Source organism: Nicotiana tabacum, chromosome 16, assembly GCF_000715075.1.
Source record: "Nicotiana tabacum cultivar K326 chromosome 16, ASM71507v2, whole genome shotgun sequence".
NCBI lineage: Eukaryota > Viridiplantae > Streptophyta > Magnoliopsida > Solanales > Solanaceae > Nicotiana > Nicotiana tabacum.
This window is the reverse complement of record NC_134095.1, coordinates 114,522,922-114,595,010: the sequence shown is the minus strand read 5'-3', so window position 1 is coordinate 114,595,010 and position 72,089 is coordinate 114,522,922. Positions and strand designations below refer to the sequence as shown.

The following is a 72,089-nucleotide window of genomic DNA, read 5'->3' as shown; positions in this document are numbered from 1 at the left end:
AATAAAAGATAGAAAAAGATGCCAGGGACTGCGATCGAGAACGCATCTCTACCTCGGGTCTCAACAGCAATAGCGACAGCTCTCCACACTCAGCTGGGTCCCACACCTAGATCTGCACAATTAAGTGTGAAGTATTAGTATCAGTACAACTGATCCCATTTACTCAGTAAGTATCATGACTAACCCCGGTGAGGTAGTGGCAAGTATGTCCAATGATACTCACTAATCAAACTTGTACAGTTCATGAATTATATATACATACATATATATATATATATATATATATATATATATATATATATATATATATATATATATATATATATATATATATATATATACATATACTCAGTAAGTATCATGACTCACCTCGGTAAGGTAGTGGCAAGTATGTCCAATGATACTCACTAATCAAACTTGTACAGTTCATGAATATATATATACAAAGCAATAGTATCGAAGTCTAGGCATAGTGTATATATATATATTATATATTATATGTATATATATATATATTATATATTATATATATATATATATATATATATATATATATATATATATATATATATATAACAGTATCAGAATCTAAGCATAAAGTACAGGTAAGGCCAATGGTGCACATAGAGAAGATATGAACAAGCATCGTAAACAACTAACAACTCAACATATAGAGGAAGTTATTCATACATAAACCAGTCAAGTTACATAGGCCAGCATATGGAGAAGATATGCGGTAAAATCATATATATATCCAAGGAGTTTTCACATAGATAAGATACACAAAATCTCAAAAACTAATCAGTTTTCATTATCCATATGTACATAATCGAAAGAGAAACAAGAGAGGACGATCCTATGAGGATGGATCCTTATCCACACGCTACATGGACAACTCACGTGCCATAATCTTAACAACCGCATGGATAACTCACGTTTTATAATAACTCAACCCGCACAAACCGTTCACGTGTTGTCAAACCAGTACATATCATAGAAATCATATACAAGAATACTTGTATACGAACAACAAATATCAATTCACATACTCATGGACGGAGGCAAATATCATGCTAAGGTGTATGCATGTGTGAAGTATACAACTACAACTTATATTAGGCGGGTAATCCATATTATAATGAGTATCATGCTCACACGGGAAATCGAAACCTACACATGGTCTCTAGAAAGATTCAAGAAGTTCACGTAGTCATACAAATGATTAAATATGAATCATAAAAAACATAGAGTCCGAACAAGACATAACAAAATCCTAAAGTCTAATCCGATCAAATCATACATAGCACCCGCATAAACATGCGTCACCTCATATATACGTCACTTTTCTCCCATCTCAATTGGATAGGTCATATCATAAGGGTTATTTCCTTACAACAAGATTAGGCAAGATATTTACCTCAAACAAGTAAAATCAATACTCTAAGAATGCATTCCCTCGCAAATCAGACTTCGAACGGCTCGAATCTTGTCAACTACAACTCAGTAATGTCAAAAAAAGCCATATGAATCAACTCAACATAATAAAGATTCAATCTTCAATCAAATCCCCAAAAGTCAACAAAAGTCAACCAGGGCTCGCATGGTCGAAACCTTAGTCAAGGCGTAGATCCCGACTATCCATAACCCGCGAGTCCAAATTTGTGTTTGGTTTTCAAATCCAAGTCCAAATCATTGCTTAAAACCTTAATTTCCCCTCTCTTACCCCCCTCAAAAAAAACTTTACCTCAAATTTTTATGCTTTAGGTGTTAATAATCCATGAAGATCCTTGAAATAATACCGTAAATGGGTAAAAACCACTTATCCCAAAGTCTTGTATGAAACTCTCCAAAAACATTGTCTCTCTCCAAGTCTAGGGTTACAATATGAGAGAATGAGTAAATATCCCGAAGTCCTCACTTAAATGTACTGCCCAAGGATATTCTTTGCAAATACGATACATGACTCGCATTCATAAAGCACAAAATACCTCTACCTAAATTACCTCTTCGCGAATGTGAAGCTCCTTCCATGAATGCGATGCTTTCCTGCTAGAAACCTACACGAATGCGACTCAGCCCTCGCAAACAAGAAGGCCAAAGCTCTCAGCTTCCATCTCCTATTTGCAAACGCAATCCCCTCAATGTGAATGCAAAGTACACTGTTACAAACCTTCACGAACCCATTCCTCAAGTGCGAACGTCAAGAAAACATTCCTCCCCTGCCCCAAATCCTTCATCGTGAACATGATGCTCCTCTCGCAAAGCGATAAACATTAGACACCAACATATCAGCCAACTCCAAACATGCTCTAAGTGGTCCGAAACTCACCCGAGACACCTAGGACCCTATCCAAATATACCAAAAACTCCATAAAAACTACTCAAACCTATCCAAATCTCTCAAACACATAGGAAGTCATCATAACTACAAATCAAGTATCAAACCACAAGATGAACTTCTATGTTTAAGAACTTCCAAACTTCCAACCAAGCGTCTAAGTCAATCTTAAATAATCTGTATCACAATCAAACTTTGAACACAAGTTTTCAAACAACAAAATCAACCTTTCCCAATTTTTTGAACAACAATCAGAGTCTTATATCATCAAAGTCAACTATCGGTCAAACTTAACAACTCCCAAATACTTCAAATTGTCAACTTTCGGCAAATAAGCACAATATCTTCTAGGAACCTAATAAAATCTGAATATATGCTTAAGTCTAAAATCTCCATAAGAACCTGTTGGAACCATCAAATCACCAATCTAAAGTCATTTAAACAAAAGTCAAACCGTGGATCAATTCTTCCAACTTAAGGTTTCCAAAACAAAACTAAGTGTTCCAATTCACTTCCGAATCCCATGAAAGCCAAACCACCTATCCCAACAAGTCATAAATCATCAAATACACCCACGAAAAATATCAAATAGGGTAATGGAGTTCAAATACTCAAAACAGACAATCCAGACATTACATTTAAGGTCCGATAAAGGAGGCGAATTAACTATAAAGGAATTTAATTAGTTTTGTCAGTTTTATGGAAATCGTCATCCTCAAAAAGCATGGAGTGGGATTAAGCCAAGTGTCAAACACTTAATAATATTTGGTGTCATAGCCTATGCTCATGTGTCACAGTAAGGGAGAGCGAAGCTTGATGATCGAAGTATCAAGCATGTATTTGTTGGCTATGATTAGTGGCGGATGTACATGGATACTTATGGGTGCTTGAGCACCCATTACTTTTAACCGGATTTAGTAAATTTACCTAGGCAATTATTAAAAATAGTTAGATAAATATTGAATGAGCACCCATAACTAAACTTTTTTTTCCTCTTCTTTCGAATTTTTTATCGGCGAGCACCCGTCACTTTAAAATTCTGGATTCGTCACTGGCTATGACAGCACCTCAAAAGGCGACAAGCTATATAACCCAAGCAGTTTTTGCAAGGTGGTGGTGAGTCATGATGTTGAATTTGATAAAGAAGTGGCATAGAATTGGGAACCTAAGGAAGAAAAGTCATATGATTTTCTTCCATACAATAGAGATGAAGAAGAACAAGAGAGCATGGTACTTGTGCAGGATACAACTCCACATTCTTTTCCAACCTATGTTGCATCTCCTTCCTCTCAAGAAAGTTCAAATGAAAGCCTCACAGGATGAGGAATATTCAAGAGCTCAATGATGGCATCGAAGAAGTTACTAGTTTTGATTTTTTTTATATTGACTCTTTGCTGATAGTGAACCAATAAACTTTGATGAAGATGTTACAGACAAAAAGTGAAGAAAAGCCATGGATGAGGAGATCGAGTCAATATAGAAGAACAACACTTGGGAGTTAACAACTCTTCCCAAGGTTCATCGAACAGCTGGAGTGAAACGGATATACAAGACAAAGAAGAATGCTAATGGAGAGGTAGAGAGATACAAAGTACCAAATGTGGCTAAAGGCTACAAGAAAAAGCAATGCATTGACTATGAAGAAGTTTATGCACTTGTTACCCACATGGAGATGAATCATTTGTTGATCTCTTTGGTTGCACAAATAAAGTGGAAGATTCATTAACTAGATGTCAAGTCAGCCTTCTTGAATAGTTATTTTGAAGAAGAAATCTATGTTGAACAACCATTGGGCTTCGTGGTCAATAATCATGAAGATAAAGTGTTGAGGTTGAAAAAAGCTTTATACGGATTGAAGCAAGTCCCACAAGCATGGAATAGTCATATCGACAAGCATTTTCAAGATAATGTGTTTACTCGTTGCCTCCATGAATATGCTCTAGCTTATAGTTCATACTTGTGGAGATATGTTGCTTGTTTGTCTTTATGTTAATGATTTTATTTTTACAAGTAGTAACCCAAGTTTGTTTGAAGCTTTTAAGAAAGATATGTCTCATGAGTTCGAGATTATAAACATAGGGCTCATGTCAGACTACTTGGGCCTAGAAGTGAAGTAGATGGAGGATGGAATTTTCATCTTTCTAGAAATCTATACGAAGGAGATCTTAAAGAAATTCAACATGCTCGATTGCAACCCCGTGAATACACCGATGGAGAGTGGGATAAAATTGTCCAAGTTTGATGAAGGAGAAAAAGTGGATCTCACATTTTTCAAAAGTCTTATGGGAAGTTTGAGGTACTTGACTTGTACCAGGCCATATATACTCTTTGCTATTAGAGTAGTAAGCCGATTCATGGAAGCTCCTACCTCTACTCACTTGAAGATAGCTAGAAGAATTCATTACCTAAAAGGTACGATTAACTCTGCGTTATTTTATTCTTCTTCTAGTGATTTTACTCTTGTGGGATTTTGTGATAATGACTATGCAGGAGACATTGATGATAGGAAAAACATAACTGGTTTTGTATTTTTCTTGGATGATTCTGTTATTTCTTGGAGTTCAAAGAAATGATTAAGTGTTACTCTCTCGACTTGTGAAGCTGAATATCTAGCAGCAATGTCCTGTACATGTCATGTTATTTGGCTAAGAAGATTATTGAAGGAGCTTAATTTGCCATAAATTGAAGCTACAGAGATTTGTATTGACAACAAATTTACATAGGCATTTGCCAAGAATCCGGTATATCATGATCGAAGCAAGCATATAAATACAAAGCATCACTTCATGAGATAATGCATTACCAAGAAGGAAGTAGAGTTTGCAAGTATGTCAAATCTCATGATCAAGTTGCAGACATCATTACAAAACTTCTTAAGTTTGAAAATTTTCAGAGATTGTGATCAAAATTTGGAATAAAGAAGAAAAATCAAAATTAAGGGGGAGATTTGTGGAACCCATTTAAATAAATAAAAAAAGAAAAGAAAAGAAAAATAAAAAAAAATTATGACAGCAAGTTACAATGGGCGGCTGAAACAATATGCAAAACCACGGGTGCAACTGGTTTTACAATGTAACGAGACTTGCAATTTACCAGTTGTAAATTGCAAGTTGCATAACCAAGCAATCTAATTGGTTTAATATATGGCAAGATCCTATAAATAGAAGGGTGAGATGGAGAGGCATAATCCAAACGGTGCATTTTCCTATTCACACCTAAAAAAACCCTACAAGTGCGTTACATAGTTTATCTAATCTTGTCTTTGTGTTCGGGTAGGGATTTCTCAATTTGAATGATCAAAATAAGATCCCTCCCACGCAGCTCATTTTCATGAAAATGTTGCAGGAAAATTGACACAGTTGGAAATATTCCTTTTTGTCAATGTGATTAGACAAACAAGGGTTTTTTTTTTTTTTTTTTATTAAGGAACAAGCTTGCAATTTTATTTCCATGACAAAAAGAAGTAAATAGGGTACAACCATGGTCAGAAAATAAAGAAGAAGATAAAAAGGACACAGTTCTTTTGATGTGTACCATCTAAAGAATCTTTATTGCAAGAGAACACCGACTTGACTTAAACGTTGAACTTGCAAACATCACTTTAAAAGCATGAACGAAGTACAAAGAAGTTTCCTTGTTTCATGATAAAAGTGGTCATACTTTTGCACAGATTTATTTCCTTGCCCAAGAATAGGCAGATCGCTCTTCAAGGACACTATCTGTATCGTAGCCAGACCATTTAGTAGATGAAGAACATGTTGTCTCAGAGATTTCGGTGAGGTTAATTGGGCAGTCAATGAAGTCCGAACCAGATTTATCAACACATATGTGAACCCTGTAAAACTGGCTGTCCGCAGTTAAACCAAGATTGCATTCTATAGCGATCACATGTCCAATAGCTAATTTTATGGCTGCATTGATGTGACGCCAGTGGTAAAATTGTCCATTTGGTTCGAGTCCTGACAATATTTTACCTCAATTGAAAACCAAGCTGAAAATACTACTCCCTCTTGCATCCCAAATTAGGTGTAACATTCCGCTTCTCGAGATTCAAAATATATGAACTTTGACCAATATTATAAAATGTATTGGTTTCTCCATTTCAATTTAGATGAGATAGTTTGACTCGACACAAAATTTAAGAAGGAAAAAAAGATTTTTGAAACTTGTAGTATTAAAAGCTTAAGGGGAAAAAGCTTTGTGTGATCATGACATTTGTACGGTTATAAAAACTTCTCATTAAGGGTAAAATGGGTAAAATAAAAAATTTAAAGTTGAATTATTTCCAATTGTAGAAATGTGTCATTCTTTTTGGAACGTACTAATAAGGAAAGTGTGTCATCTAAATTGAAACAGAGGGAGTAGATTACTCCCTACGTTTCAATTTAGATGAGGTAGTTTGACTCGGCACGGAGTTTAAGAAGAAAAAAAGACTTTTGAAATATGTGGTCTTAAAAGCTTTAGGGATAAAAGTTTTGTGGGGCCATGAAATTTGTATGGTTATAAAAGCTTTTCATCAAGGGTAAAATGGGTAAAATGAAGAGTTTAAAAACGAAAAATAACATTTATTTTGGGACGATGGAGAGAGTTGTACTAAATTCGTCGAAACATTACATTATATATATATATATATATATATATATATATATATATAGTAATAATAATTGCATATGCACATGTGTAAGATCTGTACCGTAACGCTTAACATCTTGAATCAGGTTCAGCTTTTCCTTAAGATCAAGAGCTGTTTCGAAATAAGAATGCATGTTGAGCCTAGAACAAGTACCACGTTCCTTCCATTCCTTAGCCCACAGACTAGTTCCATTGTTTGATGGACAAGATATTTTGGGCCAATTCTTTTGCATACTACTCAGCAAGTCCGAGATCTGTATTTTATCAAATGTACATAAGCTCAGAGGCAGAGCCACAGTGTTGGCTACGGGTTCGGCCGAACTCAGTAGCTTTGGTTCAAATCAAGTATTTGTCTTAAAATTTTATTAAATGCACAAATTACTAATTTAGATCCCAGTAATTTAAAAGAATTATTAGGATCTCGAACCCATAAGCTTGAAGTCTTGGCTTCGCCTCTGTATAATTAAACTTACTTGCGTTTCATCATAAGGGCCTGCCTTATTACAGTTTTCTGGATATGTGAGATTGTTGTAAGATGGCCATAGTCCAGCAATACCAAAATCTTCTGCTGGTCTTCCCGTGGTTGTGTTACAGCATTTACCTATAATCCTATTGTAGCATGCTGCTGGATTCCACTGAGAATATATACATATATATAGCCACAACGTTTTAATTAATTAATCAAGAAACGATACGAATGAAGAATATATAATCACATAAATTGGGACAGAGTGAGTACTAATTAATTCTCTAAGTGATTACATACCTGTAGGGTAAGGCGGTAGAAATCTAAGTCCTTAGCATGTACTAATAACGTTATACATTGAAAGATAACGAGCTTGACCAAGACAAACTTGATGGATCTCATATTTACTTATTCTGTGTTAATTTGTGCTAGAGAAGACTTAATAAAGATCGATGATGAAACCACAATTAAGTTTGATGGTTTATATAGAGACCAACTGTTCCATTATTTAGCTATTCTTCCTGTTTGTTCGCACGTCGCAAAATATATACAAATAAAATACTGGGTGCGTGGCCAATATATTAGTTCAAGTTCAAACAATATATACTTTGAATTATCCGAGTAATAAAAAAATCTTCTCTCTTTTAGTGGGTCGGAGTTATTCAATAATATACATAGCGGCTGCACGTCATTGATAATAGCTTAGATTAATTCTAACGTCAAATCTTTCTCTTTATAAATTTAATTTATACTTAAGTAGAAGTGCACGCATTCATTATTTTGGCAAAAGAAAATGATGCATAATCACTTCAAATCATTCATTACAATGGAGAGTTGACTAAGACAATATTGTTGACTTAATCCTTTAAACTGGATAATGACTAGTTTGTTGGAACTACATATTCCCTCCATTTCAAAAAAATTTACACTATTTTTTTGTTAGTCTATTTCGAAAAAATTGATACCTTTCAATATTTCCTAAATAAAAAGTATTTATAGCCATATAAATGCTATGACATGTTTCAGATCACAAATTTCAAAAGTTTTATAGCTATAAAAATGATATGACTATTTAAAACCACATATCTCAATTTTTTTTATTTTTTTATTAAAATTTATGTCAAATCAAACTAACACTATCTTTTTAAAACGAAAGGTATATATTGAAATGGTACTAAATGGTTAGCTGGGTTGCAAGCAAAACTTTTGGCTCATGATTCTATATCTGAATCGCGCTAATTATAAAACTAGGAACAATAATCCAAGTTCCTCGCGGCAATTGATAATTATCTCTCACGTTGCCAGCGAGCTTTCATGATGCCGATGCACAAAATGAAAAACGAAAAGAGAAAAAGATCGCATTCAAACAAAAGCAACTTCTAATATTGTGAAAAAAAGAAAAGAAAAAAAGTTCACGTCAAACAGAAATTGAGAAGAACGACCCTAAAAACTAATCCTGAATTTATGGCCATTGATTATTTAGTTTCTGGACACTACAAATTTGGTTCTTGTTTAAGCTAATAAAAGGTGCATAAACTGGAAGTACTTTTCCTAATTCAATTCACCTAAAATTTGGGCTGAAATATAGCCCAAATTGATCCATGAGAAATTTTAATATAATATGTTTAATTTTTTGTTATTTGATATGTTATATAGCCTTAACAAAAGGGAAAAAGTTTTATCTGGTAGTTAAATAAATTGTAAGAAAACAAACAAACAAATTAAAAGTTAATAAGAGTTGTGTGGATCGGAAGTTATCTACAAAGAAATTAAACTGCAACCACAATATAAATATGAATGTATACGGTCAAAATCATAGGCCTCCGATTTTGTAGGTTCGAGGGGTCGCCTTAAACCCGAGTTCTGGCAAGGTCGACTTCGAGCTCGATGGACAAGACTCGAAGCTCGAAATACAATGCCCGAGGATCGAAGTACGATGAGTATCGAAGTCGAGTATGACCGACTCCGAGACAGTGTCGTTATGAGTTTGTTACAGAAGGACAAGATTCTCGCCACGTCCCCAAGATCATGGCGTAAATTCCGGAATAGATTTGTACGAATTAGTACAAATTCGTACTAGGCGGTTATGCAGCTATCCCAATAAGATTCCTTACTGTAAATAGAAATGTACCTTATTTAGGGTTCCTCTATTATGTAAAGGGGACCACAATCATTTGTAGAGATCATCTAATCATGTGACAAAGAATATCATTGTTCATTAGAATTGTCCTTTAGCTTTATTACTATTGCTTTATTGTTCTTGACCAATCTCGAGGTCACTTGGGGTCGAGGTCGAGACTGACTCATCTACTGGTTTGGTCTTACTTATTTCTTTCATCTATATTTCAGATTCTTGATTACTAATTAGTATTGAACTAAATCACGTATCTTTAAAATCACACATCAAATTTTATTGTTACTCGTATTTTCGAGATAAACAGTTTGGCGCCCACCATGGGGTTAAAGATAATAATGATTATTTCATTACTCATTCTCATAACACATGTTATTTTACACTTTTTCTTGTCAAGAATTTTTTGATTCTCAGGATTAAACATGTCGAACTCGCAAAACGCACATGTTCATGAAAACGAAGGTCTTGGATTTCATGGAGAAAACAATAATGTAGGGGTCGGTGTACCACCGATAAACCCCGGGGAAGTGCCAAATGTGGAACCAGTTGATGTTAGTTCATACATTGATTTGAATGCAGATTTAGGCGCAGACCCCAGAGAAAGTGTACGCAAGGAAGCCCATTCTGGGGGCCAAGGAACACAAGGTATAGGAGAGGGGGGAGTCAGCCTCCAAGTGATATTCGAAATGTTGTAAGCCTAACAGATTGCCATCGCTCGACTTCAGAGTCAGAATAAAACTCCGAGTATAGCTGAACCGAAAAACACTCGAGTACTGAGCTGGTTCCAGAAAGATCAAACGAGAATGGCTCGGGGACTGACCCCACAATTATGAAGATGCTCGAGGAACTCACCAAGAGGATTGAGTCCGGGGAAAAGAAGATTAAGGATAATGACAAAAAGGTGGAGACCTATAACTCCCGTGTTTGATCAAATACCGGGGGCACCCCCGGTCTTAAAAGGATTGGACGCCAAAAAATTCATACAAAAGTTGTTTCCTCCGAGCGCGGCTCCGATGCCCATCCTCAAGAAGTTCCGTATGCCCGATATACCTAAATACAATGGAACAACCAATCCCAACGGACATATTACCTCGTATACTTGCGGGATTAAAGGAAACAACTTGAATGTTGATGAGGTCGAATTGGTTTTGTTGAAAAAGTTTGGAGAAACCTTGTCTAAGGGAGCCATGATTTGGTATCACAACTTGTCCCCAAACTCTATTGATTCATTTGCTATGTTAGCATACGCCTTCGTAAAAGCATACGTCGGGGCCATAAAGGTGGCGACAAGGAAATCAGATGTCTTTAAGATAAAATAGAGGAACAACGAGATGTTAAGGGAGTTCGTGTCTAGGTTTCAGATGGAGCGAATGGAATTACCACCGGTCTCGGATGACTGCACAGTACAAGCTTTTATGCAGGGTTTGAATGAAAGGAGTTTGATCGTGTCTCGACAATTAAAGCAGAATCTGATCGAGTATCCAGCTGTGACGTGGTCAGATGTGCATAATTGTTACCAATCAAAGATTAGGGTCGAGGACGACTAGTTGGGATCCCCCTTGGGTTCAGTTCATCCTAACACATTGGCAGCTAAGACCCCGAGGGATACAGACAGGGAATCAAGATCTAACAAGGAGCGATATCGGTCATATGTCGATTGGAGAAACAATGGCTTGGGTCGTAACGCTCCTCGAAATGATCGGAGAAACGATCGAGGTCAAAGCTCTCGGGGACTCATAAGTAAGAACGGGTTTTATAATCATACAGACCCCGCGGATGCACCTCGATTGTCGGAGTATAATTTTAGTGTAGATACATCAGGGATTGTGTCGGCTATTGGAAGAATCAAAGATACCAGGTGGCCCGGGCCTATACAAACCGATCCCTCTCAAATGAATCCAAACATGTTGTGTAAGTATCATGGCACACATGTCCATAGAACTGAAGACTGCATGCAGCTAAGGGAGGAGGTAGCTCGATTGTTCAACGAGGGTCACCTTCGAGAATTTCTCAGTGATCGAGCTAAGAATCACTTCAGGGAGAAAGATGCAAGCAGAAAAAAGAGCAGGAAGAACTACAACATGTAATCCACATGATCGTTGGTGGTGTCGATGTCCCACAAAGACCTACATTCAAATGCACCAAGGTGTCGATCACCAGAGAAAAACGGACTCGGAGCTATGTGCCCGAGGACGCCCTGTAATTCTATGGTAAAGAAGCACAAGGCATATCTCAGTCGCACAATGACACCCTGGTAATTTCTATTCTCTTAAATAAGATTCAAGTTAAACATGTTCTAGTGGATCCAGGTAGCTCAGCAAACATAATCAGGTCGAGGGTCATAGAACAGCTCGGCCTACAGGATCAGATTGTACCTGCATCCCAGGTTCTAAATGGCTTCAACATGGCAAGCAAAACTACAAAGGGGGAGATCATCCTTCCACTAAACGTAGCCGGGACCATACAAGATACAAAATTACATGTCATCGAAGGCGACATGAGGTATAATGCACTCCTCGGGAGACCTTGGACACACAACATGATGGCAGAACCTTCAACTCTTCATCAGATGATGAAGTTCCCAACAGAGGATGGTGTGAAAACGGTTTACGGAGAGCAACACACTACAAAGGAAATGTTTGCAATTGATAAGTGACGCCGATACTAGAGCCCTCGACCTTGGAAAAGTCAAACACCAAAGCTAAGCAGGAAGCCAAATAGCAATCACTGATCCCAGTCCTAATTGAGCCGGAAGAACAGGTAATCAAAGAAGAAGAAGAGGATTTCTTTACTCCTTGAACCTTTGTTGTTCCCGAAGAATCAGACGCAACCAAATCAACAGTCGAGGAACTGGAGTAGGTCATATTGATCGAATATAAGCCCGAGAGAAAGGTATACCTAGGAACGGGATTAATCCCCAAACTCAGGAAAAAACTCATTCAATTTCTTATTGATAATATGGATTGCTTTGCTTGGTCCCATTTAGATATGACACGGATTCCACCAAAAATAACAACAAACCGGCTAAGCCTCGACCCCAAGTTCAAACCGGTAAAGCAAAAAAGGAATCCCCAGTCCGAGGTGAAACATGCATTCATAAAGGACGAGGTAACCAAACTTCTTAAAATAGGGTCAATTCGGGTGGTAAAATACCCCGAATGGTTAGCCAACGTAGTTGTAGTTCCTAAAAAAGTAAATAAACTTAGAATGTGTGTAGACTACAAGGATTTAAACAAAGCATGCCCCAAAGACTCTTTCCCAATTCCCAACATCGATCATATAATCGATGCCACAGCTGGCCACGAGATCCTAACTTTTCTCGACGCCTACTCTGGGTACAATCAAATTCAGATGAACCCGGAGGACCAGGAAAAGACCTCATTTATCACTAAGTTTGCAATGTACTGTTACAATGTAATGCCCTTCATGGTAAAAAATGTTGGAGCTACACACCAACGCTTAGTTAACAAGATGTTCGAGGAATAGATAGGTAAAACGATGGAAGTTTACATTGATGATATGTTGGTTAAGTCCCTGCGCACAGAGGACCATTTAACTCATTTGCAGGAAACATTCAAAATCTTGAGGAAGTACAACATGAAACTTAACCTGGAAAAATGTGCCTTTGGGGTTGGCTCGGGTAAGTTCCTCGGCTTCATGATATCGAATCAGGGTATCTAAATCAACCCCGAAAAGATCAAGGCCATTGATGATATCACAATCATGGATAGTGTGAAGGCTGTGCAAAGGTTAACAAGACGAATAGCCGCCTTGGGTCAATTCATTTTGAGGTCATCAGATTGGAGTTATAGGTTCTTTTTCTTGCTCAAAAAGAAAAAGGATTTCGCATGGACCCCGGAATGCCAACAAGCCTTAGAAGAATTGAAGTGGTACTTATCGAGCTCGCTTTTGCTTCACACCCCGAAGGTAGATGAAAAGCTTTACTTATATTTGGTAGTATTCTAGATAACGATAAGTGGAGTACTAGTTCGAGAAGATCAAAGTACGCAATTCCCTGTTTACTATGTAAATCGAACTCTAAGAGATGCTGAAACTAGATACCCTCACTTAGAAAAATTAGCACTTGCATTGATAAGCGCATCTAGGAAGCTAAAGCCATATTTTCAGTGTCATCCCATATGTGTATTAACCACCTACCCTCTTCGAAATGTTTTGCATAAGCCCGAACTATCGGGTTGGTTGGCCAAATGGTCCATTGAGCTTAGCGGGTACGATATCGAATATCAACCTCGAATGTCCATCAAGTCTCAAATCCTATCTGACTTCATGGCTAATTTTACGCCGACCCTCATACCCGAAGCGGAGAAAGAACTCCTGCTAGGATCGGGTACATCATCGGGGGTATGGACCCTTTTTACGGACGGTGCCTCAAATGTGAAGGGGTTCGGGCTTGACATTGTCTTGAAACCACCTACAGGTAGTACTATTAGACAATCTATTAAAACTTCTAGGTTGACTAATAAGGAGGCCGATTATGAGGCCATGATTTTAGGTCTCGATCTAGATAAGAGCTTGGGGGCAGAAGTCATTGAAGCCAAGTGCGATTCACTGTTGGTGGTAAACCAAGTAAAGAAAAGTTTTGAAGTTCGAAAGGATAGGATGCAACGGTACTTGGATAAGCTACAGGTCACTTTGCACCGCTTCAAAGAGTGGACTCTTGATCATATACCTCGAGAACAAAATAGCGAGGCCGATGCACTTGCTAATTTAGGATCCTCGGATGGAGAAGATGATATCGTCCCGAGGACTGTCGTCCAGTTATCGAGGTCCGTGGTCGAGGAAGGTCATGCCGAAATAAATTCTACGAGCTTGACTTGGGATTGGAGAAATAAGTATATCGATTATTTGAAAGATGGAAAGCTCCCATCGAATAATAAAGAATCGAGAGCTTTACATACCAAGGCCGCTATGTTCACATTTGATGGAGATGGAACATTGTACGGGAGGACTTTCGATGGACCATTGGCGGTGTGTTTTGGGGTCGGGGGACACCGATTATATTCTACGAGAAATCCACGAAGGTACTTGTGGGAATCACTCTGGTGCCGAGTCTTTGATTCGCAAAACTATTAGAGCAAGGTATTACTAGGACAGCATGGAAAAAGACACTAAGGAGTTTGTCAAAAAATATGATAAGTGCCAACAGTTTGTACCGATGATCCATCAGCCCGGAGAACAACTCCACTCGGTCCTATCCTCGTGGCCTTTCATGAAATGGGGAATGGACATAGTCGGCCCTCTACCTACAGTCCTAGGTAAAGCTAAATTTATTTTGTTTATGACTGATTATTTTTCTAAATGGGCGGAAGCACAGGCCTTCGAGAAGGTCAAAGAAAAGGAAGTTATTGACTTCATCTGGGACCACATCATATGTCGGTTCGGGATGCCTGCCGAGATTGTATGTGACAATGGAAAACAATTCGTCGGTAGCAAGGTGACGGAGTTCCTCGAAGCATATAAAATAAAATGGATCTTATCAACACCGTACCACCCAACTAGAAATGGACAAGCCGAGTCAACAAACAAAACTATCATTCAAAACCTAAAGAAAAGGTTGGACGATGCAAAGGGAAAATGGAGAGAAGTTCTACCCGAGGTCCTTTGGGCATATCGAACAACATCGAAGTCTAGCACGGGGCTACTCCGTTCTCTTTAGTATATGGCTTCGAGGCCCTTATCTCTGTCGAGGTCGGAGAACCTAGTGCCAGGTTTTGACATGCATCGGATGAGTCAAATCACGAGGCCATGAATACTAGCCTCGAGCTATTAGATGAAAAACGAGAGGCGTCACTTGTTCGTATGGCCGTGCAGAAGCAAAGAATCGAGAGATACTACAATAGAAGGACCAACCTTCGACACTTTGGAATCGGGGACTTAGTTCTACAGAAAGTCACCCTCAATACTCGAGACCCGAATGAAGGGAAACTAGGCCCGAATTGGGAGAACTCAACAGTATCCAAGGCTTCTTTTCAATCAACCTCGAATACTGGGGGTCACCACCCTCGGAGGATATATTTTCGAGGAAAATACTTCACGCCAAAGAGGGCCTCAATAGGAGAACTTTGTAATGGGCCAAACGGTCGGATGAACCATGTCCATATAGAATAGTCAAGCCCCGACGACAAAACATGTATATCAATTATTCAAAGAAGCATTCTTTCTATATCAAAACACTTTGTGTCTCAAAGAAGTATACTATTATACGAGCCTTACACTTATAATTCTATGAGAAATGGCCCAAGGACCAAAACGCAAATACACCCCGAATACTCGAGGACTGTCATCGACAGTTGACACATCCGGGTCATCAAAAACTCAAATTCATAAGACCTTAAAGGGGAATCACCTTGATATAAAGGCTAAGGCCACCATAATCGGGGACTAACCTTTCGAACAAGTTCAAAAGGTTATCAGGAAACAAGTCCAAGAGATATACCTGAAGGCTGCAGTCCTATAAGAAGGCTACGGCCGAAATAATGCAGCTCGGAGACGTCTGACTTCTGCCATAAAATAAAGACCTTCGAACACTTTGAAAAAATCGGTTAAATCAGGCTACCCTCGGTAAAATCAAATGATGAAGGGCTTCGATAAAATCAGCCCTCAAATAATATAAAGGCTTCAACAACATCAGCCTTCGAATGATCTTCCGAGATGCCTTAATAATGAGAAATTGGCCCTACTAATTTCTCCGTATACAGATAGTCCCCACGTTTCTTAGAGAAAGGCGACAAGAAATGATTTTGACATCCAACTCTTTGGACTTCGCACAATGGCGCCATACTGATGACACAAGTTTCTGTGATTACCGAAACATCCCATGGACTCGTCTTTTCAACATTATTCAATGCGCTGCCTTTTCCCATTTTCCAAAGTGACAGTACTGCTATCGATCTGGCTTCTAATAACACATTGATTACGCATGTCGATCCGTCCACCAAAGGTATTGATGGCGTTGTTAGCCATGTTGTCACCCCTATAAATGGGGCCTTTCAGTATTATCTTTTTATCCAAGTGCTATTCAATATCTTTCCATCCCTTTCTTCCCATTATCCTCCTCAATTGCCACCTACCATGTTTGGGGTCCATGACCTTTTGCCTTGGCTTTCCTTTGTTAAGCGAGATTATACTGTCTCGTCGTTGTTGTCGTTATTGTTATGGTTGTCACTGCTATTGTTGTTGGCTCGAGATGGTGAGATAAGGAGGCTGATCTCTTCCGTCTTGGGAAGGTATTTGGACTATACACCGATGCTCACGAAGGTGCTCAGATTATACACCGCTGCTCACCTTCATACACCGGTTTGGTGTGGCACTTCGCCCCCGATCGGTAGCTTTCACGGCTTAATGTCCCAAGAAGTAGACTCAAAGTAGTCGTGTAAGTAAGGTCGACGCTCACCAAGTCTCTTACTGGTCCGAGGTTCTCTTGGCCGATGAGGGTCCTCGTCCTTAGGAAGGCTATGGCATTTTTTCATCCCCTCCTGCTTCTCCACTTTCCTCCTCTTCATCTTCTCCATTGAAGACACTACTTTGCAATACCGAGATGAGCCCCCCGAGGCGGTGGTGGTAGAAGATATTGCCGCTTAGGACGCATACCCAAGGGGATGACACTCAAGAATTGATTAGACTCTAGGCTTCTCTTGCATATGTACCTTCTTTGCTTTTTTGCTTCTGCATAAGGACCCTTTGTGGGCTTTTGTAATCATATGTAAGGACCCCTTCTGGGCTTCTGTAATTGAACTTTTATGAATATGAAAATGTTTCCTTAATTTTGTCTTTGACGCTTGTTGTATTCCCTTTTATTTACGTTTATGGAGATTTCGAGCGTATGACTCTACCAGTCAGTGCCAATATCGAGCCCAGATGTGAATGTTCTTTCCTGATTTTTGATTGATTAGTACGGCTTCTCGTGGAATCCTTCACCATTCCTTGGATCGAGCCTGGATCGGGCCGATAAACTTGGGTCGTCGGGACGTTTACTTCGAGTAGAACGAAAGTAATGCTTTGGGCCTTGAAACCATTATTTATCACTTAGGCTCCGTGGTAACCTTTGAGAAGAAATTTGCTCGGAGGCCCGTGGACAAGGACTGCCTTTGATCTTTCAAGGGAAGTCCCCGAGTGGAGGTTCGTTCAAATCCGGACCACCTGGAAACTTTCTTTGAGCTTAGTGTAAATAGCCTTAAGGCATTGTAGATAGATCTTAAAGGAGGGTTTGTCCGATCTCAAACGGTGCCCCAAGGGCAAGCCCATACGGGTGGAGCCTAGGTGTTTATTTCCTTGGAGCCTAACTTCTTTTTGATGGAGGCTCTCGAGGTCGGGTACCACCTCGGGACTGGTGATGACATTGTTGTCCTTTTAGAGCCTGACTTCTCGCTGATGAAGGTTTTCGAGGTCGGGCACCTCCTCGGGACTAGCGAAGGTATTATTGGCTTTCTGGTGCCTAACCTTTTTTTGATGGAGGTCCTCGAGGTCGGGTACCACCTCAGGACTGGCGAAGGTGTTATTGGCTTCCTGGACCTATCCTTTTTCTGATGGAGATCCTCGAGGTCGGGTACCACCTCAGAACTGTCGAATATGCTGGAGCCTAACCTTCCCTTTAATGGAGATCCTCGAGGTCGAGTACCACCTCGGGACTGTTGAAGGTGTTATTGGTTTCTTGGAGCCTAACCTTCCCTTTGATGGAGATCCTTGAGGTCGGGTACCACCCCGGGACTGTCGAAGGTGTTATTGGCTTCGTGGAGCCTAACCCTCCCTTTGATGGAGGTCCTCGAGGTCGGATACCACCTCGGGACTGGCGATGATGACATCGGTCAGTATTTCTACTCGGCTTTGAGACAGGCGGATCATCGTTGTTTATTCCATGTATAAATAGGATTGTTTCTGCTCTTTTAGAGATCTCACTGTTTTAAGCAGTTGCCTTTCTCTTCCTGCATCAAACCTTTTATTATTTTAGCATCAACGCACTTGCATAGATTCCTACTTTAGTTCTCTAATCTCTCCATAGCCATGACTGTTATATCAGGGTCTGTCTAGTAGAGAGGGGAGAGTTTTACCCCTGATACTCAGCATTAACGAGAGTTTACCTTGAAGATTACTTCTTCGATAGGAGAGGAGCACCTTGAGCTAGTGAGAAAACACTTGGCGCAGATCCACCCGTTGTTTTGGCGAACAGTGTTGATGATGAGATTTTTCGCGAAGAAAGCGGGGATTGAACTTACATTCAATCATCTGGTTAGGATGTATCGACCCTTTCACCATCGAGGTCTTCTAACCTTGGGATGTCAATCGACCACGCCCTTCGTTGTTGATGATGAGGAAGTTGGAGACCGGGAGTGGATGAGTTGCTTCGTCCGAGTGCGGACTACTGACATCATCCCCGTAGAGCTTATGTCATTCCTTGAGGAGTGGAACTATACACATAAGCGGAGCATTTTCTGCCTTCTTAGTTTAGTCCATGGCAAAAGCCGACTCCGTAACCATGTCTTCTCTTCTTTTACGCAGCGGTTTCATGGGCGTCGGGCGATGTTCCTGATTTGCTGGACTGGGTTCGGAAGTTGGCAACCCACTCGACCTATGATGAGCACAAGTGTCGAGCCCTTTCCCGGGGCAGCTGGGAAGGGAAACATCATGGTGCGTGTTGCGCTATTTTTTCCTTTCCCTTTCTTTACATGGAGAGGCATTTTCCCTTTATGCTTATTAATCTTTCTGTTGTAGGCATCAGAGAGTCATTCGAGGCAAGGCCGCGCTCCTCTGGAGAGCGAAAAGGGTTGCCAGTTTCCAGGTTAAAGAACGACAATAATAAGCGAGAGGTGCTTTTACAGGGCGATAGCATTCAAAGCAAGGCAAAATGGGACCGGGGCTTTAGAGCGGAAGCATCGTCCGAGCCTGTCGCTTCTGCGGTTCTTGGTTCTGGAGAGAGGGTTTCTCCATTGTTGTCACCTTCCTTTTCCGTCGACGGTACTTCGGGAGATACTAGAAACCCAGGGTCGCATACACCGAGCGATCGCGCTTCAATCGGAGTCGACTTTTTCGGGGACGGAGGAACCGGATTGGCAGGTGTGCGCTCGGCCTTCGAGGAAGCCCAGCGGCTTCAATTTATGGTGAGTTTTTTTCATAGGCCTTCCGGGCTTCGTGCCTTCCCTTCCTTAATAGGTTTTCTTTTGCAGGCCTTCGACAAGCTTAAGTTCGAGTTGTTTCGTCATGAAGCCAGGCTGCGGAAAGCTCTAGATGAAGAGAGATCCCTTAGGCTCCTTTGTGATGAAAAGGAGGTCGAGTTGGTGTACTTGCGGTATAAGGTAGGCCAAAGCTTGAATTATGAGAGCTACTTGAAGGAGCAGGTAATTTTCTGTTCCCTGTGAGCGTGCATTCCACCTTTTAGTTTTCGAAGCTAAGACTTTGTTTATTTCAGTTGCAGAAAAAGATGGAGGCCCTGGAGCACCTTCGGGATGAATTTGGCCTGGCCAGGCATGAGCTTGATGAGCTAAAAGCTCGGGCGGAGGCTCAGGCTTTAGAGGGGAAGAATGCTCTTGCTAAAGTTCCTGCTTTTGAAGCTCAACTTCGCTTAGTTCGTGATAATGCTTTGGTTGAGACAAAAATGATTGCGAAGCTCGAGTCCGAGCTTTCGAAGGTCAGGGCTGAGATCGTTGATGCCCGGGCAGAAGCTACAATGAGCCGAACTAAGGCCGACCATGAGATGGCGGCCTACTCAAAGGATGCTGCCAATGCTCAAGCTGAGCTAAGAAGGATCCTTGACCGCGAAAAGAGGGTTGAAGAATACGCTCGCTGCAAATCTCGAAGAAGACCCTCAATGAGATTCGTTCTAGGGGTTCTGCCCTCTCGGAATAGTTAGCGCGAGCGAGGGCGGACAAGCGTGACACTCGGTTACTTTTGCCCGATGCTGAAGAAAGCGAAGATAAGGCCGGCAAGCCATAGTCCCTCGGGGGGGACGCACAGATTCTGCCATCTGTATGTAGCATTTTCATAGCATGTTTGTAGACGGAGATTGTTTTTCGCATATATGTATAAAAGAAAACTTTGTGGCTTTATTTCTTTTGTATCCCTTCCTGTCTTGAATTTGGCTAGGTGAACTGGTTTTTGTGTTGGTAGGAATCCTTTAGAGTCGTGATATGGCCCTAGGGCTCATTAGGATGGCCCGTAGGCTCTTACGCACTTGGTCGATGTGACCTTTTATGTCGTCTGGCAACGATGGCTCTTACGCCCTGTGCTAATGTGGCCTTTTATGTGGGTTGGCGAGGATGGTTCTTACGCCTTGGGCCGATGCAGCCTTTCATGCGGACTGGCGACAATGGCTCTTACACCTTGCTCTTAGGCATATTTAGTTATCTATTTTAGGTTCAGTCTCCAAATCGGGTTACGACTCGAGCTCATTTGACCCTCAAGTTTTGCATTTGTGTGGGTTGACAATAGTGGCTCTTACGCCTTGGGTCGAAGCGACCTTTTGTGTGTGTGTCCCTGAGGCTCATTAGGCTGGCAATAATGGCTCTTACGCTTTGGTCGATGCAACTATTTATGTGGGCTTTATTTTTCCCTCGATAAGGATAAATAGTATTTGCCTGACTCTTCGACGGCTTAATAAAAAACCTCGATTATGAGTCGTTATATGGCGATGATCGAGCACCTTTGGGAGGTTTTGGCTCGATGGCTGAGTATCCCAAAGCCGATGTTTAGGAGCTAATATGGTCGAAGCTCTTTTGCCTATATCGAGGGTATCCTGTTTAACCGGTTCTTTTCAAAGTAGATTCGAAGTAATTGAAGGCCTGTAATTTTGTAGCGACGGTAGGGCATCCTCGAGTCGCATTAGTTTGGCTGGTGCAACCTTGTGACCGGAGTCATTTGTGTTCGGCCGGAGCCTTTGAGTCCCGAGTGAGATAGTTTCGGCATCAATATCAAGGGTATGCCTTTTTAGGGGTCTTACAAGTATATAACCGAAACTTTGAGATCGGGTTTATGCCTTTAGTAAGGTCTTACAAATGTTACATGCCTTTGAGGTCTTACAGTTTTGGATACTTGGTACAAGTATTGTTCATGCCTTGCTTAAGGTCTTACAGATATTGTCACTTGGTACAAGTGTGGTTCATGCCTTGCTTGAGGTCTTACAGATATAGTTGATGCCTTTTGTAGGTCTTACGAGACCGAGTCTGCCCGCTCGAGGTCTTATGGCCTCAGGTTTTTTAATGAATGGCGATTGGCAACAGTCCCCGAGTCATCGAGGGTACCTTGGCTCGGAAGTCGTTACTTGTAAATTTTGTATTGCCTCATTGAGGGCTTGCAATTTCGGAGATCCCGACCCTGAGGTCATGCATTTTTCGAGATTTTGATGCCAGTCCCCGAGTATTCGGGGCACTTTCGGCCTTGGAGATGTTTTGTGATTTTCATGTTGCCTCATTGAAGGCTTATGAGCTTGGAGTCCCGACTCGGAGGTCATACAGGTGTTGAATTGTTGACGCCAGTCCCCGAGTGTTCCGGATGTTTTCGGTGGAGAAGTCATTTTTGCGGAGGTGTCGAGCTTCTTTTGGAGTGTGAGGTGCTTTGATAAAAGATATCCTTCAATTATTTGGTACAAGTGTACATGTTTTCGTCGTCTGGGGCCCGGCTATACGGACATAGTTCCTTCAACCATTTGGCCTGATACATCATTTTCCTATTGGGACCCCATTTGGCATTTCTTGGCTTTTCCGAGCGGATGGTCTTCTGGGGGGATGCCCCCAGTGTTCGAGATTGATTGCAAAAGAAGCCTCGAATACTTGTTGAGTCTTCCTTAGGTAGCACGCAGGTGTTGCCTCGTTAAAAACCTTGCCGATAAAACCCTTCCTAGGATAAAAATTCGGTCGAAGGAAAAGAGTGCAATGGATGCTTTAAAACCTTAAGGTCTTCGAGCTGGATTAGTGCTTTGATTGCTTCTGTCGGGCGCCTTCATAAGGGTTAGCATGAAATATGAAATAAAAAGGAGATGGTTATACCTTAGTGTGGGATGTGTCAGCGATGTTACGAGGACCGATATGTCTTGGTTACTCGAGATGAGGGTGCGGTACGGTCCTTTACTTTGTTTAATCAGTATTAATCGAAGTTGTGGCTTGATTGCCCTTCGACTCTTTTGTGAGCGGAGGTATTGGTGTTGGTGCCACATTGTTCCCCGTAGACGGTTGTTGTTCCCCGTAGACGTTGTTTCCCTCGCCGTATGTTGTTCCCCGTAGACGGTTTCAATCCCATCCTTTGTCGAAAATTTCATCATTTGGTGTAGAGTGGACGGTACTGCTCTCATTCAGTGTATCCACGGTTGTCCAAACAAGGCGTTGTACCTCATGTCTCCTTCGATGACATGGAATTTGGCATTTTGGGTTGTGCCGGCCACGGTGCCTGGGAGGGTGATTTTTGCTTTCGTTGTTTCACTTTCCATGTTGAATCCATTGAGGACTCGAGTGGCGGGCGCGATTTGGTCAAGCAGTCCAAGTTGCTCTATCACCCTCGACCTGATAATGTTGGTCGAGCTACCTGGATCCACGAGTACACGTTTTATTTGAAAAGAATTTACAAGGAAAGAGATTACCAGTGCGTCATTGTGAGGTTGAGACAAGGTCTCGGTGTCCTCTTCGCTGAATGTGAGGGCATCCTCGGGTATATACCCCCGAGTTCGCTTTTCTCTAGTGATGGATATTTTTGTCCTTCTCATTACGGGTTCTAGCAGGGCATCGACGCCTCCCACGATCATGTGGATGACATGTTGTGGCTCATTTGTTTCGTTCTTTTTTGCCGCCTCTCCTTCTCGAAACTGATTTTTGGCTCGGTCCTTGAGGAATTCCCAGAGGTGACCTTTTGTTAAGTAGTCGAGCTACCTCTTCTCGGAGTTGGTGGCAATCCTTGGTCCGGTGGTCGTGCGTGTTGTGAAACTCGCACACTAAGTTATGACTCCTTTGTGAAGGATCTGATTGTACAGGCTTGGGCCACCTGGCATCTCTGATTTTACTTAAGGCGAACATGATGTCCAATACATCGACATTGAAGTTGTATTCTGATAAGTGAGGTGCCCCCGTTGGACCTGCGTTCCTATCGAATCTGGCTCTGTTGATGAGTCCCCGAGGATCCTGTCCTTGGTCTATCCTTCGATCATTGCGAGGTAGGTTGTGTCTCGGGGCGTTCCTCCTGTCTTCGGTATATGGTTGATATCTTTCTTTGTTTAGATTTGGTTCCTTTGTCGGAAGCCTGTTTGGGTATACTGAACCCGAGGGGGCTCCCAGATGGTCGTCTTCGACCCACATTTTTGACTAGTATCGGTTATGGACGTCCGACCAGGTCACAGCAATGTACTCGACCAAATTCTGTTTCAACTGTTTTGAAGCCACCGAGAATCGTTCATTCAGTCCTTGAGTGAAGGCTTGCACTGCCCAATCGTCGGAGACTAGCGGTAGCTCCATCCATTCCATTTGGAAATGAGATATGAATTCTCGCAGCATTTTGTTCTCTCTCTGCTTGATTTTGAACACGTCATACTTCCTTGTTGCTACTTTGATGGCACCGGCATGTGCCTTTATGAAGGAATTTGCCAGCATGGCAAATGAGCCAATAGAGTTGGGAGATAGGTTGTGATACCACATCATTGCTCCCTTCGAGAGTGTTTCCCCAAACTTCTTCAGTAAGACGGACTCGATCTTGTCGTCCTTTATGTCGTTGCCCTTTACTGCGCAAGTGTAAGCAGTAACATGCTCATTGGAGTCTAAGGTCCCGTTGTATTTTGGGAGTTCTGGCATTCCGAACTTCTTTGGAATGGGTTTCGGGGCCGCTTCCTCTAGGAACGGCCTTTGTATGAACTTTTTTGAATTCACACCTTTCAGGACCGGGGGTGCACCCAGAATTTGGTCGACCCTGGTGTTGTAGGTCTCGACCTTCTTGTCGTTGGATTCTATCATCTTCTCACCTGATTCGATCATCTTGGTGAGGTCCTCGAGCATTTTTACGATGATGGGATCGGTCATCGACCCGTTATTGCGCGATCTCTCCAGTACCTGTTCGGCCGGGGGAGCTGTCCCCGGTGCTACCGTGCTAGGAGTTTTCTAGTGACTTTGCAGCCGAGCAATAGCCAGTTGTTGTGCCTGCAACATTTCCAAAATAACATGAAGGCTAACCTCACGCTCTTCCCTGGTCGGGGTTTTCTGAGCTTCTTGTGGATCCCCTTGGTGCACGCTCCTGTCAGTGTGGGAGCTTATGTCGATGCGTTGGGCGTCGCGTGAGACCACATCCACGGGGATTAGTTCTGGCGCATTCCCAGGGTTTTGTGGTGGCACACCAATACCTGGAACATCCACATCGTTCTCTCCGTGGTCCTATTGATTGTTGTTTTCGCCTCCATTCACTGAGTTAGACATTTTGACCTGAAATCGAAGATCTTGGACAAGAAAAATTGTGAAAAATATCTTGTGTTGTGTGATGAAACCAACAAGAAAATAATCCCTATTATTTTAGCCTCACGGTGGGTGCCAAACTGTTTACTGTGAAAATGGTAATAACAATTAAATTTGATTATGGGATTCTAAAAATACATGATCTATTTTTATGCTAGTTGTTAAGCAGTTGATGCTATGTGTGTGAGACTTGGAAACGAAATAAGAGTTAAAGATAGGGGATAACCGAACCGATGGGTCAATAATTGAGGCCTTGATCTTGTTGATTCGGGGCCTCGAGGTTGATTCCGAAGCTCGGTAGGGAGCTATCGAGGGGGGTCGAAGTACGACTAACAGTTATAGATAAATCAATGAAGGCTCTCTATGGCCAATGATGAGCAATAAATGATGAACAAATATGAAGATAATAAATGAAAGCAATAATATCAAGAGAATATGTTAGAGAGAAAATAGAATGTTCTTGTATATTTTGTGTAGAGAAATTGAAGCAAAAGTCCCTTACAAGGTGACAAGGATCCCCTTTATATAGGAGAGGAATCGCATCATAGTACAACAAGCATTAATTGCAAAGATACAGATATATGACAACTAAATGACACCCTGATTCGGGTCTTAGAGTAGTCCACTATGCTCTGTCAGTCCTAGCTGTGCGCCTAGGAAGCTTCCCATTTCTACCATTATCGAGATTGTCGTTATCCTAAGTTCGAATGTCAACAATCCTCAAGTGAGGGTATTTGATCCGTGGTCCTGAGCCTTCGAGGTGATCTTCTGAGATGCCTTAACAACGAGAAATTGGCCCCTCTGATTTCGCCGTATACAAGTACAAACTTCTCTTTAGGTCTCGTTATCAAACGCATGCAGTTACGAGATTATGCCAAAAGAAAGAAAGGGTTTATCCCTACCATACCTTAACCTTGTTGAGTCCTTAATACCCTCCAAGCAACTCTTCAAACAACTCAACTCAATTTACCAACATAAGGAGATTCAAAATCAGTGTTAAGTAAAGGGTAAGTCCGTAACTTAAGCTAGTAGCTTGTTTACGTAAATTCGGGCAGCATCTCCCCTATAACAAGGTCCTCCTATAATATCATATAACAAACAACAACAACCAGAGGAATACAATAAGAACAACATCAACAGTAGGGTACAAAATATTTCAATAACTAATCATCAACATATCATGAAGAGCGGCAAGCTAGGATTGAATCCCTTTAGCGCCCTTCAACCCCATTATCACACATTATTTAACTTAACAACATGTCCAAAATGATACGAAGCACAATCAGAGGACTTCTAACCTCCTATTAATGACCTAATCTACACTCAAACAATCCGACAACAACAAGTACAAATTTCTATTGTTATATTGTCCTTTATCTTCCTATTCACAATACCAATAGCAAGTTCGACATGTAGAAATATATTCATTAGCATAAACAAGTCATTTTCCAAGGTTTCCAACCATTTAAAGTTCATGGAACAACCTTCCCAAAATAGTCCATTAAGAACAATAATATCTCAAAATATTTCAAGTCTTCTCTTGTAGTATCTTGCTCAAATAATGAAACAAACATACAAGAAACTTTAAGAATATGTAATAGAGTATTGTACATACCTAAATCAAAAGCAACCACTTGAAATTTCATCCAGACACAGCCCACAATTGTCCTCAATGACAACACAACCTCAAAGAGGTGTTGTTCTTTACTAGAATTAACTTTAGATGTTGAAATATAGTGTAATCACTTGGATTCCCCTTCAAACCCTTATGGTACCTGCTTAGGAGGGTTAGGAGGAGTTTGGAGACAAAGTTGAGTAAAAAATGAGCAAAAATTAGGTGTCCAAATCGTTATTAAATTGAAGTAGGTCGACCACCGCCTAAGTAGGTCCCACTGGGAGCTGCTTGCGCGGTCTTGCGAAAATGCAAATAACTCTCTACTCTAATGTTATATAGACAAACATTTAATGTGTTAGAAACTAGACTCGTAGATTTTCTAGATGAACCATCTCGTAATTCCACATATATTGAGCATATTTATGAATGTAACTTGTGATGACATTTCCCATCCTTTATTCCACAACTTGCTTGACTTCAAAACATAACACCCGACTATCATATGACTAAAATAACTCATAAAATAACCTCCTTGTCATGTTAAGCACCCTAGTATAACCCCAAAAGTACATGTTATAACATTCTCAATTTGTCGACTTTCGACGAAACGTATCTTCTTCAAGTTGTTTAGCTTCTAAGCCTTACAACCCTCTTAGTACTTGTTATCCATGTTCTTAAATATTTGTAACCTCCAAGGTAACATTATCAACTTACTTTATGTACTTTCAAAGACGATCTCATTTCTGAGCTTACATAAATTGACTTATGACGTACTTTTGCATATGAAAACATGGGGTGCAACACTAGCCTCAAGTCCTCCAGACTGGCCCATCACTAGAACACAGAAAACACATCTCGCACCTCATCCATGAAATCACAAGTCGTTGATGCACAACTGATACTGAGCACTCACATACATATGAGTGAGTGGAAGGAATTTAATAGAAACGCTTCAAGCTGAATCAATGCCACACGATAAGGAAAGAAATATTGGAAAATTTTCCTACATGCCCTGTAGCCTCTCGAAGATAGGTATGGACGTCATCATACCGATTCGCAAGACTCCACTAGACACTTGCTCATGACTCATAGAACCTATGAACCTAGAGCTTTGATACCAACTTGTCACGACCCAAAATCCATCTAGTCATGATGGAACCTAACCCAACCCGCTAGGTAATCCAAATAACAATCAACACAACTCAAATGAGAATAATAAGGGCCAGTGATTAAAATAACTGTCTATACGAAATCCCAATAAATTGTTAGTACAAATCACGAGCCACTATGACTAGATTTACAAAACTGATATGAAGTAAATACAACCTCTGTTTGAAATGTACATAAATAGAATTCGAATCTAAAACTACCAAGGATGAGTAGTAGCTATATCCAAAAGGCAGGTACATCTTTAGTGCCAGCTTCTGTCATACATAGCATCACAACTCTGAGATCTGCACGCAAGGTGCAAAAGTTTAGTATGAGTACAACCGATCTCATGTACTAAGCAAGTATCACACTACCACAAAAAAGGCTTTTAGCGGAAATTATATAATGGCAATAACATACTTGCCGCTAATTTATTATGTAAAGGCCAATGTTACCGGCAATTGATTATTTGCCGAGAATATATAAATTTTCCCGGCAATTGACTTATAATGGCCACCAAGCCTTATGCATTTTACTGAACTCTTAATAAGTCCAAGAGCAGGACATTTTTTTACACTTCCTCCAAATTATTTTTCATTTCCCTCCTTAATATTCATAATCAATTAGTCATAATTAAGCTCGGAGAGATAATTAACCTCGGAGAGATAATAGAAGCAAGAATTATAAATGATACTCGTTATCACCTGTACAGTTCGTTATTTCAACAAGTATAGAACCGTAATATGATCAAATCATGAAATCACCGATAAAATTACCTTAGTGCACATACTTTTCTTAACGTACTCTACTCAGTCAGTAACCCACCATATAAGGAAGATATGCAAATAAATTAGGTAAACAACCACGGAAAATTTCAAGTAAAGATGAAATGCTATAACAAAATATCAAACAATCTGTTGCGGCGTGCAACCTAATCCAAATAGAAATCGCATCATGGCTCTAAGGCCCACATCAAAATCTCAATAACCAAACCAAACAAAAACCACCAGAAACCCATCGATTTGTCGCAATCCGTGTGTACACCATCAAGAAGACACATGAGAGGTTGACCCTAGGCGGATGGATCCGAATCCACATGTATCTGGACAACTCATGTGCTATCATAATCTGCCCGGCGTGGTCACAAGCTCAATATCACAATCCGCCTGGTGTGGTCACGGGCTTAATATTTGGATCCACCCGGTGTGGTTACATGCTCAATAACACAATCCGCTCGGCATGGTCACAGGCTCAATATCATAATCCGCCCAGCTTGGTCACAGGTTATATATCACAATCTGTCTGGCGCGGTCACATGCTATATATCACAATCTACCAAGTGTGGTCACAAGCTATATGTCACAATCCTCTAGGTGCATTCCCATGCTATATATCACATTTCGCCCGATGTGGTCACGGGCTACCAGTCCATTCAATATCAAAAATAAAGCAGATGTGCAAGAATACATGTACATGATCAAAAAACATAAAATTTCATACTTCTGGAATGATATAAGTGACATGCTAAGGTATATGCATGTGTAAGTGTGATATCATTGCTCTAATCAGGTAACTACATCACAAAATAGCAATTATCAGGTTTAATAAGGAGATTAACCTCTATGTAACCTCAAACTTGGCTCAAATAGCTCACAATTGGGGTACAAATAAGAGAAACCTCTTAGCATGAAGCTTATCAATTAATTCAAGGCATATCATAGCCTAAACACTACCCTGAGCATGGATAATACCCTTGTTCACGCACATGGGCTTATCCCCACACATATACACCACTCATAGCACGTAGCTATAGCAAAAAACTCAGGAAATTATGTCTCAACCAAGTTTAGGTAAGATAATTATATCAATCAAGCCAAAATAATACTCTGAAAATACCATCCCGCGCAAATCAACCTCCGAACTACTCGAAACTAGCCAAAAGTAACTCAAAAACATCAAATAGTGCCTTAGGAATCTAACCCAAACAATAAAGGTTGAATCTTTAATCAAATACTCAAAGTCAACCAAAAGTTCAACCCGGGCCACACCCTTGAACCCGACAAAACTTACAAATTCTGACAACTCATTCGGATATGAGTACAACCATACTAATTTCACTCAAATCCGACTCCGAATCGATGTTGAAAACCCAATTATTCACATTAGAATGTTTTGACAAATTTCCCCAATTTTTCTTTTAAATTCACTAATCAAATGTCGAAATCAAAGATATAATCGTGTAAAATAATCAAATCCGAGTAAAAAATACTTACCATAATCCGTGTGGTGAAAATACCCTCAAAAAAATCTCAAATCCGAGTTCCCTAACTCAAAATATAATAAAATAACAAAAACCTTCGAAATAGAGTACTTTATAATACTACTTTAGGAATACCCATCGCGATCGCGGGAAAAGCTTTGTGACCGCGAAAAATAAACAACATTGCCACAAAAATTCCCTATGCATTATATACTACTGCGACACAAACACGATGCCCACAAAGTCAAAAGCTACGCGAACGCGAAGAAGAGTTCTCCAGCTCCCAGAATACCAACACGATCGTGACCTTAGTATGCGAACGCGATGCTCAAGTCCCACAGCATTTGCGAACGCGACGCTACTTACACAAACACCAATAAAAATAGCAAAGCTCCAATATTACCTACGTGATCGCAACTACATCTTCGCGATCGCGAAGAACAACTGAGGCATCAGAAATCAGCAGATCAGCAATGAAATCATCCTCCAAAATGATCTAAAACTACCTCGAAACTCACCTGAGCCCCTTGGTACCTTATCAGAACATACCAAGTCCCAAAATATAAAATGGACCTACTCGAGGGCTCAAATCCCATAAAATAATATCAAAATAATGAATCGCACCTCAATTCAAGCTTAATGAACTATTCAAATTTCTAAACTTCAAACTTCGAACCATGCGTCTGATTCAAGCTTAACTAATCCGGAATCAAGCTAAAATTTACAAACAAGTTCCAAATGACAAAACGAACATATTATAACTTTCGAAACAACAATCCAAACAGAAAGAAGAAGGCCCTCTAACAGATCAACAGCCTATCAAAGACTCATAAGAAAGTTATTATATTTAACAGTAACAAGGCCAACCATTGCCATTGGAGTTTAGACATTGCCTTTGGAAGCAGCCTTAAGAATTGTCAGATATGTAAAAAATCAACCAGGGTGGGGCATCCTATTATCTAGTAATTACAGCAACAACATTACTACATATTGTGATGCAGATTGGGCAGTCTGCCCACTCACAAGGAAATCTGTTACTGGTTTCCTAATTAAAGTAGGGGACTCTATAGTATCATGGAAATCTAATAAGCAAACTACAGTTTCTAGGAGCTCTGCAGAAGCTGAATATAGGAGCCTTGCAACAACTGTAGCAGAACTGGTTTGGCTTCTAGGTGTGCGAAAGGAGGTAGACACATAATTTAAAGCTCTAGTTAACATTTATACAGACAGTAAGGCAGTTATACAAATAGTTGCAAATCTAGTTTATCATGAGAGAACCGAATATATAGAAATTGATTGTCATTTCGTAAGAGAAAAAATACAACAAGGACTTATCACCACCAACTACATCACTAGAAAAGATCAACCTGCTAATATTCTCACCAAAGGTCTTAATCGAGTTCAACATGAGCATCTCAACTCACTACTAGAAATTCGGACAAAAGCGACCACAAAAAGCGACCAAATTTGGTCGCTTATGGCATAAAAAGCGACCAAAAAGCGACCAAACATGCCTGGTAGCTATATTGATGGTCCCTTTTATTTAGGGACCAAAGTTGGTCGCTATTTAGCGACCAACTTTGGTCTCTAAGCTAAAAGGGCCAAATATTCTGATTTTGACGTTAGTGACCAACTTTGGTCGCTATATTAATTTAATAATATAAATTTAGCGACCAAAGTTGGTCTCTACATATGAAATACGTTGTTTTTAATTTATCATTAATCATTAGAAAGCGACCAACTTTGGTCTCTAATCCAAATATTATATTTTAAAATCTGGACAATAGAGACCAAAGTTGGTCGCTAAATTCAAGAATTTAATTTTTTTTTTTAAAGATAAGCGACTAACATTGGTCGCTATATTTCCAGAAATTGTATTTTTTTTAATACAAATCTGGGCAGGTAGCGACCAAGATTGGTCGCTATTGCCCAGAAAAATATTTTTTTTATAGTGAAATGCGACCAAATAGAGACCAAAGTTGGTCGCTTTTCTTGGTATATTTTTGGCAGAAACTACCTGTTTTGGCAGCTACACCACCTGCCAGCTTACCAAACATCCTAAACAGGCATTTTATGCCAGCAACAACAACAACAACAATTAAAAGCAACAATTAATAGAACTAACACATTAAGCTAACAAAACTAAGTTAACGCTTATTACAAGCTCATTCGAACTAAAAAGAACTAACACAATAGAACTAAGTTTTTTTGTCTAGTTCAAAGTATATAAAGTACTCAAGGAGTGTTCTTTCAGCATCCTCGTCCGAAAGTTGGATTGCCTCGCCCGATTCATTAGGTGGTTGACTGCGTATGAATTCCCCCACGTCAGCTGCATGTGAAGCGAACCTATATGAAAAATTATATATATTGAATTAGTATTTCAAAATTTATATAAAAGTAAATCAAAATACTTAATGAAAAGTAAAAAACTTACATGTATATAGTCGAGGCTCGACCCTCCTTTCTGAATCAGTCTCTTTCTTCTTCTTTACAATACGAGTTTCATTGAATAGCTCATCTTGCTTCATTGGCATCATAAAGTTGTCTGGTGGCTTTGGTGATTATCCTCGTGGTACTATTACTCGAGATGAACTTGGATACAGAGAATAACTTGGATACAGTACCTGATAGGGTGTGTCTTTGATCAATTATTGATCTCTATAGCTACAATGATAATGAGAAGGCAACGACATGTATTTCAAAATAGTGATGGTAAAGGTAGGATTTAACATTTCCTAAGTAGATAAAAGAGGTTATAGAGGAATTCTCTACTTCACTTTCCAAGAGGAAAAAAAGTTTGATTGATAGTGACAACGTTGATGAAGACGGAATGTTTTCCGTTGGTCATGGTAGTTCCCATAAAGTGAGGATCATAAGACTCTATGATGACAAAGATTATAGGAAGTTTTGTTCTAAACTTTCTTCCAAGTCTGATCCGTACAAGCTTAATATGATATTGGTGATATTTCTTCGGATTCAGACAATGATTTGACCGACAAAAGTATGGAAATGCTCTTAAAAAGAATTAAAGGTAAAACATTTTTCTTGGTAGAGAAGGATGCTGAAAAGATTTTACCTTTAATTCTTTTTAAGAGCATTTCCATACTTTTGTCGGTCAAATCATTGTCTGAATCCGAAGAAATATCACCAATATCACATTAAGCTTGTACGGATCAGACTTGAAAGAAAATTTAGAACAAAACTTCCTATAATCTCTGTCATCATAGAGTCTTATGATCCCCATTCTATGGGAACTGCCATGACCAACGGAATACATTCCGTCTTCATCAACCTTGTCACTCTCAATTAAACTTCTTTTCCTCATGGAAAATGAAGTACAGAATTACTCTATAAGCTCTTCTTTTATCTACTTAGGAAATACTAAATTCCTACCTACACCATCACTATTTGAAACACATGCCATTGCCTTCTCATCATCATTGTCGCTAATGAGAAGAACAATTAAAGGCACACTTTGCCAGGTACTGTGTCTTAGTTATTCTTGGTGGAAGTTCTATTGCATGTCTAATAACATCATCAACCTCTTCTAATAATCGTCCGGCAATCTAAAATTCTAAAACATAAACTAAAAGTTCAATTCATATCCTAAACCTTCAATTCATATCCACAAAAGTTCAACTCATATCCTAAAAGTTTCAACTCATATCGTAAAAAGTTCAAGTCATACATAAAAGCTTCAATTTATATCGTACAAGTTCAATTCACAAGAACAAAATCTAAAAACTAAAAGTTCATCAATTCTTATCCTACGAGTTTAAACATAAACTAAAAGTTCAATTTATATCCTAAAGGTTCAATTCATATCCACAAAACTTCAAGTCATATCCTAAAATTTCTATTTATATCCTAAAAATTCAACTCATATCCTAAAAGTTTCAATTTATATCCTACAAGTTCAATTCACAAGGACAAAACCTAAAAACTTAAAGTTATATTCATATTCTATGAGTTTAAACATAAACTAAAAGTTCAAGTCATATCCTAAAGGTTCAATTTATTTCCTAAAAGTTCAACTCATATCCTAAAAGTTTCAACTCATATCGTAAAAAGTTCAAGTCATATCCTAAAAGCTTCAACTCATACCTAAAAGGTTCAATTCATATCCTAAAAATTCAACTCGTATCCTAAAAGGTTCAATTCATATCCACAAAAATTCAAGTCATATCCTAAAGGTTCAACTTATACATAAATGCTTCAATTTATATCCTAAAGCTTCAACTCATACCTAAAAGGCTCAAGTCATATCCTAAAAGTTCAACTCATATCTTAAAAGCTTCAAGTCATATCCTAAAATTTCTATTTATAACTAAACTATCAAGACAATACAAAGATTCAAGGTTCAATTTATATCCTAAAAGTTATATTCATATCCTACGAGTTTAAACTTAAACTAAAAGTTCAATTTATATCCTAAAAGCTTCAACTCATACCTAAAAGGTTTAATTTATATCCTAAAGCTTCAACTCATACCTAAAAGGCTCAAGTCATATCCTAAAAGTTCAACTCATATCCAAAAAGCTTCAAGTCATATCCTAAAATTTCTATTTATAACTAAGCTAGTTTTATCCTAAAAGTTTAACTCATTGTTATTTCAAGCATTATTACACGGCTAATGTTAGTTATCCTCTATGTGGGTGACTCGTTGTACTCAAACAAGAGCCACGCAACGATTCGCTTAAGGCGTTAAACATTAACATTGTCTTGAACTTTAAGAGAAAATCCAAATATATATACTATCATGTGTCTATATTAAATATCTACCTATAAACTAATCAAGATTAAACTAAAAGTTCAATTTATACCCTAAAAAGTTCGATTCACAAGAAAAAATCATAAACCCTAAAAGTTTAGGGTTTCTTCTCTTCAAACTATTTCTTGCCCAAATTAATAGGTAAAACCAAATATTTTAGCTACTAAAAATTATCATAGATTTAATTTAGCTAAGAACAATTAATTTTTAGGGTTCAAACTAGAAGGAATTAAACAAATTAAAATAAGTCTATTTCGAAAAAACATAAATAAAGGAGAGAGAAACCTACCAGCTGGGCAGTGGAGGACACCGACGGAGCTGCTGCCGCCGCCGGCGGGCGTCGGTGGCACCGCTACTGGAGGGAGACGGAGGGGGGGTGTTTGAATGTGAGAGAGAGAAGAGAGGGTTTGGGGAATTTTTTGAAGAAAATAAGAGAATGGGAGGGGAAACCCGTTTTTAACTCTGTTTTTACAAAAAGCGAACAACCTTGGTCGCTATTTTTGGTACCAAATATGTGTTGACTATTTTGACCAAAATAGCGACCAACGTTGGTCGCTAATTTTATATTATATATATTTATATTTTATAGTTTTTTCAAAATAATAATATAATTATTAAAATTTTGTAAGCGGATCCCACTTTAGTGACCAATATTGGTCGCTAATCTCAGTAAACGTTTGACCAAGCAAGTCTGACCAATCTAGTCAACATTTTGACTACTTTAGCGACCAACCTTGGTCGCTATTTGGTTTCCACAATTTATTTTATTATTTTTGCTAGTTTAGCGACCAACTTTGGTCGCTTTTTCCCATAGACCAAATTTGGTCGCTATTTTGGTCGCTTTTTACAGGAATTCTAGTAGTGACTCCAAGCTAGGTGTACTTAAAATCTTTACTACACCTAGCTTGAGGAGGAGTGTTAACAAAGTCATTTCATAAGCATTAAGTATTATTAGTTGTATAATCCGGTAGTTAGTTATAAGTAGTTATAAATAGTAGCCTTGTGTACGAAAGGGGGTGCAGTTGATTGAATAAGCAATCAAGTCTTTCTTCTTCTCTCTATCATTTGCTTCTCCTCTCTAACAGTCTACTTCTTGTTCTTGATCAAGAGTTCTTGACTAATAATAGGATCCGCCACTGACAGCAACTCCCAAGTCTTGTGGAGTGTCGATTTGCAATTCTCATCACTTGCCATCGAATGTGATATATAAGAACACACTATAGGACAATCACCGCCCTACTATTTGCTTGACATTTGGTTTTCTTGGAATCTCATGGCACTGTGAGGAAAAAAAAAGGTTATTTTAATGGATTTGCTGTTTATTTAGTTGACTTCAATTTTGTATTAATTACTATACATGATTATGCCCTTCTTTTATTTCTCGTTAGAAGGTTTTTCCGATGTCGTATTCTTTTCAGTAGGTTTCTTTTGTGCCTTGAGTGCGATAGGAGATTCCAGAAGATTAGGCAAGATTTAAGAAAGATAGAGAATGTTAAATTGAGAAGAGAAAATCTTTTATGATATAGTTTAGCCCTTTGTTGTTTGTTTGGGGAGAGAAACAAATTCTGCACCACTTTAGTTTTACTGAGCATTAGCAATTCTATATTAACTTCTGTAAATATTATATAGGTTTAATTTGTAATAGTATGCAGTTGATGTGTTTATATGAATCTTAGATTGTTTGTAAACGAGACATGATGTTTGAGCATTATCCAAGGGAATTTTTTTTTACTGTCGTGGAGATGGAAATAATTGTTATTTTAAAATTTTAATTAAAAACTATACTAAAAGGGAAAATAGTTCGATCATAATTTCTTATGTTATGATAAATATGTTAAAAAAATTGTTACACAAAATATTAAATAAGGAAGGTATAATATCGTAAACCGCGAGAAAGTTAGTGTGATGGAGCGAAACGGAGGAAAAGTCTCTAAAATTATCTCTTTTCATTTGTATGTTTGAAATGTAAAAGATCAAGAATTCGTAAGGCTTATGGGCGTATGCCTTTGGTTTGGCTAAATTCTTACTCTTTGTTGATAAAACAGAAAACCATTCTTTTATAGCATCAAGGCCCATTAGCTCAGTTGGTTAGAGCGTCGTGCTAATAACGCGAAGGTCGCAGGTTCGAGACCTGCATGGGCCATTTTCTCTTTTTTCTCTTTTTTCTCTTTTTTCTCTTTTTTCTCTCTCATGAGAGAAGTATCTGTGATTCAATTCCGTATGGTATATTAACGTGAGAAAACTGAAGTTTTGTTGATTAGTTCCTATTAGGACAAGCATGTTGGAGCCTTAGCTTGTCCCTTTTCTTTCTCCACCACTTGCAATTTCTTTCCAATAAACCTATCTTTTTACCAATGAAGACGAACTTAACTGATATTTTAAGAATCTCCATTGAAGATTTAGTTCAAGAAATAATTGAAGAAAATTATTATAGTTATAACAATTGTTCTCCTTTCTTTTTATATAGTGGACAAACCCATACTTCCTCATGTTCAAGAAATGTGGAAGTAGATTAATTAGTTCAGTAAATCTATTTACTTTCTTGTGCTTCAGATTATTTAATTAACTCTCGTACGTATGAATAGTACCGTACGTATGAATAGTACTCTAACCAAAGCTCTGATGCCACTTGTTAGGACCCGGTGGCACTAAACACTACTGCACAGCGGAATAAAATAAATGATCAACGAAACCAAAAATAAATGACACAATATTTAACGTGGTTCACCTAAAACGTTTAGGCTACGTCCACAAATCCGACACCAATTTCCACTAAAACATTTAGCAGGCATACAAAGAGAGACTTCCCCAATAATTTGGAGGTACAACAATTCCTGAGCTTTACCCAAAATAGTGGCGCACACAAAAGTGTTTCCCGAAAAATACCCGACTAGTATTCTACTCACTATTTTGTCACTCCCCTGTTAGGAAACATTCCTAAAGGAACTATATCTCTCTCCCTCTCAAACTCTTTCTTCTTGAGTTTTTTTTGGTGTGTTATACAATGAAATGGAAGGGGGTATTTATAGTTTTGAGATAGGGACCAAAAGTGCAAATCTCACCTACCAAGAAGGATCAATTTGCAATACTACCATCTCACCTACCACTCATTGCATCATTGCTTATCTCACTAAGGAGAGTTGCATCATTGCTTACCTCTCTCATACATCACCATAATTGTTGGAAAAACTAACAATTCTCCCCCTTCCAACTATATGGTGGATCCACTATCCCTGCAGCTTCTCTACAGAACTCAAACTTCCCTTTCGGTAAAGTCTTGGTCAACATGTCCGATCCATTTTCGTCTGTATGGATCTTTTCAAGCCGCAACATCCTCTTCTCCAACACATCCCTGATCCAATTATATCTCACATTAATATGTTTGGATCTGGAATGGAATGAGGCATTCTTCGCAAGGTGGATAGCACTTTGACTATCACAAAATAACTGATAACCGTCTTGCGAAAATCCAAGTTCAGTTAAGAACTTCTTCATCCATATCAATTCTTTGCAAGCCTCCGTTGCTGCGATGAATTCAGCTTCAGTAGTTGATAATGCAACACATTTTTGCAACTTTGATTGCCATGACACAGCTCCCCCTGAAAAGTTAATCAAGTATCCTGAAGTTGATTTTCTAGAATCAACATCTCCAGCCATATCTGCATCAGTATAGCCAACCAATACAGGGTTGTCTTCTCCAAAACATAAGCATAGTTTGGAGGTTCCTCGAAGATACCTGAGAATCCACTTAACAGCATCCCAATGTTCCTTTCCTGGATTAGAAAGAAATCTACTTACCACTCCTACAGCGTGAGCGATATCTGGCCGTGTACAAACCATGGCATACATCAAACTTCCTACTGCTGAAGCATATGGAATCCGCTCCATCTTTCTTCTCTCATCATCTGTTGACGGGCTTTGCTTGGTGCTCAATCTAAAGTGGTTAGCAAGAGGACAGCTAACTGCTTTAGTTTTCTCCATGTTGAACCGTTGAAGTACCTTCTCGATGTACTTCTCCTGAGACAACCATAACTTCTTGGCTTCTCGGTCTCGCATAATCCTCATCCCAAGGATCTGTTTTGCTGGCCCCAAGTCTTTCATGGCGAAGAACTTGCTTAGCTGTTCTTTTAAGCTATTAATTCTGGAAACATTCCGGCCAACAATCAACATATCATCCACATAGAGCAATAGGATGATGAAATCATCGTCAGAAAACTTCTGAGCGAACACACAATGGTCTGAAGTTGTCTTCTTGTAGCCGTGTTGCCCCATCACCGACTCGAACTTCTTGTACCACTGCCTTGGTGCCTGTTTTAAGCCATAGAGGCTTTTCCTCAATCTACAAATGCAGTCCTCTTTCCCCTTTTGCTGGAAACCGTCTGGTTGCTCCATGTATATCTCCTCTTCCAAATCACCATGTAGGAAGGCGGTTTTTACATCCATCTGCTCAACCTCCAGGTTGAGGCTTGCTGTTAATCCCAGCACCGTGCGTATTGAGGTCATTTTCACAACTGGTGAGAATATTTCATCAAAGTCAATGCCTTTCCTTTGATTGAAACCTTTGACGACCAATCTTGCTTTGAATCTCGGAAGGGAATTGTGTTCATCATGCTTCATCTTGAACACCCACTTATTCTTCAAAGCTCTCTTGCCTTTCGGCAACTTCACCAGCTCAAACGTCTTGTTCTCATGCAAGGATTTCATCTCGTCTTGCATGGCTTCTATCCACTTCTCCTTATGTTCATCATCAATAGCTTCTTCAAAGCTGTCGGGTTCTCCCCCGTCAGTGAGTAACACATACTCATGTGGAGAATATCTGGTAGACTGTTGCACAACTCTTCCAGATCTTGTGTGATAAGGAGGGTTATTGAGGATTGGTGGTTGAGGTTGATCCTCCTCGTCTGCATCATCATCACCATTGTCCTCGTTACCTTCAGTATCTGCTGGTTCATCTTAATTAGGAAGATCAGGGGCTTCAGGTTGATTATCCTGAACATCATCTCCAACTTGTCTCGGCACCACTGTTGGAGGCAACTCAAACTCAGCAGAATCATCAGTGGACTTCTCTACTTTGTCAATGTCTTCAATTGTTTGGTCCTCAACGAACACGACATCTCGACTCCTGACGAGATTCTTCTGCACCGGATCATAGAACTTATAGCCAAGCATGTCTTGACCATAGCCGATGAATACACACTCCCTTGTCTTGACATCAAGTTTGCTCCTTTCATCTTTCGGAACATGGACATAGGCTTTGCAGCCAAATACCCGTAATTGATCATAAGAGATATCTCTTCCTGACCAAATCTTTTCTGGAGCCTCGTACTGAAGAGGGACACAGGGTGAATGGTTCAGCACATAGGCTGCTGTAACTAGAGCTTCACCCCAGAAAGCCTTTGGTAACTTTGAATGAGAGAGTAAACATCTGGTTCTCTCGATCAAAGTTCTGTTCATCCTCTCAGCCAAGCCATTCAACTGGGGAGTTTTAGGAGGTGTGAACTGATGTCGAATACCATGCTCTTTACAGTAAGCATCAAATTGACCCTGGTATTCACCGCCATTGTCTGTCCGGATGCACTTCAACTTCTTACCAGTCTCTCTTTCCACCAAGGTCAGAAACTGTTTGAAAACTTGAAACACTTGATCCTTGGTCTTCAGCGTGTATACCCATGTCTTTCGTGAATGATCATCAATAAAGGTCACGAAATATCGGGCACCACCGAGGGACTTCTTGAAAGGCCCACATACATTTGAGTGTACCAGATCCAACACATTTTGCCTTCTGGAAGGAGAGAATCTTTTGAACGAAACTCTGTTTTGTTTCCCAGCTAAACATTCAACACATTTCTTCAACTGGATCTGGTTTAGACCTGGTAAGGCGTTCTTCTTTACCAAACGCGCCATTGACTTCTCACTCATGTGGCCAAGACGTCTATGCCACAACTTGATATTGCTATCATTCTCCGCAACATTTATAACTTGTTGGGAGATGCTCGCCTGGGTCACGTACAACTTTGACTGCTTCGTGCCCCGCGCCACCACCAATGAGCCCTTCGTGAGCTTCCATTGGCCATTATGGAAGGTATTGCAGTAACCTTCCTCATCGAGCTTGTCTACGGAGATCAGATTCAGGCGCATATCTGGAACATGCCTAACATCTCTTAAAAGTAGCTTCATCCCATTCATGGTCTCTAGGCAAACATCACATTTGCCTACAACTGTTGAGAAATTGGCATTTCCCATCTTTACACGACCAAAGTCTCCAGGTGTGTAAGATGAGAAGAGTTCTCTCCGTGGCGTCGCATGAATGGTAGCCCCACTATCAATCACCCAGGTCATCTCTTGGGTTGTCAGATTGATAATGTCGTCATCGTAGACAACGTTGAACTCACCAAAGGAGTTCGTTTCATCATCACTGCTTTCTTCGGGCTTCACCTTTTTGCCTTTGTTCTTCTTCTGGTCATTCTGGAACTGTCGGCAAAATCTTTTGATATGCCCCTTCTTTTTGCAGTAATGGCACTCAACATTTGCAAATTTATTGGATTTACCTCTGCTCTTATCTCTGTTACTCTGGCTCTTATTTTGACTTCTCCCCCTGGTCGTAACAGCCAACACCTCTGACTGTGAAGAAGATGTTCCTTGTGATCGGCGTCTCATTTCTTCATTCAGAATGCCACTCTTGACTGTCTCCATGTTTACCACACCGTTGGGTGCAGAATTGGTGATTGAAACCTTCAAGGTTTCCCATGACTCTGGGAGTGTTGCCAGCACCATAAGAGCAAGTACCTCGTCATCGAACTTTATGCCCATTCCCGACAACTGGTCGACAATCCCTTGTATTTCATTAAGGTGATCTGCCACAGTTGTCCCTTCTACATATTTTACTTGCATTAATTTTGTCAAGTAAAATAATTTGTTGTTACCTGTTTTAGAGGCATACAACTCTTCGAGCTTGTCCCATAACGACCTTGCATGTGTCACACCAGAAATGTGGTTGTACACATTGTCTTCAACAAATTGCCGTATGTAGCCGCACACTTGGTTGTGCTCAAATTCCCAGTCCTCGTCTGACTTATCTTCAGGTTTCTGAGAACTGAACACCGGCAGGTGCATCTTTGTCACGAACAGGAGATCCTTCATCTTGTTTCTCCATAAGTGATAATTTGTGCCATTCAGGTTGACCATCTTGCTTGTCCTCGCCTCCATTTAGATCAGAATTTGACAGACTTCTGCAATCTAAAAAAAATTCCGATGGTGAATAGTAACCGTGGATATGAATAGTGCCCGTATGGATGAATAGTCTCGTACGTATGAATAGTACCGTACGTATGAATAGTACTCTAACCAAAGCTCTGATGCCACTTGTTAGGACCCGGTGGCACTAAACACTACTGCACAGCGGAATAAAATAAATGATCAACGAAACCAAAAATAAATGACACAATATTTAACGTGGTTCACCTAAAACGTTTAGGCTACGTCCACAAATCCGACACCAACTTCCACTAAAACATTTAGCAGGCATACAAAGAGAGACTTCCCCAATAATTTGGAGGTACAACAATTCCTGAGCTCTACCCAAAATAGTGGCGCACACAAAAGTGTTTCCCGAAAAATACCCGACTAGTATTCTACTCACTATTTTGTCACTCCCCTGTTAGGAAACATTCCTAAAGGAACTATATCTCTCTCCCTCTCAAACTCTTTCTTCTTGAGTTTTTTTTTGTTGTGTTATACAATGAAATGGAAGGGGGTATTTATAGTTTTGAGATAAGGACCAAAAGTGCAAATCTCACCTACCAAGAAGGATCAATTTGCAATACTACCATCTCACCTACCACTCATTGCATCATTGCTTATCTCACTAAGGAGAGTTGCATCATTGCTTACCTCTCCCATACATCACCATAATTGTTGGAAAAACTAACAAATTCTTGATATTAATTTATTTGAGTGAAATATACGTATACTTGTAGCTATTGAGCACATAAACTAGCTAGCACGATATGGGAAACACAAATCTGTTGACCATACGCATATGATTGTTATATAGCAAAGCTCACGATGAAGGTGCTATCATAATGAGTCGATTGAAAGTAGTTTGTCATAAAGAACGTAACGATAATATACTGACGAAAATAAAAATATAAAAGGTTAGTAATTTACTATCTTTCAAACATAAAATAATGATATACAGACATGGACAAACAACTTTATTTTTTAATTGAATTTTGCACGGCAAACTTCCTCACACTATTCCTCATAGGTTGCATGGGAAATCATCAACGTATAATTTATCATGAAATAGTAAGGCGGAGTACTCACCAAGCGTCCGATTCATACCTAGACATCTCGGATCTTAATCAAACTTTGCACACAAGTTCAATTTAGCTACACAAATCTATCCATAGCCCTGGAACACTAATCGGAGTCCGATAATATCAAAGTTAACTATTGGTCAAATTTATAAACTCCAAAATCCTTCTAATGCCAACTTTCGATAAATGGTACCAAATCCACCTAGGAACCTCCAAAACAAATCCTAACATACGCCCAAGTTCAAAATATCATACAAACCTATAGGAACCTTCAAATCCTGATTTCGAGGTTGTTTGCCCAAAAGTCAAACCTTGGTCAACTCTTACAATCTTAAGGTTTCCAAATTGAGACTAAGTATTCCAACTCACTCTCGAACCTCATGAAAACCAAACCACCCATACCCGAATGCCATATAACATCAAACCCACCTACGAAAAGTTTCAAATAGGGAAACATGGGTTCTAATACTCAAAACGATCAATTATGTCATTATGTTCTTTACCTATTAAACAAACACTCACCCTCCAACGGGTTAGAAACATACCTGAAGTGCTGAAATGGTGTAGATATCTGCTCCGCATATCTGACTCCCTCTCCTAAGTAGCCTCCTTGTTCGGTTGTCCTTTCCAAACACCTTCACCGACGCAATCTCCTTTGACCTCAACTTCTGAACCTATCTGTCCAAGATAGCTACTGGCTCTTCTTCATAGGCCCAATTCTTATCTAGGTGCACTATGCTGAAGTCCAAAACATGCAACTTATCTTCATTATACCTCTGATGCATAAAAACATAAAATACCGGATAGACTCTTGAATGACTAGGAGATAAAGTAAGCCTTAAGCAACCTCACCAACTCTCTCCAGTACCTCAAATAGACCAATAAATTAACCTCGAAATTAACTTGCCTTTCTTCCTAAATCTCATCACACCCTTCATGGATAAACTTTCAAAAGTACATTCTCAGCCTCCATAAATGCCACATCACGAACCTTCTTCTCTGCATAACTCTTCTGCCGACTTTGAGCTGTCCGAAGTCATTCTTTAATCAACTTTACCTTTTCCAACGTATCACGAACTAAGTCAGTACATAACAATCTAGCCTCACAGTCTTAAATCAACTAATAGGAGAACGACACTGTCTACCATATAAAGCCTCATATAGTGCCATCTAAATGCTGGATTGATAACTATTATTGTAAGAAAACTCTACCAAAGGTAAGAATCAATCTCAATGACCCCCAAAATAAATCAGGCAAGCCTGCAACATATCCTCAAGAATCTCAATAGTCCACTCGAATTGACCATTCGTTTGTGGGTGAAAATGTATACTATGTTCGACCTGTGTACCTAAATACCACTGTACTACTCTAAAAGTGAGATGTGAACTGAGTGCCACAGTTTAGAATGATAGAAATAGGAACATCAAGCAAACTATCCACCTGTCAAATGTAAATTTGGGCCGACCTCTCTGAGTATAAGTAATCAATATTGGTATAAAGTGGGGGGACGTAGTCAACATATCCACAATGAGCCAAATAAAATCAAACTTCCTCAAGAAATGTGGTAATCCTACTACAAAGTAAATTACGGTACGCCCTCACATCCACTCTGGTATAACTATCTTCTGAGTCAAACCACCCGGTTTCTGATGTTCGTACTTAACTTGCTGGCAACTCAAGCACTGTAAAACATGCCCAACAATGTGCTTCTTCATCCTCCGCCACTAATAATGTTGATTCAAGGCGTGATACATCTTCATAGCACCTGTATGAATATAATACTGCGAACTATGAGCCTCCTGAAGTATCAACTCCCTCAAGCCATCAACATTTGGAACACAAATCCGACCTTGAAGCCGCATAACACCATCATCTACAATAACCACCTTAAGTACTAACAAATGGGGATCATCATACTAGAGAGCCTTAATGTGACGACTAGCGCAACAACACAAGCGAGAACTCTACTAGACTTAGAAATATCCAATCCCACAAATTTATTAGCCAAGAACTGAACATCCATAGCCAAAGTCTCCCCTCAGCTAAAATCCATGCCAAACTCTTCTTGATGTTATTTATGCTTCCTACCTTGCTTGGTACTATTTTATATGTGCTTGGTAAGGAAGAGTGGATTGCACGAAGGGTGTTTCTAGGCTTTTGAGGAAGAGTGACTTATGCATGAATGGTGTTTCCGTGCTTCTTTACATTATTATTACACGAATGGTGTTTTCGTGTTTTATTAGGAATAATATATATATATATATATATATATATATATATATATATATATATATATATATATAGAGAGAGAGAGAGAGAGAGAGAGAGAAAGAAAGAAAGAGTGAGGAGGTTCATTGAGAGACTCGCTTAGGAGACAGGGAGAAGGGTGTTGTCGTGCTATTATATCTTTTACTCATTCCTTTTATTATGCGGAGTAGATTCTGCTATGTTGTTTCATAGAGATCATCTAATCCTCTTGGATTTGAGTTGTTGAGAAAGTTTTAGTTTTATTATTTGAGAAACATGGTTGTTATTTCTTTTAGTTGATCACTTTACTATTCCTCATATTTCCTCTTGTTATTTCTCTTATATGTTAACTACATAGGTTTATATAGTGGGTGTCTAGGATTAGCCTTGTCACTACCTAATCGGAGTTAGGCTCGAAACTTACTAAGCACATTGGATCAGTTGTACTCATACTACACTTTTATACTTCTTGTGTAAATTCAGGCATTGGTACCATCAGAGTCCCGAAGGGTGCTTAGCTTGGATACTTGGAAGACTCGATGTAGTGTTACATATCCGTTTAGAGCTTATGCATGTAGTGACACCAATCTTTGGAAGTTGTGTAGACGGTTGTGATGATTTTAGGCTTATTATATTGACCTAGGAGCGTTCACTCTTTATTTATGATATTATGATATTAAATGTTATGTTTTGCTTCTATTATTATTGTTAAGTGTTGCCTTACCTAGCAAATGATATTAGGCACCATCACAACTTATTGGTTGAGATTTTGGGTCATGATAGATAACCACTGATCTGACCCTTCCTGGAGTGTGTTGCAAGGACCACAGGTTGAAGAGGCATTATATAGCAATTGTCCTGAATGAGCACCATGACAGAATGAGGTGTCGCGGGATATCTGGAGTGCTGGCTGAACTGGTCTAGCATGATATCCTCTATCATAATATCTCTTTCCTCCAGATGAGACACCATTGAATCCTCCAGTATTACGAGGCTTTTTGACCTCGCGCTCCTCCCTGCCCTACATATGGATGCGCTTCAATATCCTAGCAATCTCCAAAATCTGATGAAATATGGTCTTTGTTTCAACCTCACACACCATCCCAATCTTGATGCTAAAGTGAAGACCCTCAATGAACCTCCACACCTTCTTCTTCTCAATGAAAATCAAAAAGTTGCATAATGTGTTAACTCTGTGAACCTCATCTCATACTAGGTCAATTATATGCTATCATTAACCAAATGCTCAAACTATCTATGGAGATCATCTCTCCTATTAGGTGGGATAAACATCCCCACGAAGAAATGAAAAAATTGAACTCGTGATAGAGAGAGTGACCCTGTTAGCCTGTCCTGCTCGTACATTTGCCACCATTTCTTGGCTGGCCCTCTCAGCTTAAAAGTAGTGAAATCAAGTCCATTGGACTTCACAAATCCCAAATCATGTAAAATATTGTGACTCATACCCAAGAAATCATGGGCATCCTCTGAAGGACCACCCTCAAAGTGTGGGGGCTGAAATTTCTGAAACCTATCCATCCTCTTCTTCTCATCTACTGACATAATGGGCCTATCATCGGGCCATGTTGTAGTAGTAGGCTAAGTTACACTTGCTGGTAGAACTCCTGGAGTTTGAAATCCATGAACCATCTGCTTTGGAATGTGGGTAGCAGGGATATAAGCTCCTGCCCCAGATAGGAAGTAACCGGTGCCATAGGAAGTACACCCGCCTGTGCCATGCTCTCAGTTAATACAACCGTACAAACCAAAGTGTCCTAAAGCATTAGGGTATCAATAAACCTCTCGGGGACCTGAGCTGGTCCTACCGGCTCATCTTGAACTAGAATCTGCTCACCATCTAGAGCTATCTATGGCTCAACTGATGTCGCTCTAGCCTCTAGCACGAGCATGAGTAAATACAGGTGCTGCCACACGTGCTCTATTCTAGGCTCTAGCCCTGCCCTTTACCCCGACCTCTGGTTGCATAGAAAATTCTTTGGTTGAAAAAATTATCACAACTCAAATTTCACTAAATCATGATAGCACCTAATCTAACTCGCTAGGTAATACAATATATAACACAGCTCGAACTGAAGATTATCAAATCAATAATAAAATAAGAATGCAGAAATTAATACAACTATCACAAAAAGTAGTAATACAAGTCATGATCAACTAAGATTAGGATCACAATGCTAATATGAAGAAAATACATCATTTGTTTGGAATATGCATAAACATAATTACAAGTCCTAAGATAAAATGATAGCTTGCAACTGGAACGCTAGTACATCTTCAATGCCATCCTTCGACTTCCACAATAGCTCAGCCCCAAAATCTGCATGAAGGTGCAAAAGTATAGTATGAGTACAACCGACCTGATATACTCAGTAAGTATCAAGATTAACCTCAACAAATAGTGACGAGGTTTAGTAAAAAAATACTCATTTTATATAATTTGTGCAACTCAAAAGTACATAAATAACAGAAAAATAGACAAGGAACATCTAATATTAATAATAAAGTGTACAATCAAATAATAGAATAGCATACTTTTCCAAATAACCAAGTCAAAAGTATATACAAATACACATAATTCGCCCATAAAGGAGATAAGCACCAAGTATCATTAACTCGACTACTTTTACATGAATGTAGTGTGTCAATGAATGATAAAGACCCAATTTTACGTTAATTCTCAAATAACATTTATATGAATGCTCCTACATGTGTTTAAAATTTCTATGCATGATGTAGACTCATCATAATATATGACATTCTGAAACTCTCTGTCAACCACCAACAAGACACATGCATATATAAAATGATGAATATGCATATGTTGATGATATGTTTGAATGCTTCTACATTAGTCTCGGATGTCAATGTATTCTCAAGACTCAACCATAACCAATATCCAGTAAATCCCATGTGCTCTAACATGATCAAACACATCCCACATACTCCAACACAACACGTGTATCACTGGCACTCACGGGGCCTAATGTTACATGGGTAATCACCTGACTCCAGAGGGACAGATCCATATTCAAGCACCAAAACAGAAATCAATCGTATAATAACTTATCAATCACAATAACCGCATGGCATAAACCATTATATATTATAATATTAATATCACATTAATCGTGTAGCATAAACTATCATGCCATAATTATCTCAACTACACAGATAACTCACGTGTTATAATCGCAGTCCATATAAGAGAACCATATGCAAAGATATAATGCATATGAATAAGCGATAACCAAGTATAATACACATGGACAGAAAAATAACCATGCAGGGATGTATATATGTGTACACGGGATGATCTCTATGCATATGTATAATGTATGACTACAACTCTTATATATAATCCATCATGTCCAAATAAAGAATCAAAATTTTAAACATGATCTCTAACATGAATAAGAAATCTCAAATAGTCATAAAATCAATTAAAGATATCACAAGTAGAGCATGTACCAAAATAAAGCATAACAAAGCCTAAAATGCACCTAGAGTATGATATAACCTTGATGCATGCATATGAGCTCATCAACTCACATATACATTATTCCAAACACGTAGAATATAGCAAATAATTTTATTTTAAAAAAATATTCTCTTAAATTAAGGTTAAGCAAGATACTTATATTCTCCAAGTTAGTCTTCAACCCTAAATCATGCCTTTTCCCTTGTTCTTGACCTCCAATTACCCAAAACCTAGCCAAATATTATTTGTAATGTTAAATAATAATAATAAAAGAAGCAACCCCAATTAATAAAGCTTCAATCTTTGAAGAAATCCCAAAACATCAAGGGATTATTCCACAAATAGCCGGTCAGATTCGATGTTTATTTTTTCTAGCCGGTATACATAGATTATGCATTTATTATATATAATTATACATATATTATACATCTTCCGACTATTTTTAATTTGAGAGATTAAATGGGCGGCTATTTGGGTTAATTCTTCAAAAATCAACCTGGGTTTACATCGTCAAAACCCAAATCCAAGGCCGAATCCACTTGATTCATAACACCACGAGTCTAAATATGTGACTAGTTTTTAAATCTAAGTCCAAATCGATATTCAAATCTCAAAATACATTATCCTAAGTTTTAAGTCAAAACTCATTTTCTACTTTTTAAACCTTAATTTATGTGATAATTCATGGGTATTCATGATATATAATCAAAACCAAGTTATAAACACTTATGTTTATGATTTAGGTGAAATTTCAAAATCACCTTGATCCGCTCTCCAAAACTCAAAAACAGTAAAAATAAGCTCAGTCACGAAATCTGGATATAGAATACCCCTAACACCAAAATCCTTCTTCGTGATCGCGATCACAACTACCACCCACATGATCGTGATGTATAAAAATAACTCAGTCCAGATTCCGTATACGTGATTGCGTCTGCCCCTCATGCGGCCATGATGTTCAACCAGCACCTCTTACGCGATCGTAGACCATACCAACACGGTCACGATTCACTTTACCTCTCCTGACCTAGTTCCTCTAGCAATCGTGATACTCATACACGTGATTGTGATGCACACCCCCAACACCCATTTACTCTTTGCAATCGTGAGACATAGCTCTGCGATCGCGATGCACTGTTATGCCCCAGAAAACTAACATGCAGCTCAATCTAAAATGCTCCAAAATCATCAAAACTCACTCGAGCCCCCTAGGACCTCCCTAAATTGCCTTTGTGTATACTCTACAAACTTATCTAAGAGTATAAAATACAAACAACAATATCAACATAACCTAATATGAGAAATATCAAGATAGGGTAGAGAGTAAAACTAGATTTGAAGTTCTCACTGCACTAGTGTTGCTTGAGGCATTATGTAAAGTAATGGTAATAACTTTTTAGAAGGTCCATATAAACCACAAATTTCTTTAATGATTTTAGAAATAAAAATTCAGTATGCCGTTCATCAAATTTATAACCAGTAATATATTTTTTCATTACCATCTGTTATTTATTCAATAACACTATGACTTATGTCAGAAATGATAGAGAACGAGTTTATAAGGTTAGGTCACGCAGGATTGTCATGCTTCTAGGCTGGCGAGCTTCTGAAGAAGGGTGCACATGTCGATCACCTTAGGCGAATCCCACATCGGAATGGGAGAGGAAACTAAAGAACTTTATAAGGCATGACACAAGTTTACATGGTAAGCGTGCTTTTAGGCTAGGGTGGCGTACCCCAAAAGAAAAATCCGTGCGGGCCTAAGCCTAGAGAGACAATACATGCCATGGGCGTGGTTTATAACAAATATGGTATCAAAGTCGAATCTCCCTCAATACGATGGTGAGGCAAACCTCAACGACCAACTAAATTTAGGTGGATCCCACATCTTTGAGAAGGCGGTGGGGAAAACCTCAGTGAGGACGCTGAGTCCCAAGGAGGGGTGAATGTGATGCATATGACGGAGGGTGAGCTGATGAGAGCGGGTCAAGCAGGACTGACAAGCTTCTAGGTTGGCAAACTTTTGAAGAAGGGGTGTGAAGAACTTTATAAGGCATGGCACAATCACATGATACACGTGCTTTTGGGGCTCGAGGTGACATAGCGAACAATAAAATTTTGGCTCGAAAGATAAATCCGTGCAAACCTAGGTCTAAAGCGAACAATAAATGCCATGAGATTGTTTCATGACAAGTAATTCACATAGTATTTTGGTTCTTTTGCTAAATTTTCATGTTACTTTAGGGGCCGTTTGGCCATACAAAATTTTTTACTTTTTTTTTGAAATCGGTGTTTGGCCTTGAAATTTTCAATTTTCATTTTAAGATGAATTTCGAATTTTTTTGAAATTTTGAAAAACTTCAAAAGGTTGTTTTTCAAATTTTTTTATTTCAAATCACTCGCAAAAATTTAAAAACAACCCAAAATTGTATTCATGTCCAAACACTAACTCTAACTTTTAAATACTATTTTTACTTGAAAAAAAAATTCACTTTATTCTAGAATGTTACAATTCTTATGTCCAAACGCCCACTTAGTTTCGGACCGTACCTTTTCCCTCCTTCTCTCCAAAAGGGAAAAGACAAGAAAAGGAAATTCAAAATGGAGGGAGCAATGGAAATATTTTTGAAATGACGCGCCATGCTGAGCTGTTTTCTATAACAGATGCAGGCGTGCTATTTAACCATTCACCGATCACTGTTCCCATCGTACCCTCTTCTTTGGTCCAAGACAAGACAAGAAAATCCCCCTCTTTCTCTCAGTCATACAAAAAAGGTAAGACCCAAAATCGCTAACAATGGTGAAGGCGCTAAGCAAGAGAGGGGCAGCCAAAGAAGTAGAAGAACAAGGTCCCAACAACGTCATTGATGGAGCAGCAGAGTATGAGAAGCAAAGAGCTGAGAGAATCAGAGAGAACAAGGAGAGAATGCAGAAACTGGGCATTCTCGAACTTTCGAAGAAGATCAATACTGCAAATGCCCTTTCCAAGAAACTATCACCGAAACCCACTCCCCGAAGCAACCGCCAGCCATTGTCAACTGACCCACCTCGCCGCTCTTTTAGGTTACGTCCAATTAAAACTTTCTCCCCAAAACTAATTAAATCTGTTGCTTTGCATTTTGTCGTTTCTATGTCTATCTTGACTTTATTCTATGGCGTTTTTCTCTACTTAGCCTTTTGCATTTTATATCACATTTTCCGGGGTTTTCCATTCTTCCTTGTGATTCTCCAAAAAGTAGGAGAGATAAGAATGTTCTGGTTCCTATTGTGTTATGTTGGACATAATAAGGGGCGGAGCCAGAGTGCCAGGAGCGGGTTCAGCTAACCCACAGTAGCTTTAATTCGAATTTTGTATTTGTCTTAAAAATTCATTAAATATATATAAGTTATTAATTTAGAATCCAGTAACTTTAAAATGATTAGAGTCCCGAACCTATAAGCTTCCTAGCTCCACCTCTAGACATCAATTCTTTTTAATAAGAAAAGTTATGCAGAAAAAATGTTTGTTTATAGATATTATGGTATTTGACTCTGAATAAAAGTAGATAACAAATCTTACCTCCAGAAGGTGAGAAATGTGTTATGAGCATAGATGTTGGTGACAGTTTGGAGTATCAAAAGTTGGCGACAATTTTTGATGTGTTGGTGAAAAGAAACTGGTTGAAATATGTGTACCCTTTGCCATTTTCTTGCGGTTGAAAACAGCTTTAACCAACCAACTGGTGAAAAATAATTATGCCACACTAAACGCAGCTTAAAGAAAAAGGTTTTGCTAATGAGACCTGATTAAGGTGGATATATTGGTTTGTGTTCAATATCTCATTTGGTGTTTTCTTGTGTTAGAGGGTGTTGATTTTCCATCCAGCAGAATATTTCTTGGTCTCTCTTTTCCCAATCCTGAAACAATATTGTTTATTGAATGATGTTTAAATGTTTTTAGGTTGAAGGATAAGGCTCCAGTTAGTTACAATGAACGTAGGACCAAGACGGAGAAGATACCAACAGAGGATGTGGAGATTAACATAGCAGAAGGTGAAAACCCCGAATTCTACACAGAGGAACAAGAAAAGCTTTTAGGTGATTGCCAGGATGCTTGGACTCTCTATGTTGACGGTTATGATGAAGATGGCCAGCGCATATATGATCCTGATAATGGCAAGTCATGTCATCAGTGCAGGTCTAAACATTTGTTCTCACTATCCGTTTTTGTTGCTTTTTTTTTTTTGCTTATTTCTTTATAAAGGTACTGTTCTATGCAATCCATAGAAAACAATTTGCATCTTTGATGTATTTGAAGGAGTGATACGATTTTACAGAAGATAATTCGAAGTTTGAATGGATATAAAAGCGTGGAAGTAGTGCTTCAGGGAAAAATAGAACAGCTAGCATCTTATTGCTACGTTTGGTTTGTTTAGTACTCTTTGTTCTTGTGAAAGAATTTGAACAGAGAGCTACTGATAATTAAATGCCTCTTCAACTCCTAAAAGTGGTATTTCATAGTATGTTAAATTTGAATTATGAACTCAAGTCTTGATATGAAACATCACGATCTTTATGGAAGGATGAGAATTTATTTATATTCATATGGACGATAACCTAAGTCAGCAGTCTTCACCCTTCAGTGATATTATTAAAGCATCTTGTTGCATGTGATATTTAAACCAATAGAAAGAAGTTTGCATCTTAACTTTAGAAATGTAATTGGCATTTCGTGGTCTTTTTTTGTATGGCGCAACGTGCTAGTCTTGAAAATTGCATCTGATGGTGTATATTTTAAGTAGTTCTATAAGATGTTCGCGTATGCTTCCAAAAGTAAATCATTGTCTGCTGACAATCATAAGAGCCAACATTGTTTGAGAAGCTGAAAACATTTAGGATGGAGATTTTATTCAACTAATGTCTAATAGTAAGTTCGTGAAAGTTTTCCAGGTAAAAGTTGAATCACCGGGCAATTCTGGATATGAATCTCAATTCAAAGATTGCCAAACCTGTCTTGTCTGATCAAAATATCTCTTCTCCATTTAGTGTGAATAACTGAAGCTTTTCTTGCCAATGTGGAAGCAAGCTTAAAGCCTATGGTTTATTAAAGAGTGAATAATATTGTTTATGAACTTCTGGCTTGAATATTGCAGTAGAACTCCGAGATTATGTATCTGCTTACGGCTGTGCAATCTGTAGCGCAGATGCTTGCATATCAACTTAATTTTTTGATATCCTAATGTGTTGTATTCATTTAGAGCAGAAACCATTTTGTTGATGACAATTGACACCCGTCTTAAAGTGACATCAAACAGGTGTCTTCGTCATTATTGCAGAGTTACTTTGATTCCGCATTCGCTTTTACTTAGAATTTATATATAATAAGCTCTGCTGCCAACTTCAGGATAACATCCTTCTTTGTACAATCAACAGGAATCTATCTAACCTTCTCTTGTTTTGTTTTATTGCTTGATATTAAATTGTAACCTAGAGATACTTGATGCAATTGCAGGCAGAAAACTCTTGGTCAACACACTGAGTGCAGCAAGTGCAAGCTGGTTCAAGGACAGTTCTGTGGAGATTGCCTGTGCATGAGGTGATAACGAATGAAATCCTCTTCGCCTTTCTTCTGCAGTATTTTCATTTCTAGCTAATTTTCTGTCCTGAATTCATATGACCATGGTTGTTACTTCAAAAGTACATTTTTTGATGATCTTAATGCCTACAGTATTTTATCCTCCCATAGATTTTTAAACTTAAGCTTGTTTACTGTCTTTGACAAAATAAAATGGAATTTCCTTTTGGAACCATACTTATGAGAAGGTGCTGGCAATACATTCCCAATGATATAAGAACACAAGCAAGAATAGTTGTCGTTCACACAGTGGATGATTTATCCCCCATTTTCTGAAAACTTTTTTGGGTTAAATTATGTAGGTATGGGGAGAATGTCATTGAAGCAAATGAAAATCCAAACTGGATTTGCCCCGTCTGCCGAGGAATCTGTAATTGCAGTCGATGCAGACGCGAAAAGGGGTATGCACCAACTGGTGCTATTTATAGAAAGGTGACCTTCATTGGCTTTTTATTCTGAATTCATTCCACTGGGAAAGGGGTATTCTCTCTCTCTATAGTCTATACATATAAGTTTGGGTTTAGGGGTAGTGGATTTAAGGGGTTGAAGCATTCAATGCTAATAAAATTGAAATGCTTATCCCAAAAAAGAAAAAAGAGATGGGATTTTTACACAAGAAAATACACATGTTTCCAGGTAATTCGTCTTGGTTACAAATCTGTGGCACATTACCTTGTCAAAACTCGACTGCGGACTGACCAGGAAGACTTAAGCTCTGCGGATTCACCTTCTGGAAAGAGTATAGTGCCATGCGCTGAGTTTGTAGATACTCTTTCAACTTCTCAAACTGATAATAACAAAGATTTGAAGGGGGGAGAATGTACAGACACTGGCCATGATGATGAATACTCCGATCAAGAAGATTCAGCGAGTGAAACAATGATAGAAAACAAGAATGATCAGTGCCTGACAGACTGAAAAGGAACAAACCCCTACATGTATATCAGATTTGATGCAGAAGCTTTAGAAAATATAATATCAACAAAATGCTAACTTTTGATCTACAAGGGCTAGAAGTAGTATGTCTCTATTGCTCGGTTAGAAGGATTAACTTGTTTTTCCGCTTGGGTATGCCATTTTGTAAGCTTCCCAAGGGAGAAAAAGGCTGTGTTTTCGTTATAGTTGCTCTGCATCCTTTTTTTGATTGCTATGGGGACTAACTTAACAGTCTCATTTTTGCCTCAAGAATCCTTCAAAAGAAAAGACTAGTCTCTTTTTCACAAATCAGCTGCAGTTATAATAATACTAATTCCAAACCGTTCTTGAGTGTTTGTTTTTCTTGAGAAATTAAAGCCATTTTGAATTTAAGTTGATGGGCAAAAAGTTTTTCTTTTCGATACTATAAGTAGAGACATGTCTTGCACGTCTACATGTATAAATATTCTTTGCTGTAAATGTGAACTTACGAGCCAGAACTGCAAAATCACTTTCTTAAAGAAAAATTTCATAAAAGCACTACTAATGCACAATTGACTATTTGTATGCTTCTCTCTTTAGTCTACCTCCTTCCTCCCCCTTTTTATCCTCGCGTAGCCTACCTGATGCTGTGCCCCCTCTTCACTCCAATACTAAATATTTATCTTTAACATCAAATTAGGATTCTAGAAAAACTAAAGCATGTGGTTATTTTTCTTCCATTCTTAATTCAGCCATTTCTTTAGCTTTATCACTAAGTGTTCCCTTTCTCGGCAGGATGTTAATCCAATGCGTTATTATACTCATTGCACAAAAATATAATTATACGGCAACAACAATCCAGTAAAATTCCACTAGTGGAGTCTGAGGAGGGTAGTGTATACGCAGACCTTACCTCTACCCCGAAGGAGTAGAGAGGCTGTTTCTGAAAGATCCTCGGCTCAAGAAAACAAAAAGACAAAAGGAGACAATATTAGTATCACCATAGAAATCATAGGAAAAATAATAACAACATGAAATCCAGAAGAAAGATGCAAAGCAAAAGCAATAGGTAGTAAATAGGTCCTGCACTGAAAAGCGAAATAATAAGACACAACATTGCCACTAGCTATCTTAGACAAAAACCCTACCAGACTAGTCTCACGAAGGTATGAAGTAAGACAAGACTCAACTGCCTCCTAACGTACAACCCTAATACTTGACCTCCACATCTTCCTATCAAGTGTCATGTCCTTGGAAATCTGAAGCCTCGCCATATCCTGCCTGATCACCTCTCCCCAATACTTCTTAGGCCGCCCTCTACCTCTTCTCGTGCCCTCCACAACCAGCCGCTCACACCTCCTTACCGGAGCATCTGAGCTTCTTCTATGAACATGCCGAACCATATGAGTCTCGCTTCCCGTATCTTGTCATCAATGGGAGCCACGTCCTACGTGCACCTTCTCTCAAATATCATCATTCCTAATCTTATCCATCCTAGTATGCCCGCACATCCACCTCAACATCCTCATTTTTGCTACTTTCATCTTCTGGATAAGTGAGCTCTTAACAGGACAACACTCAGCCCCACACATCATGGCCGGTCTAACCACCGCTTTATAGAACTTACCTTTGAGTATCGGTGGCACTCTCTTGTCACACAAGACTCCAGATGCTAACCTCCACTTCATCCATCCTACCCCAATACGGTGTGTGGCATCCTCACCGATCTCCCATACCCTCGGATAATCGACCCAAGGTACTTGAAGCTGCCTCTACTTGGGATGACTTGTGATTCAATCCTTACATCCATGCCCACTTCCGTCGGCTCAATATTAAACTTACACTCCAGGTATTACGTCTTCGTCCTGCTCAGCTTGAAATCCTTAGACTCAAGAGCATGTCTCCAAACCTCCAGCCTCTCGTTAACACCGGCTCACGACTCATCAATCACAACTATGTCTATCGGCGAATAACATGCACCATGGTATCTCCCCTTGAATATGGTGTGTTAACACGTTCATCACCAGGGCAAATAAGAACGGATTGAGCGCAGAACCTTGGTGTAATCCCATTATAACTGGAAAATACTTAGAGTCGCCTCCTACTGTCCTAACCCAAGTCTTAGCCCCATCATACATGTCCTTAATCGCCATAATGTAGGGAACTGACACATCTTTCGCCTCCAAGCATCTCCAGAGAACTTCTCTAGGAACCTTGTTATACGCTTTCTCTAGGTCAATAAACACCGTGTGCAGATCCTTCTTCCTCTCTCTGTACAGTTCCACCAACCTCCTAACAAGGTGTATAGTTTTTGTAGTCGAACGACCCGGCATGAACCCGAACTGGTTGTCAGATACAGACACTGTCATCCTCACCCTCGCTTCAACCACCCTCTCCCACACTTTCATGGTATGACTCAGTAATTTGATACTCCTATAATTGTTACAACTCTGAATATCACCTTTGTTCTTATACATGGAACCACCATACTCCACCTCCACTCATACGGCATCCTCTTCGCCTTAAAAATAATATTAAATAATCCAGTCAACCACTCCAAATATTAAATAGCCACGTGTGTCCTCCTTTGTTTGACCAACGAATTGTATTGAAAAGGACTAAGTCTTGCTATATCTCTAAAGTTTGGTTGTTCGTTTTGTCTGAGATATTAACTAGAGACAAAAGTGATATAAGTTGCTTATTTGATCTTGAAATCACTTTTAAACATTAGTTTGTTGGTTTGAATCCTAGAATTATATTGAAAAAAGCTATAGGAAGTCATTAAAGCTCGCTTAAGCTTGAATTTAAAAATTTCGGTCTACAAAATTAAAATTTATTTTGGGTGGATGTTGTTGGAATAGATTAAGAACATCTTAATGAGTTTGAATCTCAATTTTGGGGAGATTTGAATTGAAATTTTAGCCAAATTCGAAATAGAAAATGAACATAAAAGAAGATAATATGTGTATCTCATTGTATCTCTAGTGTATCATTTGTGTATCCAGCTATATGTATCAAATGTGTATCCTTTTTGTATCATCTATATATCCATGTAAATCTATGCGTGAGATAAATGTGAAAAGCATGTTAGATATATACGTTGCAGTGAAAATTTTAAACTCGATTTCAACAAATTTTGATTCTAAATCAGTCCAACACCTCCAATCTTCCTCAAAGTTTATATATTGCCGCATCTATGTGTTTTCAAATGAATATCAAGCATATCCATTAAAAAAACTTTTTTCCTAGGTTTTTTTAATGTTGTATTTTGACTCCAAGCCGGTCCAAGTCATCTTCAATCTCTCTCAGATTTTGTATATTGCCTTATTCATGTATTTTCGACGAACTATAACCATACCCATTAAATTTTTTTTTTACTAGCTAGGTTATTTAAATGTTGTATATCATTGGTAACTTTTTATAGCTATTTTTGGTAGCATGATTTAATGGTTAATTGTTGGTAAATATTGTCTAATTTTGGCTGTTCTTGTAGTTTTCGGTGAACAAAAATGCAAATAATTGATATAATAGTACAATAAGTATTTCTATCTGGAAAAAAAAAAAGAAGAAAAAAGAATCAATCAACTCATGGATCATGATTCATTGTTTTCACGAGGGGAAGTTAAAGGAAACAAGGTGAGTAACTCTAGTTCTGCAGCATTTCCATATTTAGACCTTGGACATGGATGCAAGTAAAACCTTCTTTCTTTGATGGTTCTCTCTTCGTCCACCTTATTGATCATCTCAGCGGATGGAGAAGCTCGTTTATTTGGACGCGTTAAACGGAAATGACTAAGAGATAAACTTGAAGGGATTGATATATAGCTCGAGCAATTTTCAGGAATGGATACTAGTGATTGCCATTCATAGGGACTTGGGATGATGATGGGCTGAAATTGTGAAGTAGATTTAGCGATCTCTATGTTTGGCCTTTGGAATTGTCTACGCTCGTGCAGTTTAGATATCGGTTGCTTTTGTGATTTTGAAGTCTTCGTATTGGTGCTGGTACAGTTTTGCAATTTTCATCATAATCAGATATTCTAGTTAATCGTTGAACTTCTCGAAAGCAAGCCGAGTCTGCCTGTACAAACATTGTGTCTTTTGATGAACCTCCTACTGTACTTTGATTCCCTGATTTACCAATGAATTTTGTCATTGCTTACAGTATTGATGTTGTTCACTAATTTTTGACGCTTTTAAACCTGCAAATCAGTTTCGTAATTAGTGAATATCTTACCTCATGAACGATAATAGGCTTCTTGATCGCTGAAAGTTGCGGGAAAAACTTTTCAAATTATCATATAACGAGCAGTAACAGGTAGGGTAGGGATTTACATGTTTCACAAATTGCCACAAAACAGATAGAAAATTCAAATTTTATTTTCTTGGTTTCAGATGCCAGAAATTGCCTATGAATCCATGTTGAGTCCCAGCACTTATATATATGCCAAAATCAAGAATCTGCAGATCATTTGGCATTTATAATATAAGAAATGCATCTTTATTAATAACCTGCACTGAACGTGGACATCTCATCAACCATATATGTCAATGGATGAATTAAGTTTCATGACAATAACCACAACAATATATAGTATTATGAAAGATGAAAACCTTTTAAATACGAATAGAAAGACTTGGAGGGAAAAACTGGATTCACAGCGTTTTATAAGGAGGTTGACTAGTTTGAACCTTAAAATGGTCAATTTGGTCAACTTCCAAGGAAAGCTTCCCTTTTGAATTTTCTCACTTGTTGGCTTTTCTAGTTTCCAGCGCTAACCATTGGAGATTTGACCGCTATTTTTTCCTTAATTTTCTCTATATTTCTTATTTTTCGTCCTCTTTTTTTTTTTTTTTTTTTTAATGATTGTAAGTTTGTTCAATCCCTTCTTCTTTTTTCTCTTCGGGGTTTTCCACCTCGATCCATCCGAAAAAGGATGAGCTGTTATAATTGACTTGCCGGGACCAAAATTAAAAGGAAAAGTAATAAAAAGGAAAGGTAATAATGTTACAATTACCCTTTGCCGATTTGCTTTCATACTAGATAAAATAGCAATTTAACTATTTTCTTAATATTTAAGAATACATATTTATTTATTTTCTAATATTTAAGACTTTGAAAGCAACTAAATTTTGTATATTTATTAGGAAAACTGAATTTTTAGGACTCAAAGGTAGTATATTTTAAATGTAACGATCCGACCAGTCATTTTGAGTTCTAGCATCCGTTATGTGATTTGAGATCTTAAGTGGGTTCATATGATGTATTATGACTTGCGGGTTTAGTTGATTTTGATTTCCGAAAGGTTCGGGGGTGATTTAAAATAGAAATTCTTAAGTTGGAAGCTAAGTTGGAAGAGTTGCTCGACATTTGACGTTTGTGTAAACGACTCAGGATTGATGATTTGAAAGTTTTAATAGGTTCATATAATGATTTTGGACTTGTACATATTTTTGGTTTTAGGCCTCGGATGGTCCGAGATTGATTCGGCGCTTCTAGTCAAAGGTTGGAATTTAAACTTATAAAGGTTTGAAGATATTTCGTTATGTGCGGTTCTTGGCTTGTCACGACCCAAAATTCAACTAGTCGTAGTGATGAAATAACTTAACTTTTATATAAAAATTTCAAGGATTGGTAGTATAAATCATGAGCTTGTAAGACTTAGAGTTTACAAAGCTGGTGTGAAATAAATACATCATCTGTTCGAAACGTACATAAACAGATTTATAAATCTAAAGCTACCAAGAACAAGAGGCAGCTATAAGCGGAACGCAGGTACATCTTCATTGCCAGCTCCCACCACTAGCAGCAACATCAACTCCTAATTCTGTATGCAAGGTGCAAAAGTGTAGTATGAGTACAACCGACCCCATATACTCAATAAGTAACAACCCTAACCTTAGATTGAAAGTAGTGACGAGCTTGGACAATGGTCAAAGTCCAACACCAATAACCAAAAACAACTCATGACAATATAATAAAAGCATTACAAGAAATAACTTAAAGATATGATGCTCAGCTCGTTCACAGTTACGGAAAATAGGCATGCTTTTCAGGTATAATAGTAAAACCTAAATCTTTCACCGAAATCACCAAAATATGAGTAAAACAGAAAACTGTGATTTTCCACAAAAACTTTCAACAGATAAGATATCTCAATCTGAGATAGCATGCGGAAAGTACATCTCTATGCCTACATGTCAATGTGCATGTGAAATTCCGAATGTCACAAAATTGTGTAGCATGAGGAAATATATCTCTATGCATGTATGTCAAGTATACATGTCAAATCCAATGCATCATAGTGATGAACTCATGTACTCACACTCTCAGAGTACTCAATCTCACTGTCTCGCACTCCCACTCATCACGCTCAATCACTCAGTCACTCAGTCACTCAGCACTGTACGATACCTACTATGGCGCACAACCCGATTCCATCATGAATCAATAAAAACTGCGCTCACTGCTGGTATGTCAGACCTGCCTAAGCGCTAATATAAAGCTAATATGGCCTACTGCGGCATGCATCCCGATCTCATCAATAATATATATAAAACCCATAGGGTCTTCTGTGGCGAGCAACTCGATCCATAACAACAACAACAACAACAACAACAACAACAACAACAACAACAACAACAACAACAACAACAACAACAACAACAACAACAACAACAACAACAACAACAACAACAACAACAACAACAACAACAACAACAACAACAACAACAACAACAATAATAATAATAATAAAGCCAATGTGGCCTACTGCGACGTGCAACCCTATCCCATCAATAATAAATATAAAGCCCATAGAGCCTGCTGCGACGTGTAGCCCAATTCCATCAATATCACTCTCAATCCGGCCCCCAGACCCCAACTCAGTCAACAATCTCTCCAGTCTTTCGGACTCACAAATCTCATGCCAATCAACCAAAACAATGATAACACGATGTGACAATGAATGATAACAGACACGGGGGTATGATATGCAAATGAATGAATATGATTGAGTATGTAATTGGGATTTAAGCAAAGAACTTAACAGCAGAAATGACCTCAGTGGGTCCCAACAGGATAAGCATATAGCCTAAACATGTGTTCTAACATGGATCACAACTCAATTACTCTAGCACAGAGAAATTTCATGAATACAAGTAAGATTAGGTAACTACACAGTACCACAGAGTCAACCGAGTCATAATTCACACGGTGCATGCCCACATGCCCGTCATACCATGTGCATCACCTCAACACCAAACACATAACACGTATATTCAGGGGTTCATACCCTCAGCACCAAGTTTAGAAGTGTTCCTTAACTCGAACAAGCTGAATCCAATACCGAAAAGCTATCTCGCACGTATCAACTTCCGAACCGCTCGAAACTAACCAAAACCAACTCAAATACATCAAATAATGCCAATAGAAACAAACTTAATCGATAAAGATCGAATCTTTTAATAAAAACCCCAAAGTCAAACCTAGGCCCGCACCTCAGAATCTGGCAAAACTTACAAAATTCGATAATCCATTCAATTATGAGTCTAACCATACTAGTTTCACTCAAATACGACTCCGAGTTGATGTTCAAAACTCAAAAATTCACTTTATGAAATTTTAAACAAAACCCCATAAATTTCACTTTGAAATCATCAATTAAATGCCAGAAACGAAGATGAATTCATGAAATATAACTAAAATAGAATATAAAATATTTACCCCAATCCATGTGGTGAAATTGCCCAAATTCGAGCTTCCCAACTCAAAATATGACCAAATGAACAAATCCTCGATATTATATGCTTCTGCCCAGCTATTCTGCCTTGTTTATTGTGCCAAAACATCCCAAAACTCTCTTTTGATGTCTCCAATAGATTCCTCGTAAAATTTCAATCAAGTTAGGCTTTTGAATCACTCCATTTGACCTTATATTGAAGGAGATATATTGGTTTCAATATTCGAAAATATGTAGATTTTTAAATACGAATTCATTGGCAATTTTGTAATTAATCTAAAAAAAAATCAGGCAACCTAATTCTTTGTAAAATGATCTTAAATTCCTCATATGATGTCGAAACTTGATGATTTCAGTTGCTATTGTTCCAAAATTAGGATACGGATATAATGGTTTAGTCAAAATACGAATCAAAGGTTGTTTGCTCAATATGGTAACTTTTATGCTCGAATTGATGTCGAAATAAAAAATAATTACCATACAATCCAAACTTATCCAAAAGTCATCGTAATTTAACCAAACTTTGTGGACATATCAAAAATCATCACGCAAATCTACTGGAATAATTAAAACCCGATTCCAAATCCGTTTATCCAAAAGTCAAACCTTGGTCAACTCTTCCAACTTAAAACTTCTCAAACGAGAATTATTCTTCAAATCAATCCTGAACCACTTGAAAACTAAAACCAATCATACACGCAAGTCATAATACATAATATGAAGCTACTCAAAGTCTCAAATTACCGGATGGAATGCTAAAGCTCAAAACGACTGATCGGGTCGTTACATTTTTCCCCGCTTAAACATACGTTCGTCCTCGAACGTGCCAAGAGTCGTTCCAAAGCCATCAAATCGTCATATACCCTCACCATACACATAACCATGGGTGATCCCACGTCATCCCAATCCATATAAGCCCGACAAACCCATCTAACAGAGGATCCTTACTTCAACCTTAGTCCCAAAACCTTAAAACACAATTTCCAACATCCGAAATTCCTTATAAGATCCGAATCTCGCTCCTACACGTTGTATAATTCTGAACAAGCTGTACTAAACATAACCATAACCCAAGATTTAATCACATGCTATACCACATAACTCAGACGCTCACAACAATAACTTCTGACCATAATAGTTGCTCAAAACAAACTTGATATCACTAGTAACTCATATCAAATAAAACCTCATTCAAAACCTTCGTACACTGCCAATGATGAAAGAAACACATAGAGATTCATAACCACTTATCATATCAACAAGTCATGGAGCTCTCTCTTTCGTCCAACAAGAACCAAAGCCAAATCCTAGCCTGACTTCCGATATTATTCTTCCAAACATACCGTAATCAAATCTGATAGAACTCATTTCAGGCCCATAACTTTACCTCATCCAGTACAAGCTACTAGACTGACCTGTCACATAAATCCTACTTAGAGCCACATACCATGCAATTCGTGCACCAACGGACAATAACTCAAATATACCCAATGATGGAAAGAGAATGAAAATAAAGAAACCATCCCGCCAGCTCAACAGATACCACTACGAAGTGCAATGCTATCAATCCACCACACAAGGGGAAACATAACACATGAAATAAGCACACATGATCGTATCCTAGCATAACATCGTTGCGATGCACAACCCAATCTGAACACCGATCTATATGAAATACCTCAAGCCACAATGCTCAAAATCAACAACCACACGCAATTCGTCATCAAGTACACGAAGTGCATGACCATAACCATGGAGAAATGAATAACACAATATACCACATCCCTAAAAGACCATAAGCAATGTGCAATCAACCATTCAACACCCTAATAACCATTTCACTTGAATTTCACTACAAGTCCCAAACAGAACCGCATCGGATGTGCATATAACTAAAAAATCACAACCCCTCATAGTATAGAAGAGTAACACATAGAGCATATCAGAATACAAACAAGCTCAACTCTATCTGAATGACATAACTTTCAGCAATAATAATGCTAAGTCAACAAATCCGACACGATGTAGAATGCACATCCCCCTCGGGCCTACCAATGGGCCCCAAATCAACTACGTTCATCCCCAAATGTATAAATAACCCTCCAACCGTCCACAAGGATTTAACCATAACACGTACCATCGTCTGGCTAACTTTGGCCATATCTTCACAGTCCGCAACCACAAAATAATCTGCTTCTGAGAACTCCTAGTCTCGAAATCCATAGAATACATGAATTACCATATTTGATCCCAACTCCACCACCCGAATGTCTAACACATCTCTCATACACGATCATTCTATGAGGAATAGTTCTATAATTCTTTCATGCTACAAAGCAAAATCTAAAATGCGCACCCTTTTCAAGCAATACCAAGTAGTAATAGCATTCATCTAAACATCCGAAACCGTTCATATTGTTCAAGATTCACGACCTTCCCTCCAAAACTGAATCATTACCTTGTACATGCAAATCTCAATCCTACAAGACACATTGCATCTATCGTGCCATCATATAAAAAACACGAGAATCTCGTAATCAACTCTGAGTCACAAGCAGAATACATACCCAGTCAGTCAGAAACCTTCTACTTGATCCCATCCAGGTTAAAATCACAACACGCAACATGCTACTCATGCCGGTAGGAAATATCCATCTCAAACTATGGTAGAAACCATCGAGAACTCTTTAAAACCCATTTGCACATAACCATGCCATTACAACTGAATCTCTCTAACTCAACCAAGCCGCTTGTCGCCAAATCCAAGAGTATTGCCACAAAACATCTGTAGTGACTCACCACATTATAAGTACCCAAAGAACCGATCATATCCATTATCGTGCTAATCCAACTTACTAACAAGCTATCCTATTTTTCCGAGTTCCTTCCAAATTACCCTCAAGTTGACACTTTTCCTTGTCAGAACACCACGATCCTTACCCGAAACTCACCACCAGAGATCTTAGCATAAAACCACACTGCCCTAAGGCCCATTAGCCGTCGTATTCCCTCTTAAGCACCCCAAAAGTACCACAACCGAGACACCCACTCTGAAGAGACCTTCTGTGAATCTAATGCCATTTCCTTCACCTTCCTGATATTGAAATGTAGAATCCATAAAGATATAGAGAATTCTACCACGTTCGAAAATATCAAGTCTCGCTTCCATCAACCAAGGCCTGAGCATCCATAATCCAATTGTCTTTCCTCCACTGGAATTAAATGACGAACCTCTAAAACATGAACCGAGTGATCCTCCTTTCGAGTCATTCACTACTGTGACACATAAATAAGCACCCTACCATTTATACCAACACTACTCGATAACAACACATAAACATCATAATACACTATGTATAGCCTCAAAACCGTAGCCAACACTAGTGCTCGGCTGAAATGACCGAACACCCTACCACAAGGTGACGATAATAGCCCGCCTGAATACGCTGGGAGGAATATCCTGCACCACATCTGAAGTACCACTACAACTCCTCGATGCCCAATAGATAACAAGCGCTCAACATTGTATAAGAATGAGTAGGAAGGAAATGAAGGCATAAGCTTCAATGGAATCAAATCGCATGATGAGGAATCAAGAAGGGAAGTGCTCCTAACAGCCATGTAGCCTCTCGAAGATAAGTACATATGTTTCTGTATCGATCCGCAAGACTCTACAAGACTTGCTCATGACTCTAAGACCCAAGTGAACCTAGAGCTTTGATACCAAGCTATCCCGACCCAAAATCCACTATAGGCCGTGATGGCGCCCATCGTCACTATTAGGCAAGCCAACGGTGAACTATCACGTTAATTATTCCTTTTATTACTTTCAAAATCATAAATTTATTAAGTAATGAAATTTACGCATTTAAAATCATAGGTACATACATAATTAGTAAGATATAAAAATAAAAGGGTGACAATAATATGCAAATCCGTAAACATCAAGTAGAATATCCCAAAACCCGGTGTCACAAGTGCATGAGCGTCTACAAAGGAGTGCAATAATAATACAATATTTATTTGGAATATAAAATAGATAGGGTAAAGTAAATAAATACGGTGGAGACTTTGTGGGCTACAGTGCGTAGCGTAGAAGGCAGTTCACCATAAAGTCCCCTCAGCAGTTGGGCCTACATGCCAAGATGAACGCCAAATGAACCTGTCAGATCCTGTATATTTAGTACTGAAGTGTAGCATGAGTATGTAAATCAATGCGTCCTAGTAAGTATCTAGCCTAACCCTAGAGAAATAGTGACGGAGGGTTGACATCCACACTTACTAGTGGTCCAACAAAGTAATATAATAAATTATAAATAGATGTGAAACACAACAGTAACCATGAGGTAATAACTGTAACTCATATAATCCTCCAACATTTCTTTTGGCGACATAAATCTCTTAAATCTCATATGATATCTCAACGGATCCGAAAATATCAAGTACAAATCTTAAACGAATAAGGAATACCATATAAATAGTAGGTCTCGATCAAAAGGGGATCTCATGAATATTCGGACTCCTAGCGGTATCACGCACGATTATGTCAAAGTTGTATGGCCTGATCCAGAGTGGTGTGTATATTTTCGAGGGTCGACTAATGCAAAACATATATGCATCTCAATATACTGCCAGGCATTCGTCCTGATCCACAGGAATGGAAGAATCTTCTCGAATTACGAGTCACGTGCTTACAACATAGGTACATGAGTATAAAGTGAACATGACTTTTACCATTTGTCAAATATCTTTCCAAACAACTCAAGGTGATAAATCTCGGCCTAATATATTCCCAAATTAACTTCAATTATAAATTCAATTAATTAAGCTAGCAAGTTGAGCTGATATAACCCAAATATTACATAATAAAGTTCAACGTCTATACATAAACATGCTTTTAGCTAAGTACGAATTCTCTTCACCTCGTGCGTATGTAGCATCCACAACTAGTAGCACCTATAGGGTAGTTTCCCCCTCACAAGGTTAGACATGAGACTTACCTCGCTTCGAAATTCCATAACCAACTCCAACGCCTCTCTAACACCTCAAATTGATGCCCATCAATCCGAAACTTGTCAAACAACATGCAAACCAATAAAAATATACTCCAACACTCATAATTAATCAATTTATAATAATTTCCAACTCTTCTCGAAAAGTCAACCCTCAAGCTCACGTATCCGGATTCTGAAATTTTTTGAAGTTAAATATTACTCGTGATACCATGATCTCAATTATATAAATTTATTCCCAATTTCATGGTCAAAATAAAAAATATCAAATTCTAGGTTTTCTTTCGAATCCCACAATTTCTATAAAATTTCATTTTTATGTCACGACCCAAACTGAAGGGCCATGACTAGCACCCGACCACACTTGCCGAGCACCAACGCACATTTCATCTAACATTCATTATTATCTTTTAGGGCTGACGAGATCAATATAAATGGTAGACCTAGATCATGGACAACCAGCAATAAAATGTGACGACATGAACATACATAGCAGGGGATGACCAGACAATCAAGAAACTACATATAAGGTATGAGCTACCATGCTACTATGAAAGACTATACAACAAAAACTAGCCGACAAGGCATACCAAACTATACATGAGCCGACACCTGTCTATGAGCCTCTAAAAGAACATAAGTGTTGCAACATAGCCGGAACAGGGCCCCAACATACCCATAATGTCTATAACAAAAATTGCATACCAAGACCAAGGCAAGTCCGGAGAAGGGATCTCGCCAATCACCGCTGAACTGGACAGTCTACTGTGGTGGGGGAGCTGCACCTGCCTGTCTATCAGGATCTGCAGCACGACATGCAGCGTCCACAAATAAAAGGACGTCAGTACGAATAAAGTACTGAGTATGTAAGGCAAGGAACCATAAATACGATCAGTAATGTAAGCAAGGATAGAGAATATACAACCTGTAACATCTTAGTACCTCTGAGGGTACTTACATGAAATGCATGATACATATGTATAAATACATAAACCTTTAAAGCATTCGCCTCTATGGGCATCATCATCATCATATCGTACCCGGCCATAATAGGCTCGGTAGAATCGTACCCGGCCACGTGGAGCTTGGTAAAACCCAACTGATCAGTGGTTGCACAATAGGTGTCGTACCCGGCCAACTATAGCGTGGCTCGGTAGAGTAAAATAGATACATATATATAATGCATGCTCGACTCATGGAATCACATTCTAAACCTTTGGGAGTGACGTAAGGTCGGTATCCTCTGTACACGTTATTAGGACTAACTCTTCACTATGAACCTTATTAGAATCAGGAAAATAAGACTAAGAGAAGCAACATTAACATCAATCATTCCATAACAGGGAAAACAATGTAAGTACTGCTAGATTCTAAGAGTAGAATATCTTGGAAGATCGTTCATTACATTATGTACAATCGGAGTCGTGCAAAAGAAGGAAAGGGATAGCCTCACATACCTTGTATATACTGCCCCAATCTCAAGCTATGCAATTGTCAAAACTCCTTAGTCTACAATAAGAGAAACGATACTGTCGTTATCATTTAAGCGTCATAACTATTATGTATCGACCACAACCTATTTTACGATGAAACGGACAACACCTCCCCTATATATATGACCTCACACCATTCAAAACAATCACCAAACAGCCCAAACAACATCAATAATAAACATATTGAGCCTCCCAAAATAGTCCACACACAGCCTAATCACTTCATACATACGACGACCACCGTAGTCGTGTCAAACAACCTGGAAATGTTACGAATAACTATCAGCCCATAACCCTACATATATATGGTGTTTCTCCACACCCTTCCTCCTCCAAAACTCCACAAGATAGTAGTAAAATACGCAGCCCAACAACAACGCAAAACAGTCCACAAAACAATAACATTACTACCAAGCCTTTCGATATATATCTCACAAGTTCTAGCTTCAATGGCTTAGCCGAAACTTGGATAATCTTAAATACATATAGAGTAAGAGGTTCATTACCTTTATACAGAAAGAAAAACTCCAATTTGACCTTAAATTTCCATGAAATATCCCTCCAATGCTGCCACAACAACAAAAAAGCGAAACTAGCGATCAATTAGTGTTTTTCGGCACTAGAATCACTTTAGAAGGCTTGAAATCACCTAGGATTGATATTAAGAACATGAGGGAGTATTTACAGAACATAAACCCTTTAAAACAACCTCCCACACGAGTTGGAACGACACAAAAATGAGCAACAACAAGAAGAACAAGAGACTTACTAGCGCCACGGAATTCCCGACACTTGATTTGTGTTGTTTGCCCTTTTTTGGGTCTTGAATCTTGAGAGAACCTTGAGAGGATGTTCCTAGGGTTCTAAGGTCTGAAAATAGTGAGAAGAAATGACTTAAAACGGGTTGGAGTCATCCTGTATAGGTCCAAATATCTTAAACCGCCTTAGTGGGCCCCATAGAGAGGTGCTTGGCGCAGTCTCGCGAAAACGTGAATATCTCTCTCCTCCGAGATCGTATCGATGAACGGTTTAATGCGTTGGAAACTAAACTCATAGATATTTAGTTTGGTTGGTAGATCACCCCGTAATTCCTTGTAAGTTATGAGAAAAGATTAGAAACATTTGACCTAATGTTTAAGTAAAATTATGAACCTAAGTTGCGACAACTTTTGTCGACTTTTGTTTCATAACTCGTTTGACTTCAAAATTTATGATACGGATATTATATGATTAAGATACCTTAATAAATGACTTCTTGAGTGTATTAAGCACCGCTAGATTACCTGAAAATACGAGTTACAACATCCTTGATTCGTTTAACTTCTAATACTTGTTAATCACCCTTATACACTCTTGTATCACTTAAGACCAATAGGATTGACTTCGTATCATCTCAAAGATAATTCCTTCTTGGATTTATGTTAACTAATATATGGCATGAACTAACACATGTGGATATGGGTTGTAACACCCTCCCCCCCTTAGGAACATTCGTCCTGGAATGTAAGGGTTTATGGGGAGTTTAAATCATCGTGGATTCCAATGGAAATTTCCGATCAATTTTCCCCTATAAAATGGTCACTAGCAAAACTTGCAAGTAATTAAGCCCAACATATGGCTTCACAAGGCTACACAAAGCATTATGCGTATTTACATTATCTACATATCACCATTTTGTATTAAGGAGGAGTATTCTAAAATTATTACTTACCTCATAGAGCCGTTTCACCTTCCAATGTATCCTGTCTTCCACCAACATCCTTGTTATCTTCATTCTGGAATAAGTAAGGGTATTTAGACTTCATCTCCTCTTCTGCTTCCCATGTCATTTCTTCTATATTTTTGTTCCTCCATAATACTTTGACGGAAGCTACATCTTTTGTTCTCAGCTTGCGGACTTGCCGATCTAATATCGCCACTGGCACTTCTTCATATGATAGGTCCTCTGTAACTTGTACATCTTTGATAGGGACGACTCGAGAAGGGTATCCAATACATTTTCTCAACATAGATACATGGAATACCGGGTGGACAAATTCCAATTCGGATGGAAATTCTAACTCATAAGCAACCTGTCCAATCCGTCGAAGAATTTTATACGGCCCGATATACCTTGGACTCAGCTTACCTTTCTTCCCAAAACGCATAATACCCTTTCATTGGTGAGATCCTCAGGAAAACCCAATCACCAACCTCAAACTCTAGATCACGACGTCGGACATCAGAATAAGATTTTTGCCTGCTTTGTGCCGTCCTCAATCGCTCCTGTATCACTTTCACCTTCTCAATAGCTTGGTGAATCAAATATGGCCCATATAATTCTGTTTCACCGACTTCGAACCATCCAACTGGTGATCTACATCTCCTCCCGTATAGTGCCTCGTATGGGGCCATTTTAATACTGGAATGGTAGCTATTGTTATAGGCGAATTCTATGAGTGGAAGATGATCATCCCAATTCCCCTTAAAA

The 72,089-nt window shown here is 38.8% G+C and overlaps 2 protein-coding genes and 1 non-coding gene across 4 annotated transcripts; 2 read left to right on the top strand and 1 right to left on the bottom strand.

Moving 5' to 3' along the window:
- Positions 1-5,867: 5,867 nt before the first annotated feature.
- LOC107769065 (extracellular ribonuclease LE-like) lies at positions 5,868-7,906 on the bottom strand. Of its 2 annotated transcripts, none has more exons than XM_016588240.2 (4): positions 7,737-7,906; positions 7,444-7,605; positions 7,032-7,224; positions 5,868-6,249 (listed from the first exon to the last, which is right to left on the bottom strand). In XM_016588240.2, the coding sequence occupies exons 1-4, from the start codon at positions 7,836-7,838 to the stop codon at positions 6,011-6,013; spliced, it is 696 nt and encodes a 231-aa protein (XP_016443726.1). In that variant the 5' UTR covers positions 7,839-7,906; the 3' UTR covers positions 5,868-6,010. The 2 variants fall into 2 exon arrangements, with proteins under 2 accessions (XP_016443726.1, XP_016443725.1); XM_016588239.2 differs by having other exon boundaries at positions 5,868-6,297; positions 7,737-7,905.
- A 28,959-nt stretch (positions 7,907-36,865) lies between these two features.
- TRNAI-AAU (transfer RNA isoleucine (anticodon AAU)) lies at positions 36,866-36,939 on the top strand. Its single transcript has one exon. It is a non-coding gene; the product is annotated as a tRNA-Ile (tRNA).
- A 14,616-nt stretch (positions 36,940-51,555) lies between these two features.
- Positions 51,556-55,618, top strand: LOC107769063 (uncharacterized). Its single transcript, XM_016588237.2, has 5 exons — positions 51,556-51,924; positions 52,802-53,038; positions 54,353-54,436; positions 54,778-54,907; positions 55,112-55,618. The coding sequence occupies exons 1-5, from the start codon at positions 51,659-51,661 to the stop codon at positions 55,391-55,393; spliced, it is 999 nt and encodes a 332-aa protein (XP_016443723.1). The 5' UTR covers positions 51,556-51,658; the 3' UTR covers positions 55,394-55,618.
- Positions 55,619-72,089: the final 16,471 nt, after the last annotated feature.

Coding starts and splice junctions, on each gene's coding strand:
- LOC107769065 (XM_016588239.2), bottom strand. CDS start 7,838: ATGAGATCCATCAAGTTTGTCTTGGTCAAGCTCGTTATCTTTCAATGT. Junction 7,606..7,736: donor TCTACCGCCTTACCCTACAG/GTATGTAATCAC, acceptor ATATATTCTCAG/TGGAATCCAGCAGCATGCTA. Junction 6,298..7,031: donor TCAAGATGTTAAGCGTTACG/GTACAGATCTTA, acceptor AAATATTGTCAG/GACTCGAACCAAATGGACAA.
- LOC107769063 (XM_016588237.2), top strand. CDS start 51,659: ATGGTGAAGGCGCTAAGCAAGAGAGGGGCAGCCAAAGAAGTAGAAGAA. Junction 54,437..54,777: donor GGAGATTGCCTGTGCATGAG/GTGATAACGAAT, acceptor TAAATTATGTAG/GTATGGGGAGAATGTCATTG. Junction 54,908..55,111: donor CTGGTGCTATTTATAGAAAG/GTGACCTTCATT, acceptor ACATGTTTCCAG/GTAATTCGTCTTGGTTACAA.